General features: G+C 41.8%; 1 protein-coding gene and 1 long non-coding RNA gene across 2 annotated transcripts; both read right to left on the minus strand.

Moving 5' to 3' along the window:
- Positions 1 to 13,186: 13,186 nt before the first annotated feature.
- Positions 13,187 to 14,045, minus strand: LOC147636612 (uncharacterized). The gene is made up of 3 exons (XR_015266174.1): positions 13,960 to 14,045; positions 13,791 to 13,865; positions 13,187 to 13,490 (listed from the first exon to the last, which is right to left on the minus strand). It is a non-coding gene; the product is annotated as an uncharacterized LOC147636612 (long non-coding RNA).
- Positions 14,046 to 26,594: 12,549 nt separating this feature from the next.
- Positions 26,595 to 60,715, minus strand: LOC147636613 (uncharacterized). The gene is made up of 5 exons (XM_086800057.1): positions 60,076 to 60,715; positions 59,503 to 59,583; positions 27,298 to 27,399; positions 27,127 to 27,201; positions 26,595 to 26,901 (listed from the first exon to the last, which is right to left on the minus strand). Exons 1-5 carry the CDS (start codon positions 60,628 to 60,630, stop codon positions 26,836 to 26,838), a joined length of 879 nt encoding a protein of 292 aa, XP_086656183.1. The 5' UTR covers positions 60,631 to 60,715; the 3' UTR covers positions 26,595 to 26,835.
- Positions 60,716 to 63,966: the final 3,251 nt, after the last annotated feature.

Consider the following 63,966-nt stretch of genomic DNA (forward strand, 5'->3'; position numbering starts at 1 on the left):
GTGGGCAGGAGAGGGGGTTGTAAGTAGCTTCATTTTTTGGTGCATGGTTTTTATATAACCTTACTTAGAAGTTGAAAACAACACGTTAAGATTACCAGAGTATTGAATGAAAGCTTCCCCTAGTTCATCTTGCAACTTATGGAATCTGTTACATATCATCAGAAGTCGATCTATGTATTCTCAAACTTCAAGATTAAATGTATGATTAATTGATTAAAAAAAGAGAAAAAAAAACTCTAGCTGCAATTGAATCAAATGAGGCATGTTGAATCTCTCCTATGAAGCTAGAGCCGCTAGTCTAGATCTAGACTTCAACAAGGCATGCTCAAAAAATTAAGTCATGAGCCGTCTTCAATTGTTATATAGGTACTTGGTGCTATTTTTATCCTCTCTCAAAAGCCAAATTGGCACATGGACATCAATCCATGTCTATGTCCATGTCCATGCCAGGGATGTAACATAATTTCCCCCATTAAGAGCTCAACCTCCAAAAAGGAGTGACGTCGACTGGATGGATCCATCCATCCATGACTTATTCAAAATCCAAAGTCCATTGATGCACTAGGGAATCTTTGTGTTGAGATATCAAACCTAACCATAGTGTTCCAATCTCAATAGCGTAACCATCCTTTGGGCTTATTTGGATTACCGCAAGTATTTGACTTCTCTAGAACTCTTTAGCAAATCATACATGTTCTCTAACTTGATGATAGCTTTCAACATCCATAGTTTGGTAGAAACCTTTGAGTCCCAATACTCCCCTCGATGTACTTAATATTAGTCCTAGAGTCAATTACTCAATGTCAACTATAAATTTTAGAGTCTCAAACTCATATCTGTGTATATGCCCTCGAAAAGTGCCATTCTCTTATCGATGGTTCCCTCCATGCATTCATGAGTGACCCACCTGACATAATTTGAGAAACCACACACTGAAATCTCACTTTTTTATTACCATTAACCTACACGATGGAGAGGAGAATCTTGTTTTTTTAACTACTATTAACATACATGATAGAGTGGTTGAGATAAAGAATCTTGTTTTTTTTAACATACATGATAGAGTGGTTGAGATAAAGCATTGAAAAATTTCTTCAATCTAAAACTTGAAACCTTCACTAGGATGCCATAGTTCAGAGTTTAAGTACTTCTTTGTCCAAATTAGTGTCTTGCTAGAATCATACCATTTTCGGGTCCTTGTTACCTTGTGTATATCAAGGTATGAAGATCGGTGTTCTTTTGGGTAATAGTTGCTGCATCTGTATATCCGGAGTAATGGAGGTTGCTCTCACTGCTTCTCACTGGCAGTGCTCGTTGGTTTTGAAGTTTCAAGTGGAGATTGGTTAGCTTTGATTGCCCAACACCTGGCTGAAGCTTAGATGATTTTTGGTTTAGAGGAGATGATTTTATCAATTGAACTAGGCAGTTTATCTTACAAATTATTGCCTTGGCCTCTCACTTGGCCTTCTTCTTCACGTTGACCACCTCAAGTCCTCCAGATTTCCATATTTTGCATTTGTTTATGGAGGACTCCTGTAAGTATAGGACATAAAGAGGTGAATGGGGGTGTTGTAGCACGTAAAACTAAATTTTGCATGGTCTGAAGATCTCTTCATGGAGCCCAGATCCCTCCTTGTTCTTGTGAAGTTCAAGAAGTAAGCTTTAACTTTGCTTGATTAATGAGTAGTATTGAAGCTGCAGTCTACATATTTCTTGGTTTTGTCTGTACAGTTAAGCTTGGAGAAGAGCTTGTTACTGGGATCAAGGTCCCAGATAGTCATTGGGAGACCTTTTATACCAAAGGCTTTTGTTCATGCAGTTGTTGAAGAGCAGGTAACTCACTGGATTAATGTGGGACTGATCTCTTTTGTTTAGGTTTAGAATCGAATGATACTGATATTTCTTTGAAATCCTCATTTGCACCTGCAGAAGTAGGTGCTAGATGCCAAAGTTATAATTTTCAAAAAGAAGAGGAGAAAAAAATATCGTAGGACTGCAGGTCATTTCGGCCGGTATGGGTATCAAACAACGAGCACTCCAGAGCACAATTATTATGTGTGCATCAAGCTGACTGGTTTTGTGAGTGCAAACTACGCAATGCCAAACTCTACAATATTAAATTCATCCCATAAATCAAACTGTAAGCTCTTTACAGACAAACACCTGCTTGTTGTGGAGATCCCTGTCCATGGCTGTGTTGGCGGGTGGTCAAGATGAGCCTGCCAGTATGTGCAATCATCTTGTCTGGAAGGGGCCTTTGTGCTGGCCATTTTCCACTTGAGCTAAAAGCACATTTTTCCAATGGTGACAGGAGCTGACTCGCCTGCGGATTCTTGACATTCGAGGACTTGGGGAGGCTCGGTTTGCAATCGCCTAGGTGGTCATCTCTTTGCATGTGTTGAGGTAGCCTACTATACAAGCTTGTAAGGACATGAATTATCCCAACAAAAGGACGTGTGAGAGCTGAAATCTTGGGGTTTGTCAACTCTGATCATGGCCAAAGGGAGCCTTGACATGGAAGTATCTGTTTGGCGATCTTTTCCGATGAAATATGATCACTGTTGGCATCTGTTTTCTTTCCTAATACATCAAGTTGAATGTGCTATTTTGGCTTCTACAAGTGTGCACGGCTTGCTTTCAACTGCCTGTGATGGCTTGCTTTGTTTATTCAACCTGTTGGGTTGGGACAATGGTTCTTGGAAATGAGGAAAGCAAGGCCGAACTGCATGCCACCCGAGCTCATGTGAGCTGTCCATAGGTGGCATTATGGTGCCACTGCATTAAAAGGTATCTTTTCTGAGCCAAAATTCGTTTGAATGGGATCTACTAGTAGAGTGGTTTTGGAGGGTTGTTTTAAATAATGATTTATCGCATGATTGCTACTTAAAAGGGTGTCTATGTTTTGGTAAGTATGATTGCTACTTAAAAGGGTGTCTATGTTGTGGTAAGTATGCTTCAAGTTCTTCGGTCTTGCTGTACTGTGAAAGGTAATTTTCCACTTATTCTTGGCAATGAGGAAAGTAAGGCCGAGAACTGAATGCCACCCGAGCTCATGTGAGCTGCATGCAGGTGGGGCATCGTGGTGCCACTGCATTAAAAGGTAGCTTGTCTGAGCCAGATGGCATCTGATGGTAGAGTGGTGAAAATTCTATTGTATCATTGTTTACCAAAATGGTGTGTATATTGCAGTAGTGTATTTCTTCACTTGAGCAAAGCTTGAAGTTTTCAATGCTTTCAAAGCTTGAAGTCAAATGTCACTGAACTGGTCTTCTTGACAAGGGGAAGGCTCTATTGCATTGGTCCAGCCTAGGTAAACTGGATGGTGAAGATAGGAGTACAATCAAGATCTACATGTTTGCAACAAGTTGGAATGGCCCAAGGTGAGGGGATTGACATGACTCTCCAAGGGAGAATGCCAACAGTGGAGCAGACATGAAGATGCAGTAACTAGTAGGTGTTTTCAAACTAAGCGTGAAAGTGTGCAGCCCGTGACCTGGTAAAAACACCCTCAGAGTAGGGGATAGGAAATTACGGTATGCAAACTTGAAAAGAAGAAAATGTATCAGGATAGGGAACCTTAAAAAGAAAAGAAATGCTGCATGAAAATATACAGAGAGGAAACCTTGGTTGCAAATCAAATATAATTTTGGAAAAGTTTAAAAGAGTAGGTTTCCTTTTATAATGGAGTCAAGATTAATTAAAAATTATTTCCTTGGTTGGTAGGACAAAAGCTACATAAGAACAGGGTGGAGCTTTTGATGTCTGATGCATAGCATAAGCTTTGAGAGGGAGTGTCACTAACGTTTATGCATTGGAGCACAATCTAATAACTGGTAGGATGAGAGTGAGAAACGCATCCCTGCTTGCTTTTTTTAAAATTTGGTTTGCTATCCTAGACATCAAATGTATTTCAAAGCATCATGAAAGAAGAGCAAGTTTGCAGGTTTTGAATTAAGTAAATCAAGTAGTGCTATCAGAGTTATTGAATACGAATTTATTGGCCAAGCATATGTCTAAATGGATGCAAAGGTTGACCACGAATCGTGCGAACATAGGCTCTTTTTGAAAACTCATTCTCAACAAGTGCCACTTACATTGTCTTGTGGTAGGTTAGAAAACACCCAGGAGCTTGAACGTGCTATTGTGGATGCATTTCATGACAGCAATAGACAACAATAAAACATTAAAATTTAGCATGACTGAAAATGTAGTGGTTTATACTTGTTGTGAAGGTTTTGTTTGTTGCCTTAGTAGTGCTTGTGAGAGAGAGAGAGAGAGAGGGCAACGTTGTTTTGTAGAAGTAAGATTTACTTTCAATATTACTTCGAAAGTAAAGTCGGGACAACTGGTTGTGTTGCCTTACAAAGGATGGAGGTGAAATATGCATTGGTCTTTGGTACAAGGAGCGGAAGCAAATTAGACGATTTTGTCTTCCCCTAGACTTCAAAAAGGACCTCATGAAATTTGTGTATGAGTTGTTAGTTCACCATGGATCCTCGTTTTATAAGGGCTTTCTCAAACGGCAATAGAGTAGGTAGAGGAGTGAGATGTGTTATAACTTGTTGCAATGTTATGTTTTAGAGGCTCCCAAAAAGTAATACCTGATGAGAGGCCTCAGAAAGGTCGCGAATCATAACTTGAAATATTAGGGACAACAGCACATTTCTTCAAACCAAAATTTGAAACAATTATATGCTTTGGGTCCATTATCTTCTATGCTTCTACGCAAAGAGTTGTTAATACAATCGTTAGTTTTTCAAAACTTCCCCCCTCTAATTCTGAAAGATTCTTGTCTAAAAATTTGCCATACAAAATGTTTTCAACTCTATGCTTTTGGGATGAAGCTTCGGCTCGAGAAGACCAAGATGGTGTTCTTCTCTAGTATGCATAAAGTTTCCCCCATGTGCTTCATGCTAGAGGAGGCTTGTGGGCAGGAGAGGGGGTTGTAAGTAGCTTCATCTTTTGGTGCATGGTTTTTATATAACCTTACTTAGAAGTTGAAAACAACACGTTAAGATTACCAGAGTATTGAATGAAAGCTTCCCCTAGTTCATCTTGCAACTTACGGAATCTGTTACATATCATCAGAAGTCGATCTATGTATTCTCAAACTTCAAGATTAAATGTATGATTAATTGATTAAAAAAGGAGAAAAAAAAACTCTAGCTGCAATTGAATCAAATGAGGCATGTTGAATCTCTCCTATGAAGCTAGAGCCGCCTCAAGGCTAGTATAGATCTAGACTTCAACAAGGCATGCTCAAAAAATTAAGTCATGAGCCGTCTTCAATTGTTATATAGGTATTTGGTGCTATTTTTATCCTCTCTCAAAAGCCAATTGGCACATGGACATCAATCCATGTCCATGTCCATGTCCATGCCAGGGATGTAACATAATTTCCCCCATTAAGAGCTCAACCTCCAAAAAGGAGTGAAGTCAACTGGATGGATCCATCCATCCATGACTCATTCAAAATCCAAAGTCCATTGATGCACTAGGGAATCTTTGTGTTGAGATATCAAACCTAACGATAGTGTTCCAATCTCAATAGCGTAACCATCCTTTGGGCTTATTTGGATTACCCCAAGTATTTGACTTCTCTAGAACTCTTTAGCAAATCATACATGTTCTCTAACTTGATGATAGCTTTCAACATCCATAGTTTGGTAGAAACCTTTGAGTCCCAATACTCCCCCTGATGTACTTATTAATATTAGTCCTAGAGTCAATTACTCAATGTCAACTATAAATTTTAGAGTCTCGTACTCATATCTGTGTATATGCCCTCGAGAAGTGCCATTCTCTTATCGATGGCTCCCTCCATGCATTCATGAGTGACCCACCTGACATAATTTGAGAAACCACACACTAAAATCTCACTTTTTTATTACCATTAACCTACACGATGGAGAGGAGAATCTTGTTTTTTTTTACTACTATTCACATACATGATAGAGAGGTTGAGATAAAGCATTGAAAAATTTCTTAAATCTAAAACTTCAAACCTTCACTAGGATGCCATAGTTCAGAGTTTGAGTACTTCTTTGTCCAAATTAGTGTCTTGCTAGAATCAGGCCATTTTCGGGTCCTTGTTACCTTGTGTATATCAAGGTATGAAGATTGGTGTTCTTTTGGGTATAATAGTTGTTGCATCTGTATATCCGGAGTTGTGGAGGTTGCTCTCATTGCTTCTGACTGGCAGTGCTCGTTGGTTTTGAAGTTTCAAGTGGAGATTGGTTAGCTTTGATTACCCAACACTTGGCTGAAGCTTAGATGATCCTGATGCGTTTTCTTCTTTTCAAGTTTGCATACCGTAATTTCCTATCCCAAGAGCTGCTTCTTCCAAGGGTGTTACTAAGTCATGGAGTTCTATTTGAGATTGTTTTTGGTTTTTCCAATCTACTCTGAGGGTGTTTTTACCAGGTCACGGGCTGCCCACTTTCACGCTTAGTTTGAAAACACCTACTAGTTACTGCATCTTCATGTCTGCTCCACTGTTGGCATTCTCCCTTGGAGAGACATGTCAATCCCCTCACCTTGGGCCATTCCAACCTGTTGCAAACATGTAGATCTTGATTGTACTCCTATCTTCACCATCCAGTTTACCTAGGCTAGACCAATGCAATAGAGCCTTCCCCTTGTCAAGAAGACCAGTTCAGTGACATTTGACTTCAAGCTTTGAAAGCATTGAAAACTTCAAGCTTTTCTCAAGTGAAGAAATACACTACTGCAATATACACACCATTTTGGTAAACAATGATACAATAGAATTATCACCACTCTCAGATGCCATTCCGACACATTCTGGCTCAGACGAGATACCTTTTAATGCAGTGGCACCACGATGCCCCACCTGCTGCAGGCAACTCACATGAGCTCGGGTGGCATTCAGTTCTCGGCGTTGCTTTCCTCATTGCCAAGAATAAGTGGAAAATTACCTTTCACAGTATAGCAAGACCGAAGAACTTGAAGCATACTTACCACAACATAGACACCCTTTTAAGTAGCAATCATACTTACCACAACATAGACACCCTTTTAAGTAGCAATCATACGATAAATCATTATTTAAAACAACCCTCCAAAACCACTCTACTGGTAGATCCCATTCAAACGAATTTTGGCTCAGAAAAGATACCTTTTACTACAGTGGCACCACAATGCCACCTACGGACAACTCACATGAGCTCGGGTGGCATGCAGTTTGGCCTTGCTTTCCTCATTGCCAAGAACCATTGTCCCAACCCAACAGGTTGAATAAACAAAGTAAGCCATCACAGACAGTTGAAAGCAAGCCGTGCACACTTGTAGAAGCCAAAATAGCACATTCAACTTGATGTATTAGGAAAGAAAACAGATGCCAACAGTGATCATATTTCATTGGAAAAGATCGCCAAACAGATACTTCCATGTCAAGGCTCCCTTTGGCCATGACCAGAGTTGACAAACCCCAAGATTTCAGCTCTCACACGTCCTTTTGTTGGGATAATTCATGTCCTTACAAGCTTGTATAGTAGGCTACCTCAACACATGCAAAGAGATGACCACCTAGGCGATTGCAGACCGAGCCTCCCAAAGTCCTCGGAATGTCAAGAATCCACAGGCAAGTCAGCTCCTGTCACCATTGGAAAAATGTGCTTTTAGCTCAAGTGGAAAATGGCCAACACAAAGGCCCCTTCTAGACAAGATGATTGCACATACTGGCAGGCTCATCTTGACCACCCGGCCAACACAGCCATGGACAGGGATCTCCACAACAAGCAGGTGTTTGTCTGTAAAGAGCTTACAGTTTGATCTATGGGATGAATTTAATATTGTAAAGTTTGGCATTGCGTAGTTTGCACTCACAAAACCAGTCAGCTTGATGCACACATAATAATTGTGCTCTGGAGTGCTCGTTGTTTGATACCCATACCTACCGATGACCTGCAGTCCTACGATAGTTTTTTCTCCTCTTCTTTTTGAAAATTATAACTATGATGATTGCAAAGAAATATCAGTATCATTCGATTCTAAACCTAAACAAAAGAGATCAGTCCCACATTAATCCAGTGAGTTACCTGCTCTTCAACAATTGTATGAACAAAAGCCTTTGGTATAAAAGGTCTCCCAATGACTGTCTGGGACCTTGATCCCAGTAACAAGACCTTCTCCAAGCTTAACTGTACAGATAAAACCAAGAAATATGTAGACTGCAGCTTCAATACTACTCATTAATCAAAGCAAAGTTAAAGCTTATTTCTTGAACTTAACAAGAACAAGGAGGGATCTGGGCTCCATGAAGAGATCTTCAGACCATGCAAAATTTAGTTTTACGTGCTACAACACCCCCATTCACCTCTTTATGTCTTGTACTTATAGGAGTCCTCCATAAACAAATGCAAAATAAGGAAATCTCGAGGACTTGAGGTGGTCAACGTGAAGAAGAATGCCAAGTGAGAGGCCAAGGCAATAATTTGTAAGATAAATTGCCTAGTTCAATTGATAAAATCATCTCCTCTAAACCAAAAATCATCTAAGCTTCAGCCAGGTGTTGGGCAATCAAAGCTAACCAATCTCCACTTGAAACTTCAAAACCAACGAGCACTGCCAGTCAGAAGCAGTGAGAGCAACCTCCACAACTCCGGATATACAGATGCAGCAACTATTACCCAAAAGAACACCAGTCTTCATACCTTGATATACACAAGGTAACAAGGACCCGAAAATGGTCTGATTCTAGCAAGACACTAATTTGGACAAAGAAGTACTCAAACTCTGAACTACGGCATCCTAGTGAAGGTTTGAAGTTTTAGATTTAAGAAATTTTTCAATGCTTTATCTCAACCTCTCTATCATGTATATTAGTAGTAGTAAAAAAAACAAGATTCTCCTCTCCATCGTGTAGGTTAATCGTAATAAAAAAGTGAGATTTCAGTGTGTGGTTTCTCAAATTATGTCAGGTGGGTCACTCATGAATGCATGGAGGGAACCATCGATAAGAGAATGGCACTTTTCGAGGGCATATACACAGATATGAGTATGAGACTCTAAAATTTATAGTTGACATTGAGTAATTGACTCTAGGACTAATATTAAGTACATCGGGGGAGTATTGGGACTCAAAGGTTTCTATCACACTATGGATGTTGAAAGCTATCATCAAGTTAGAGAACATGTTAGAGTTTTTTTTCCTTTTTTAATCAATTAATCATACGTTTAATCTTGAAGTTTGAGAATACATAGATCGACTTTTGATGATATGTAACAAATTCCGTAAGTTGCAAGATGAACTAGGGGAAGCTTTCATTCAATACTCTGGTAATCTTAACATGTTGTTTTGAACTTCTAAGTAAGGTTATATGAAATAAGGATAATCTTTTGTTTTCTAATCAATTTGATAATATCCTCTTTTGAACTTTTTAATGATCATACATGTGATCGTCGTTGATTTCTAATATTGTAATTAGTGAATTATGTAGCTAATATACATATTTACTAAGGCTTATTATCTTACATATTGATTATAATATTGTTTCTAGTGAGTTATGTAGTTAATATGCATACTTACTAAGGTTTATGATCTTACATATTGATTGTATAATTGGTTTTTTTAGACGTCATGTTGAAAGCAGATACTAGTGTTAATATAATTTTTCTCTAAACATGAAGTGGGCTCTACTATTCATCAAGCTTTGGGTGTCCCAGTGAGTGGCTTGAATGTCACACCTCTACTTGTAAGCAAGATGATCTTATATTTTGGTCAAAAGTGACCAAGATTTTTTATCTATAGAAGAAGGCATAAATAAGGAAAGCGACCCTATCCTTTCTGCTACTATTCCGTCTATTGAAAGGCATGTCCGTCAAACTTTTGAGCTTAATGAATAGACCAACAAATATAGGTTTATGGAGAAAATTGTATCCAACTATAAGGCCTATAATATTGCTAACCATGGCTAGTCTAAGAAGCTAAAGCTAGATGAGATGAACTTAGTAGGTGATAGTTCTTTTTTTTTCGGGAGAATACATTTGTTCCATAGAACCATTGGGTTCCATGATGAGGACCTGGGTTCGATGCTGCCTAGGGGCTGCACAACGACGGACAGGACAAACGCTAGCCTACAATAGGTGATAGTTCTATCCCTATAGTAAGTCGCAATGAGATTTGCTTTTAAAACTTTGTCCATCCCATTAAGATTGATGATTGTTTTGAGATCTCGCATTTTGAATATATAATTCCCTTGAGGATATTTTTAATGGGATAGTAGTAAAAAAATACCATGGTGTTTTTGTACATTGATGCATTCTTTGATAAACTTCAACGAGCAAATACTTCCAAAGTGCAATAATTAAACCTCATGTATTCAAATGTGCATTTAGTTTGGAAACAAACAAATGACATTTGTGTTTATCATTTTGGTTTTGACCAATGCAATAAGTTTTTTGTTTTTTTTTTCAAGGCAAGGTTGCACTAAATTTTCTGTTTTTGTTTTCCAACCGAGCACGCACTAAATTTTTGTTTTTTTTTTCGAGCCAAGGTCAAGGGAATTTGGAGCCATCCGTGGACTTGAACAAAGAAACGTTTATGTTATTAATTTCTTTACAAGAAAGAGAGAAACGTTTGTCATTAATTTCCTTATAAGCGGAAGCCACCGCACCCATTATCCCCCAACAGTGGACTGTGAACATATTACATCCCAAAACCTCCAACAATAAGCTTGGAACAGATCCTATCCATATAGTCTCTACTACACCAAAGCTAACCTTGTCCTGCCAAATTATTAATGCTTGAAACTCCGACTCATGGTTCCCATGCACCAAAAAATGAAGCTACTTACAACCCCCTCTCCTGCCCACAAGCCTCCTCTAGCATGAAGCACATGGGGGAAACTTTATGCATACTAGAGAAGAACACCATCTTGGTCTTCTCGAGCCGAAGCTTCATCCCAAAAGCATAGAGTTGAAAACATTTTGTATGGCAAATTTGTAGACAAGAATCTTTCAGAATTAGAGGGGGGAAGCTTTGAAAAACTAACGATTGTAGTAACAACTCTTTGCGTAGAAGATAATGGATCCAAAGCATACAATTGTTTCAAATTATGGTTTGAAGAAATGTGCCGTTGTCCCTAATATTTCAAGTTATGATTCGCGACCTTTCTGAGGCCTCTCATCAGGTATTGCTTTTTAAGAGCCTCTAAAACATAACATTGCAACATGTTATAACACATCTCACTCCTCTACCTACTCTATTGCCGTTTGAGAAAGCCCTTATAAAACGAGGATCCATGATGAACTAACAACTAATACACAAATTTCATGAGGTCCTTTTTGAAGTCTAGGGGAAGCCAAGATCGTCTAATTTGCTTCCCCTCCTTGTACCAAAGACCAATGCATATTTCACCTCCATCCTTTGTAAGGCAGCACAACCAGTTGTCCCGACTTTACTTTCGAAGTAATATTGAAAGTAAATCTTACTTCTACAAAACAACGTTGCCCTCTCTCTCACACACACACAAGCACTACTAAGGCAACAAACAAAAACTTCACAAGTATAAACCACTACATTTTCAATCATGCTAAATTTTAATGTTTTATTGTTGTCTATTGCTGTCATGAAATGCATCCACAACAGCACGTTCAAGCTCCTGGGTGTTTTCTAAACTACCACAAGACAATGTAAGTGGCACTTGTTGAGAATGAGTTTTCAAAAAGAGCCTATGTTCGCACGATTCGTGTTCAACCTTTGCATCCATTTAGACATATGCTTGGCCAATGAATTCGTATTCAATAGCTCTGATAGCACTACGATTTACTTGATTCAAAACCCGCAAACTTGCTCTTCTTTCATGATGCTTTGAAATACATTTGATGTCTTGGTAGATACCAAAACAAATTTTAAAACAACCAAGCAGGGATGCGTTTCTCACTCTCATCCTACCAGTTATCAGATTGTGCTCCAATGCATAAACGTTAGTGGCACTCCCTCAAACCTTATGCTATGCATCAAACATCAAAAGCTTCACCCTATTCTTATGTAGCTTTTGTCCTACCAAGGAAATAATTTTTGATTAATCTTGACTCCATTATAAAAGGAAACCTACTCTTTTGAACTTTGCCAAAATTACATTTGATTTGCAACCAAGGTTTCCTCTCTGTATATTTTCATGCAGCATTTTTTTTCTTTTTAAGGTTCCCTATCTTGATGCTTTTTCTTCTTTTCAAGTTTGCATACCGTAATTTCCTATCCCAAGAGTTGCTTCTTCCAAGGGTGTTACTAAGTCATGGAGTTCTATTTGAGATTGTTTTTGGTTTTTCCAATCTACTATGAGGGTGTTTACCAGGTCATGGGCTGCCCACTTTCACGCTTACTTTTAAAACACCTGCTAGTTACTGCATCTTCATGTCTGCTCCACTGTTGGCATTCTCCCTTGGAGAGACATGTCAATCCCCTCACCTTGGGCCATTCCAACCTGTTGCAAACATGTAGATCTTGATTGTACTCCTATCTTCACCATCCAGTTTACCTAGGCTGGACCAATGCAATAGAGCCTTCCCCTTGTCAAGAAGACCAGTTTAGTGACATTTGACTTCAAGCTTTGAAAGCATTGAAAACTTCAAGCTTTGCTCAAGTGAAGAAATACACTACTGCAATATACACACCATTTTGCTAAACAATGATACAATATAATTATCACCACTCTACCATCAGCAGATGCCATTCTGACACATTTTGGCTCAGACAAGATAGCTTTTAATGCAGTGGCACCACGATGCCCCACCTGCAGACAGCTCACATGAGCTCGGGTGGCATTCAGTTGGGCCTTGCTTTCCTCATTGCCAAGAATAAGTGGAAAATTACCTTTCACAGTACAGCAAGACCGAAGAACTTGAAGCATACTTACCACAACATAGACACCCTTTTAAGTAGCAATCATATGATAAATCATTATTTAAAACAACCCTCCAAAACCACTCTACTATAGCAGATCCCATTCAAATGAATTTTGGTTCAGAAAAGATACCTTTTAATACAGTGCTTTAATGCAGTGACACCACAATGCCACCTACGGACAGCTCACATGAGCTCAGGTGGCATTCGGTTTGGCCTGTCTTTCCTCATTGCCAAGAACCATTGTCCCAACCCAACAGGTTGAATAAACAAAGCAAGCCATCACAGGCAGTTGAAAGCAAGCCGTGCACACTTGTAGAAGCCAAAATAGCACATTCAACTTGATGTATTAGGAAAGAAAACAGATGCCAACAAAGATCATATTTCATCGGAAAAGATCGGCAAACAGATACTTCCATGTCAAGGCTCCCTTTGGCCATGATCAGAGTTGACAAACCCCAAGATTTCAGCTCTCACACCTCCTTTTGTTGGGATAATTCATGTCCTTACAAGCTTGTATAGTAGGCTACCTCAAACCATGCAAAGAGATGACCACCTAGGCGATTGCAAACCGAGCCTCCCCAAGTCCTCGAATGTCAAGAATCCGCAGGCGAGTCAGCTCCTGTCACCATTGGAAAAATGTGCTTTTAGCTCAAGTGGAAAATGGCCAACACAAAGGCCGGTTCCAGACAAGATGATTGCACATACTGGCAGGCTCATCTTGACCACCCGGGCAACACAGCCATGGACAGGGATCTCCACAACAAGCAAGTGTTTGTCTGTAAAGAGCTTACAGTTTGATTTATGGGATGAATTTAATATTGTAGAGTTTGGCATTGCGTAGTTTGCACTCACAAAACCAGTCAACTTGATGCACACATAATAATTGTGCTCTGGAGTGCTCGTTGTTTAATACCCATACCTGCCGATGACCTGCAGTCCTATGATATTTTTTTCTCCTCTTCTTTTTGAAAATTATAACTTTGGCATCTAGCACCTAGGTGCAAATGATGATTGCAAAGAAATATCAGTATCATTCGATTCTAAACCTGAACAAAAGAGATCAGTCCCACATTAATCCAATGAGTTACCTGCTCTTCAACAACTGCATGAACAAAAGCCTTTGGTATAAAAGGTCTCCCAATGACTGTCTGGGACCTTGATCCCAGTAACAAGATAAACTGCCTAGTTCAATTGATAAAATCATCTCCTCTAAACCAAAAATCATCTAAGCTTCTAATCGCTAAGTCCCTATCTCATGAGCCAGGTGTTGGGCAATCAAAGCTAACCAATCTCCACTTGAAACTTCAAAACCAACGAGCACTGCCAATCAGAAGCAGTGAGAGCAACCTCCACAACTCCGGATTACAGATGCAACAACTATTACCCAAAAGAACACCAATCTTCATACCTTGATATACACAAGGTAACAAGGACCCGAAAATGGCCTGATTCTAGCAAGACACTAATTTGGACAAAGAAGTACTCAAACTCTGAACTATGGCATCCTAGTGCAGGTTTGAAGTTTCAGATTTAAGAAATTTTTCAATGCTTTATCTCAACCTCTCTATCATGTATGTTAATAGTAGTAAAAACAAGATTCTCCTCTCCATCGTGTAGGTTAATGGTAATAAAAAGGTGAGATTTCAGTGTGTGGTTTCTCAAATTATGTCAGGTGGGTCACTCGTGAATGCATGGAGGGAACCATCAATAAGAGAATGGCACTTTTCGAGGGCATATACACAGATATGAGTATGAGACTCTAAAATTTATAGTTGACATTGAGTAATTGACTCTAGGACTAATATTAAGTACATCGGGGGAGTAGTGGGACTCAAAGGTTTCTACCAAACTATGGATGTTGAAAGCTATCATCAAGTTAGAGAGCATGTATGATTTGCTAAAGAGTTCTAGAGAAGTCAAATACTTGGGGTAATCCAAATAAGCCCAAAGGATGGTTACGCTATTGAGATTGGAACACTATCATTAGGTTTGATATCTCAACACAAAGATTCCCTAGTGCATCTATGGACTTTGGATTTTGAATGAGTCATGGATGGATGGATCCATCCAGTTGACTTCACTCCTTTTTGGAGGTTAAGCTCTTAATGGGAAAAATTATGTTCCCCAACAGTGGACTGTGAACATATTACATCCCAAAACCTCCAACAATAAGCTTGGAACAGATCCTATCCATATAGTCTCTACTACACCAAAGCTAACCTTGTCCTGCCATTAGGAACTCAATGGAAGGCTTCTTGGGCCCTTGTATTTGGCAGTTTAAGGAGTCAAACCTTTTCTCTTAAGAAGAAACGTTTTCTAATTAGAAGCTTTAAAATGGCTACTTTATTCGAATTTGAATTTTGAGAAAAAAATGAAATTTAAAATCTAGCGGACAAAACCATATCATGTAACATATCTATGGAAAGCTCTTGATGCGTAGATCACGGATCTATAATCTCCGCTCAAATCGGAGCTTATATGTAGAAGTTATGGAGGTCCGAAAATTGTAAAATTGCCTCCCCCTCTTTTTGGGAAAAAAAGTGCACCCTTTGACCACTCTTACACCTCTCTTACAAACCCAACATTTCAGTCCACATGGCAACCCCCCATTTGGCTATTCCTTAATCACCTTGATTAGGCTTGGGCAAATTAAAGGGCCCAAGAAGACCCCATTCACTTCCTAATGCAGATTTTTAATGCTTGAAACTCCGACTCATCGTTCCCATGCACCAAAAAATGAAGCTACTTACAACCCCCTCACCTTGTCCTGCCAAATTATTAATGCTTGAAACTCCGACTCATGGTTCCCATGCACCAAAAAATGAAGCTACTTACAACCCCCTCTCCTGCCCACAAGCCTCCTCTAGCATGAAGCACATGGGGGAAACTTTATGCATACTAGAGAAGAACACCATCTTGGTCTTCTCGAGCCGAAGCTTCATCCCAAAAGCATAGAGTTGAAAACATTTTGTATGGCAAATTTGTAGACAAGAATCTTTCAGAATTAGAGGGGGGAAGCTTTGAAAAACTAACGATTGTAGTAACAACTCTTTGCGTAGAAGATAATGGATCCAAAGCATATAATTGTTTCAAATTATGGTTTGAAGAAATGTGCCGTTGTCCCTAATATTTCAAGTTATGATTCGCGACCTTTCTGAGGCCTCTCATCAGGTATTGCTTTTTAAGAGCCTCTAAAACATAACATTGCAACATGTTATAACACATCTCACTCCTCTACCTACTCTATTGCCGTTTGAGAAAGCCCTTATAAAACGAGGATCCATGATGAACTAACAACTAATACACAAATTTCATGAGGTCCTTTTTAAAGTCCAGGGGAAGCCAAGATCGTCTAATGTGCTTCCGCTCCTTGTACCAAAGACCAATGCATATTTCACCTCCATCCTTTGTAAGGCAGCACAACCACCCGACTTTACTTTCGAAGTAATATTGAAATTAAATCTTACTTCTACAAAACAACGTTACCCTCTCTCTCTCTCTCTCACAAGCACTACTAAGGCAACAAACTACATTTTCAATCATGCTAAATTTTAATGTTTTTTTGTTGTCTATTGCTTTCATGAAATGCATCCACAACAGCACGTTCAAGCTCCTGGTGGGTGTTTTCTAACCTACCACAAGACAATGTAAGTGGCACTTGTTGAGAATGAGTTTTCAAAAAGAGCCTATGTTCGCACGATTCATGGTCAACCTTTGCATCCATTTAGACATATGCTTGGCCAATGAATTCGTATTCAATAACTCTGATAGCACTACTTGATTTACTTGATTCAAAACCTGCAAACTTGCTCTTCTTTCATGATGCTTTGAAATACATTTGATGTCTTGGTGTATAGCAAACCAAATTTTAAAACAACCAAGCAGGGATGCGTTTCTCTCTCATACTACAAGTTATCAGATTGTGCTCCAATGCATAAACGTTAGTGACACTCCCTCAAAGCTTATGCTATGCATTAGACATCAAAATCTCCACCCTATTCTTATGTAGCTTTTGTCCTACCAAGGAAATAATTTTTGATTAATCTTGACTCCATTATAAAAGGAAACCTACTCTTTTAAACTTTGCCAAAATTACATTTGATTTGCAACCAAGGTTTCCTCTCTGTTTATTTTCATGCAGCATTTCTTTTCTTTTTAAGGTTCCCTATCTTGATGCTTTTTCTTCTTTTCAAGTTTGCATACCGTAATTTCTTATCCCAAGAGCTGCTTCTTCCAAGGGTGTTGCTAAGTCACGGAGTTCTATTTGAGATTGTTTTTGGTTTTTCCAATCTACTTTGAGGGTGTTTTTACCAAGTCACGGGCTGCCCACTTTCATGCTTAGTTTTAAAACACGTGCTAGTTACTGCATCTTCATGTCTGCTCCACTGTTGGCATTCTCCCTTGGAGAGACATGTCAATCCCCTCACCTTGGGCCATTCCAACCTGTTGCAAACATGTAGATCTTGATTGTACTCCTATCTTCACCATGCAGTTTACCTAGGCTACAATAGAGCCTTCCTTCCCCTTGTCAAGAAGCCCAGTTCAGTGACATTTGACTTCAAGCTTTGAAAGCATTGAAAACTTCAAGCTTTGCTCAAAGAAATACACTACTGCAATATAAACACCATTTTGGTAAACAATGATACAATAGAATTATCACCACTCTACCATCAAATGCCATTCCGACACATACTGGCTCAGACAAGATACCTTTTAATGCAGTGGCACCATGATGCCCCACCTGCAGACAGCTCACATTCAGTTCGGCCTTGCTTTCCTCATTGCCAAGAATAAGTGAAAAATTACCTTTAATAGTACAACAAGACCGAAGAACTTGAAGCGTACTTACAACACATAGGCACCCTTTTAAGTAGCAATCATACGATAAATCATTATTTAAAACAACCCTCCAAAACAACTCTACTAGAAAATCCCATTCAAACAAATTTTGGCTCAGAAAAGATACCTTTTAATGCAGTGGCACCACAATGCCACCTACGGACAGCTCACATGAGCTCGGGTGGCATTCAGTTCGGCCTTGCTTTCCTCATTGCCAAGAACCATTGTCCCAACCCAACGGGTTGAATAAACAAAGCAAGCCATCACAAGCAGTTGAAAGCAAGCCGTGCACACTTGCAGAAGCCAAAATAGCACATTCAACTTGATGTATTAGGAAAGAAAACAGATGCCAACAGTGATCATATTTCATCGGAAAACATCGCCAAACAGATACTTCCATGTCAAGGCTCCCTTTGGCCATGATCAGCGTTGACAAACCCCAAGATTTCAGCTCTCACACCTCCTTTTGTTGGGATAATTCATGTCCTTACAAGCTTGTATAGTAGGCTACCTCAACACATGCAAAGAGATGACCACCTAGGCGATTGCAGACCCAGCCTCCCCAAGTCCTCGAATGTCAAGAATCCGCAGGCGAGTCAGCTCTAATCACCATTGGAAAAATGTGCTTTTAGCTCAAGTGGAAAATGGCCAACGCAAAGGCCCGTTCCAGACAAGATGACTGCACATACTGGCAGGCTCATCTTGACCACCTGGCCAACACAGCCATGGACAAGGATCTCAACAACAAGCAGGTGTTTGTCTATAAAGAGCTTACAGTTTGATTTATGGGATGAATTTAATATTGTAGAGTTTGGCATTGCGTAGTTTGCACTCACAAAACCAGTCAGCTTTTGATGCACACATAATAATTGTGCGCTGGAGTGCTCGTTGTTTGATACCCATACTTGCCGATGACCTGCAGTCCTCCTACAGTTTTTTCTCCTCTTCTTTTTGAAAAATATAACTTTGGCATCTAGCACTTGCAGGTGCAAATGATGATTGCAAAGAAATATCAGTATCATTCGATTCTAAACCTAAACAAAAGAGATCAGTCCCACATTAATCCAGTGAGTTACCTGCTCTTCAACAACTGCATGAACAAAAGCCTTTGGTATAAAAGGTCTCCCAACAATGACTGTCTGGGACCTTGATCCCAATAACAAGACCTTCTCCAAGCTTAACCGTACAGACAAAACCAACAAATGTGTAGACTGCAACTTCAGTACTACTCATTAATCAAAGCAAAGTTAAAGCTTATTTCTTAAACTTAACAAGAACAAGGAGGGATCAGGGCTCCATGAAGAGATCTTCAGACCATGCAAAATTTAGTTTTACATGCTACAACACCCCCATTCACCTCTTTATGTCCTGTACTTACAGGAGTCCTCCATAAACAAATGCAAAATAAGGAAATCTCGAGAACTTGAGGTGGTCAACGTGAAGAAGAATGCCAAGTGAGAGGCCAAGGCAATAATTTGTAAGATAAACTGCCTAGTTCAATTGATAAAATCATCTCCTCTAAACCAAAAATCATCTAAGCTTCTAATGGCTAAGTCCCTATCTCATCAGCCAGGTGTTGGGCAATCAAAGCTAACCAATCTCCACTTGAAACTTCAAAACCAACGAGCACTGCCAGTCAGAAGCAGTGAGAGCAACCTCCACAACTCCGGATATACAGATGCAACAACTATTACCCAAAAGAACACCAATCTTCATACCTTGATATACACAAGGTAACAAGGATCCGAAAATGGCCTGATTCTAGCAAGACACTAATTTGGACAAAGAAGTACTCAAACTCTGAACTATGGCATCCTAGTGAAGGTTTGAAGTTTCAGATTTAAGAAATTTTTCAATGCTTTATCTCAACCTCCCTATCATGTATGTTAATAGTAGTAAAAAAAAAACAAGATTCTCCTCTCCATCGTGTAGGTTAATGGTAATAAAAAAGTGAGATTTCAATGTGTGGTTTCTCAAATTATGTCAAGTGGGTCACTCGTGAATGCATGGAGGGAACCATCGATAAGAGAATGGCACTTTTCGAGGGCATATACACAGATAAGAGTATGAGACTCTAAAATTTATAGTTGACATTGAGTAATTGACTCTAGGACTAATATTAAGTACATCGAGGGAGTATTGGGACTCAAAGGTTTCTACCAAACTATGGATGTTGAAAGCTTTCATCAAGTTAGAGAACATGTATGATTTGCTAAAGAGTTCTAGAGTAGTCAAATACTTGGGGTAATCCAAATAAGCCCAAACGATGGTTACACTATTGAGATTGGAACACTATTGTTAGGTTTGATATCTCAACACAAAGATTCCCTAGTGCATCTATGGACTTTGGATTTTAAATGAGTCATGGATGGATGGATCCATCCGGGTTGACTTCACTCCTTTTTGGAGGTTGAGCTCTTAATGGAGAAAATTATGTTACATCCCTGGCATGGACATGGACATGGACATGGATTGATGTCCATGTGCCAATTGGCTTTTGAGAGAGGATAAAAATAGCACCAAATACCTATATAACAATTGAAGACCGCTCATGACTTAATTTTTTGAGCATGCCTTGTTGAAGTCTAAATCTAGACTAGCCTTGAGGTGGCTCTAGCTTCATAGGAGAGATTCAACACGCCTCATTTGATACAATTGCAGCTAGAGTTTTTTTTTCTCTTTTCTTAATCAATTAATCATACATTTAATCTTAAAGTTTGAGTATACATAGATCGACTTCTGATGATATATAATAGATTCGGTAAGTTGCATAAACGTTAGTGACACTCCCTCTCAAATCTTATGCTATGCATCAGACATCAAAAGCTCCACCCTGTTCTTATGTAGCTTTTGTCCTACCAAGGAAATAATTTTTAATTAATCTTGACTCCATTATAAAAGGAAACCTACTCTTTTAAACTTTGCCAAAATTACATTTGATTTGCAACCAAGGTTTCCTCTCTGTATATTTTCATGCAGCATTTCTTTTCTTTTTAAGGTTCCCTATCCTGATGCGTTTTCTTCTTTTCAAGTTTGCATACCGTAATTTCCTATCCCAAGAGCTGCTTCTTCCAAGGGTGTTACTAAGTCATGGATTTCTATTTGAGATTGTTTTTGGTTTTTCCAATCTACTCTGAGGGTGTTTTTACTAGGTCACGGGCTGCCCACTTTCACGCTTAGTTTGAAAACACCTACTAGTTAACAAGAACAAGGAGGGATCAAGGCTCCATGAAGAGATCTTCAGACCATGCAAAATTTAGTTTTACGTGCTACAACACCCCCATTCACCTCTTTATGTCCTGTACTTACAGGAGTCCTCCATAAACAAATGCAAAATAAGGAAATCTCGAGAACTTGAGGTGGTCAACGTGAAGAAGAATGCCAAGTGAGAGGCCAAGGCAATAATTTGTAAGATAAACTGCCTAGTTCAATTGATAAAATCATCTCCTCTAAACCAAAAATCATCTAAGCTTCTAATGGCTAAGTCCCTATCTCATCAGCCAGGTGTTGGGCAATCAAAGCTAACCAATCTCCACTTGAAACTTCAAAACCAACGAGCACTGCCAGTCAGAAGCAGTGAGAGCAACCTCCACAACTCCGGATATACAGATGCAACAACTATTACCCAAAAGAACACCAATCTTCATACCTTGATATACACAAGGTAACAAGGACCCGAAAATGGCCTGATTCTAGCAAGACACTAATTTGGACAAAGAAGTACTCAAACTCTGAACTATGGCATCCTAGTGAAGGTTTGAAGTTTCAGATTTAAGAAATTTTTCAATGCTTTATCTCAACCTCTCTATCATGTATGTTAATAGTAGTAAAAAAAACAAGATTCTCCTCTCCATCGTGTAGGTTAATGGTAATAAAAAAGTGAGATTTCAGTGTGTGGTTTCTCAAATTATGTCAAGTGGGTCACTCGTGAATGCATGGAGGGAACCATCGATAAGAGAATGGCACTTTTCGAGGGCATATACACAGATAAGAGTATGAGACTCTAAAATTTATAGTTGACATTGAGTAATTGACTCTAGGACTAATATTAAGTACATCGAGGGAGTATTGGGACTCAAAGGTTTCTACCAAACTATGGATGTTGAAAGCTTTCATCAAGTTAGAGAACATGTATGATTTACTAAAGAGTTCTAGAGTACTTGGGGTAATCCAAATAAGCCCAAACGATGGTTACACTATTGAGATTGGAACACTATTGTTAGGTTTGATATCTCAACACAAAGATTCCCTAGTGCATCTATGGACTTTGGATTTTAAATGAGTCATGGATGGATGGATCCATCCGGTTGACTTCACTCCTTTTTAGAGGTTGAGCTCTTAATGGAGAAAATTATGTTACATCCCTGACATGGACATGGATTGATGTCCATGTGCCAATTGACTTTTAATATTCACGTGATCACAAAATTTTTTGTAATAATAACACATGTGAACAAGTTATTCACATGTTCTCATGTTACCATTCACAAAATAACAGGTCACTTGCCTTTTGGGAACCGCTTAAAAGCTTGGCTACACATAAGAATAAGGTATTCACATGTTCTCATGTTACCATCTTCACATAATAACAGGTCAATGACCACCTAAGAAGATTTTTTATGCCCAACAAAGATAATTTTTTTAGGCCCTTGTGAAAGCTTTGTGAATATAACATGTGATCACAAGATATTTTGTGTTACTAACATATGTTATTAACATGTTCACATGTTTTCGTTTACATCAGTCAAATCCTTGAGATTCCCTGGCATGGACATGGACATGGATTATGGACATGGACATGGATTATGTCCATGTCCCGATTGGCTTTTGAGAGAGGATAAAAATAGCACCAAATACCTATATAACAATTGAAGACGGCTCATGACTTAATTTTTTGAGCATGCCTTGTTGAAGTCTAGATCTAGACTAGCCTTGAGGCAACTCTAGCTTCATAGGAGAGATTCAACAAGCCTCATTTGATTCAATTGCAGCTAGAGTTTCTTTTTCTCTTTTCTTAATCAATTAATCATACATTTAATCTTAAAGTTTGAGTATACATAGATCGACTTTTGATGATATGTAACAGATTCGATAAGTTGCAAGATGAACTAGAGGAAGCTTTCATTCAATACTCTGGTAATCTTAACATGTTGTTTTGAACTTCTAAGTAAGGTTATATGAAATAAGGATAATCTTTTGTTTTCTAATCAATTTGATAATATCATGTTTTGAACTTTTTAATGATCATACATGTGATCGCCGTTGATTTCTAATATTGCAATTAGTGAATTATGTTAGCTAATATACATATATACTAAGGCTTATTATCTTACATATTGATTATAAAATTTCAATTAGTGAGTTATGTAGTTAATATGCATACTTACCAAGGTTTATGATCTTACATGTTGATTGGATAATTGGTTTTTTTAGACGTCATGTTGAGATCAGATACTAGTGTTAATATAATTTTCCTCTAAACATGAAGTGGTCTCTACTATTCATCAAGCTTTGGGTGTCCCACAGTGAGTGGCTTGAATGTCACACATCTACTTGTAAGCAAGATGATCTTATATTTTGGTCAAAAGTGACAAAGATTTTTTATCTATAGAAGTAGGCATAAATAAGGAAAGTGACCCTATCCTTTCTGCTACTATTCCGTCTAATGAAAGGCCTGTCCGTCAAACTTTTGAGCTTAATGAATAGACCAACAAATGTAGGTTTATGGAGAAAATTGTATCCAAGTATGAGCCCTGTAATATTGCTAACCATGGCTAGTCTAAGAAGCTCAAGCTAGATGAGATGAACTTAGCAGGTGATAGTTCTTTTTCTTTCGGGAGAATACATTTGTTCCATAGAACCATTGGGTTCCATGATGAGGACCTAGGTTCAATGCTGCCTAGGGGCTGCACGACAGACAGGACGAACGCTAGCCTACAATAGGTGATAGTTCTATCCCTATAGTAAGTCGCAATGAGACTTGCTTTTAAAACTTTGTCCATCCCATTAAGATTGATGATATTTTTGAGATCTCGCATTCGGAATGTATAATTCCCTTGAGGATATTTTTAATGGGATAGTAGTAAAAAAAGACTATGGTGTTATAGTACATTGATGCATTCTTTGATAAACTTCAACGAGCAAATAAGTGCAATAATTAAACCTCATGTATTCAAATGTGCATTTAGTTTGGAAACAAACAAATAACATTGTGTTTATCATTTTGGTTTTGACCACTTCAATAAGTTTTTGGTTTTTTTTTCAAGCCAAGGTTGCACTAAATTTCTTGTTTTTGTTTTCCAGCCGAGCACGCACTATTTTATTTTTTCGAGCCAAGGTCAAGGGCAATTGGAGCCATCCGTGGACTCGAACAAAGAAACGTTTTTGTTATTAACTTCTTTACAAGAAAGAGAGAAACATTTATCATTGATTTCCCTAGAAGCGGAAGCCACCACCCCACTATTCCCCAACAGTGGACTGTGAACATATTACATCCCAAAACCTCCAACAATAAGCTTGGAACAGATCCTATCCATATAGTCTCTACTACACCAAAGCTAACCTTGTCCTACCAAATTTTTAATGCTTGAAACTCCGACTCATGGTTCCCATGCACCAAAAAATGAAGCTACTTACAACCCCCTCTCCTGCCCACAAGCCTCCTCTAGCATGAAGCACATGGGGGAAACCTTATGCATATTAGAGAAGAACACCATCTTGGTCTTCTCGAGCCGAAGCTTCATCCCAAAAGCATAGAGTTGAAAACATTTTGTATGGCAAATTTGTAGACAAGAATCTTTCAGAATAAGAGGGGGGAAGCTTTGAAAAACTAATGATTGTATTAACAACTCCTTGCGTAGAAGATAATGGACCCAAAGCATATAATTGTTTCAAATTATGGTTTGAAGAAATGTGCCGTTGTCCCTAATATTTCAAGTTATGATTCGCGACCTTTTTGAGGCGTCTCATCAGGTATTGCTTTTTGGGAGCCTCTAAAACATAACATTGCAACATGTTATAACACATCTCACTCCTCTACCTACTCTATTGCCGTTTGAGAAAGCCCTTATAAATACCAAAGACAAATGCATATTTCACCTCCATCCTTTGTAAGGCAACACAACCGATTGTCCCGACTTTACTTTCGAAGCAATATTGAAAGTAAATCTTACTTCTACAAAACAATGTTGCCGTCTCTCTCTCTCTCTCTCTCTCTCTCTCTCTCTCCCACAAGCACTACTAAGACAATAAACAAAAACTTCACAAGTATAAACCACTACATTTTCAATAATGCTACATTTTAATGTTTTTTTGTTGTCTATTGCTGTCATGAAATGCATCCACAATAGCACGTTCAAGCTCCTGGGTGTTTTCTAACCTACAATAAGACAATGTAAGTGGCACTTGTTGAGAATGAGTTCTCAAAAAGAGCCTATGTTCGCACGATTCATGGTCAACCTTTGCATCCATTTAAACATATGCTTGGCCAATGAATTCGTATTCAATAGCTCTGATAGCACTACGATTTACTTGATTCAAAACCTGCAAACTTGCTCTTCTTTCATGATGCTTTGAAATACATTTGATGTCTTGGATAGCAAACCAAATTTCAAAAAAAGCAAGCAAGGATGCATTTCTCACTCTCATCCTACCAATTATCAAATTGTGTTCCAATGCATAAACGTCAGTGACACTTCCTCAAAGCTTATGCTATGCATCAAACATCAAAAGCTCCACCCTGTTCTTATGTAGCTTTTGTCCTACCAAGGAAATAATTTTTGATTAACCTTGACTCCTACCTACTCTTTTGAACTTTGCCAAAGTTACATTTGGTTTGCAACCAAGGTTTCCTCTCTTGTATATTTTCATGCAGCATTTTTTTTCTTTTTAAGGTTCCCTATCCTGATGCCTTTTCTTCTTTTCAAGTTTGCATACCGTAATTTCCTATCCCAAGAGCTGCTTCTTCCAAGGATGTTACTAAGTCATGGAGTTCTATTTGAGATTGTTTTTGGTTTTTCCAATCTACTCTGAGGGTGTTTTTACCAAGTCACGGACTGCCCACTTTCACACTTAGTTTTAAAACACCTGCTAGTTACTGCATCTTCATGTCTGCTCCACTGTTGGCATTCCCCCTTGGAGAGACATTTCAATCCCCTCACCTTAGGCCATTCCAACCTGTTGCAAACATGTAGATCTTGATTGTACTCCTATCTTCACCATCCAGTTTACCTAAGCTCGAACAATGCAATAGAGCCTTCCCCTTGTCAAGAAGCCCAGTTCAGTGATATTTGACTTCAAGCTTTGAAAGCATTGAAAACTTCAAGCTTTGCTCAAGTGAAGAAATACACTACTGCAATACACACCATTTTGGTAAACAATGATACAATAGAATTATCACCACTCTACCATCAGATGCCATTCCGACACATTTTGGCTCAGACAAGATACCTTTTAATGCAGTGGCACCACGATGCCCCACCTGACAGCTCACATGAGCTCGGGTGGCATTCAGTTCGGCCTTGCTTTCCTCATTGCCAAGAATAAGTGGAAAATTACCTCTCACAGTACAGCAAGACCGAAGAACTTGAAGCATACTTACCACAACATAGACACCCTTTTAAGTAGCAATCATACGATAAATCATTATTTAAAACAACCCTCCAAAACCACTCTACTAGCAGATCCCATTCAAACGAATTTTGGCTCAGAAAAGATACCTTTTAATGCAGTGGCACCACAATGCCACCTACGGACAGCTCACATGAGCTCGGGTGGCATTCAGTTCGGCCTTGCTTTCCTCATTGCCAAGAACCATTGTCCCAACCCAACAGGTTGAATAAACAAAGCAAGCCATCACAGGCAGTTGAAAGCAAGCCGTGCACACTTGTAGAAGCCAAAATAGCACATTCAACTTGATGTATTAGGAAAGAAAACAGATGCCAACAATGATCATATTTCCTCGGAAAAGATCGGCAAACAAATACTTCCATGTCAAGGCTCCCTTTGGCCATGATCAGAGTTGACAAACCCCAAGATTTCAGCTCACACCTCCTTTTGTTGGGATAATTCATGTCCTTACAAGCTTGTATAGTAGGCTACTTCAACACATGCAAAGAGATGACCACCTAGGCGATTGCAGACCGAGCCTCCCCAAGTCCTCGAATGTCGAGAATCCGCAGGCGAGTCAACTCCTATCACCATTGGAAAAATGTGCTTTTAGCTCAAGTGGAAAATGGCCAACACAAAGGCCCGTTCCAGACAAGATGATTGCACATACTGGCAGGCTCATCTTGACCACCCGGCCAACACAGCCATGGACAGGGATCTCCACAACAAGCAGGTGTTTGTCTGGAAAGAGCTTACAGTTTGATTTATGGGATAAATTTAATATTGTAGAGTTTGGTTGATACCCATACCTGCCGATGACCTGCAGTCCTACGATAGTTTTTTCTCCTCTTCTTTTTGAAAATTATAACTTTGGCATCTAGCACCTGCAGGTGCAAATGATGATTGCAAAGAAATATCAGTATCATTCGATTCTAAACCTAAACAAAAGAGATCAGTCCCACATTAATCCAATGAGTTACCTGCTCTTCAACAACTGCATGAACAAAAGCCTTTGGTATAAAAGGTCTCCCAATGACTGTCTGGGACCTTGATCCCAGTAACAAGACCTTCTCCAAGCTTAACTGTACAGACAAAACCAAGAAATGTGTAGATTGCAGCTTCAGTACTACTCATTAATCAAAGCAAAGTTAAAGCTTATTTCTTGAACTTAACAAGAACAAGGAGGGATCTGGGCTCCATGAAGAGATCTTCATACCATGCAAAATTTAGTTTTACGTGCTACAACACCCCCATTCACCTCTTTATGTCCTGTACTTACAGAAAAGTCCTCCATAAACAAATGCAAAATAAGGAAATCTGGAGGACTTGAGGTGGTCAACGTGAAGAAGAATGCCAAGTGAGAGGCCAAAGATAAACTGCCTAGTTCAATTGATAAAATCATCTCCTCTAAACCAAAAATCATCTAAGCTTCTAATGGCTAAGTCCCTATCTCATCAGCCAGGTGTTGGGCAATCAAAGCTAACCAATCTCCACTTGAAACTTCAAAACCAAAGAGCACTGCCAGTCAGAAGCAGTGAGAGCAACCTCCACAACTCCGGATATACAGATGCAACAACTATTACCCAAAAGAATACCAATCTTCATACCTTGATATACACAAGGTAACAAGGACCGAAAATGGCCTGATTCCATTCAGAAGCCACCTTTTCACAAGAGTGACCACTACAGGGCCTCCCTCTAGCCATCCTGGAAGACGAAAGATTGCCACTCAATTCAAAAGAAGAGCATCAACATCTCTACAACAAGGCATGGGTTTTCTAGTTCTCATCAAATTCCTTGCAACACACCTACTACCCCTACAGATCTGGCCAACCAGTTCTCGCAGTGATTTGGGCAGCCAGGATTACCCAACATGGGCACCACCCAGGTGTGGACTGGCTAGGCCAGACATTGGACATTGATGGTGTCAGAATGCACGGCAGAAATGAAGACAACTGCTGTAGAGAGCAAAATGCAGATGAGAGAGGGAGAGAGAAGATGTGTAACTCTGAAATATATACACACAAAAATCCCGAATCATACAATGGCAAGTTTGGGGCACAGGGGCCATTTTATATGGCCCCAGGCTGCTGGTCGGCCAGCCCAATACAGGCCAACAGCAGCCAGATGCTCACGACTAGCACAAAAAGTGCTCACGACCAGCAGTAGCTCAGTCGGCCAGGTAACCAAGACAGGTTGGGTAGCAACACACCAGTCCAGCATAAGGTGACAGCCGACAGCCCTCCACCACCCAGAAAAAATGGGAAAAATACATGGAAAAGTAAGGAAAAATGGGGGAACACCAAAACTGGGTGGGCACACCCACAACAGAGGCCCTAGTGTAATGTAGGGACAAGAGATGACTGCTAACACCCCCTCTCAGCTCCTAGATGTGGAACCAACCCCAGTGAGCTGGAGTGCTGCCGGAGCATAGCCTGAGGTAGAGACTTCGTGCACAGGTCCGCCGCATTGTCCTCCCTCCAACGATAAACAAGCAAGATGTCACCAGCCAAAATCTTCGCACGAACAAAGTGATATTGTATCTCTATGTGCTTGGTCCGGGCATGGAAGACCGGGTTCCGAGCAATAGTGATACAGCTCTCGTTATCGCACTGGATGACCTTGGGCTCCTTCTATGGAAACCCAATCTCGCCAAGCAACCTCCGCAGCCACACAACCTCCCAAGCAACACCACAAGCAACCCGGTACTCTGCCTCTGTAGACAAGGCAATAGTCAGCTGCCTCTTGCTACTCCATGAAACAACTCCTAAGCCGAGGGTAAAACTGTAGCTTGATGTAGATCTCCTCCTGTATGGATCTCCTCCCAAATCTGAGTCACTCTAACCTTGGAGTCAAACTCGGTCCTTCGTTTCCCCTCCAGTGTCGTAGAAGAGTCCAAGATCCTTCGTACCCTGCAAATACCGCAAGATCCGCGATCCTGGATCCCAATGAGACTTCAAAGGCGTCTGCATGAACGAGCTCAACAACCCCATAGGAAAGCTCAAGTCCAATCTGGTGTTCAACAACCAAATCAATGAACCAACCAACTTCCGATAAAGATAGGCATCAACCGGCTCACAAGGATCATTCACTATAAGCTTCGTGTTCGGGTCCATAGGTGACATGATAGGCTTGCAATTCTCCATCCCAAAGGCCTCACGCAACTCATGGGCATACCGCTACCGAGAGACAGAGAACCCCCTCTGGGTCTGCCACATCTCCAATCCCAAGAAGAAGTGGAGTAAGCCTAAGTCGGTCATCTCAAACTCCTTTGACAAGGCAACCTTCGTCATTGCAATGTGCTCCACATGACCGCCAATGAGAACGAGGTCATCCGAATAAAGGATGATCAACGTGACCAAACCGTGTTCTCGAAAGAGATACAAGTTAAGATCTACAACTGATCTCTAAAATCCAGTCCGTAGAAATAAGGAATCAATCTTCTAATTCCAAGCCCTGGGAGCCTGCTTAAGACCATACAAGGCCTTCCGCAACTTGTAAACCATCCCCTTTGATCCTGGAACCTCAAAGCCTGGAGGTTGCTCAACCTACACCTCCTCCTGCAAGTCACCATTAAGGAACACGGATTTCACATCCATTTGATATACGGGCCACCACTCAGAAGAAGCAAGGGCAAGAACAGTTTGAATCGTAGTCATCCTCGCTGTCGGAGAGAAGCTCCGTAACACCCACCCAACTCCTTAAGGGTGTCTAACAACCACCTAGGTACTCGAACAGAACGCAGAGCCTCTTGTTGCCGCGGGGGGCTCATCACCAGCCGTGGGCTCAACCTCTACAACCAACTGAGGCTGTCCAGCTGGAACAATCGACTCGGAATCATCATCAAACTCATCTGGGTCTCCAAGAAGTGGCGACTCATCAACAATGGAAGCTGGAACATGCTCATCAAAAACAACATCTCTGTAGATAACAACCTCGTTCTGCTCCGGGTCATACAACTTGTATCCTTTGGAAAGAGAGTTATATCCCACAAATATAAGCTTCAGGGACTTCAAGTCAAGCTTCCCCCTCTGCTTCTTTGAAATGTGAACATAGACATCCAAACACACGAAAATGGGAGACACTTGGTTTCCTGCCAAAATAAGCCTCAAATGGAGTCATCTTTGGTACTGAAGTCGTCGGAGATCGGTTGAGGATATGGATAGCCGTAGCCACATCCTCTCCCCAAAGTGGACGAGGAAGATCACGATGCTCCAACATCGTCCTCGCCATCTCCACCACAGTCTGGTGCTTACGCTCAACCACTCCATTCTCTGAAGGCGAACCTGTATTGGCCGGCTCCCACTTGATGCCATGTTCCGCACAAAGGCATTGGAAGAAAACTCTCCTCCTTTGTCAACCCGAAGAGTCTTTATCTGCAAACCAAACTCTTTCTCCACCATCACATGCCACTCCTTGAACCAACCAAACGCTTGGTCCTTCTGGAAAAGGAAATAAACCCATGTGAATCTGCTACAATCATCATCAAGCAGCATAAAATACAAAGAACCTGTTGGGGTAAAGGCATTATGCCCACCCTTATAGTGTGTACAAGCCCATAAGTTATAGTACATAGTACACTTAGTACTTTTAATGTACTAAGTGCACTATGTGTACTAGTGCAATATACATGTGTGATAGGGGAGTCACACACTCATTTCCATGAGTTGACTTATCCCCACATATGTCTCTCTCTCCCCCTTCTTCTCTTTGTGTGTATGTCTCCCACATGAATAACCCTAATTAATTCTCCCATTCAACTGGTATCAGAGCATTCTTGATCCCCTCCCTCTTCTTATGATAGCTCGGAAGACTTTCTCCTCATAGAAAGAAGCTTCTCTCTCTTCGACGATTTACAGCCTTGATAGCATCTTCGGCCAGCATAGAACAGTGAAGCTTGACGGGCGGCAAGGACAAGTGCTTGGGTCGCTTCACACACCTCCAGTGCAGGCCAGCAGCGCTCGCAGCAATCGCAGGCAGGTGAGCGGAAAGAGAAGGTGGCGGGTGTCCATACTCAGGCGATGAACCGGTCGCAGGTAGTAAGGCGGACACGTAAGCAGGTGTACGCGTGTGTGCGCTTGCAGCTTAAAGCGAAAAGCGATCAACGCTCGTAGCAATAAGCGTCTATAGCGAAAACGCCTCAACAAGCGATCAGCGCTCGCAGCACCGTGGTGTAGAGTCGCACGTCGCGTGTAGCGTTGGTGGCCACAAGGCGTCAGACTCCTGGCCCCAAGGCGTAGCAACGTACACCCGTAGCAACGTACACCTACACGAACAGCAACAAACACCTGCAGCGGAAGCGTGGTGGGCCCATAACCCACAATCCCTTGAACTGTCATTCGCCTATCATCCAATGCCCGACTACAAAGGTCTGCACGAACAGCAGCATCAGATTTCTGCAGCAGCACCTCATCAGAGCAAATTCGACGCCTCCCCTTTTCCTGCAATCAGAAATTACGAGATATTTGCTTCAATTTCTTTTGGGATTTGCAATTGAGCAGGTACAATCATCAATTGAGCAGGTACAGGTGCCAAATTGCTCAATTTTTTAGCAAAATTGGCAAAATTGGGTGACATTGGTCACAATCAGGATCAATTTGCAAGAAACTGGATGTCAAAATTTGGGGCTTTTGATGTAATTGTGCAATTAAGCATTCATACATGCTGCATGATGTGAGAAATCGCACATTCGGGCAAAATTGCAGCAAATTGCAGTGCAAATCAAGGGGCTTTTGTGCCGATTGGATTGATTTGCATGCAGGCACTCGCATTTGATGCTTTGGGCAATGTGTTGATACCTGTCAAGCACTCAATGTGCCTGTAAATCAAGGGGCTTTCATGTATTGGATGTATATGTGGCCAGGGGGAAGCATTGAGAGACTCTGGATGCCTTCATGTGCGTCAATGTACCATGTATGATCAGCAACTGATCTTAAATCAAGGGGCTTTTCAAGATTTTATGCTTGTTGAGCTTGGCAAAGCAGCAAGCGAGACTTTTATGCCTTGAATCCTCAGAAATCAGCTTGCAGTCAAGGGGCTTTTGCCCAATTTCTGTTCGGAACTGTTGTATGCAGTGTTCGGGACTGTAAAAGTCTGATTTTCACTCATTTGGACAGCCAGGAGAGCATTTATTGCTACTGTACCTGCTGGTACAGAATTGGCACAGCTTTGTGGAAGTTTTGGCATGGCTGTACACTGATTTGAGTGAGGAAAAGGTTCAATTTCAGCTACTGTACTTACCGGTACAAGTTTGGTACATCTTTGGTGAGCACTTAGTATTGCTGTACAGTACTTTGAAAGGGCAACAGAGCACATTTAAGGTGCTGTCCTAAATCTGCAGCAACCAGATTTTGGTGATTTTATCACATACAGTGGGAGAAAAGTTGCATTCTTGCTTCCGCAGTGGGAGATAAAGCTTGGGAGAACAACTGTGAGCACTTTGTGTGCTTTTGGTGCAGTGTTTGCACATTTTGCAGGGAGTCAGGCATTGACTGTGACAGGTTGCATTTTGCTATGGCAACCACAGGTGAGAGCTCTTCATTGCTTCACATCAAGAAGCTTGAAGGCTCACATAACAATGATATTTGGCAAACCCAGTGCTATAATGTGTTGCTCCAGAAGAAGCAGCACAAGCCCATCAAAGAAAGGGGTGTAAAGCCCGCTTCTCTTACTGCTGAAGAGTGGGAAGATATGGATAAGCTGGCAAGATCTACTATCATGTTGTCTGTGTCAGACTCTTTACTTTTCAGCATTCGTGAAGAGAAGACAGCTTGGGGAATGTAGAAAAGATTGCAGGACATGTATGCCCAGCAAAGTGCCTCAAGCAAAGTGTATTGGTTGAAGAAACTCATAGGTCTTCAGATGAAGGAAGGGGCGTCTATGACAGCCCATCTAAATGAGTTTAATGGTATTGTCAGCCAGGTCATTAATCAAAAGTTGGCAATGGACGATGAGTTCAAAGCCACTTTTCTCTTATGCACTTTGCCAAAGAGTTGGGACACATTCAGGACAGCCACTAGCAATTCGAATGCTATGCTGTCATATGCAGATGTTGAGGGTGCTCTTCTTCAAGAAGAGATGAACAGGAAAAACAACTCTATTGGAAAGTCCAATGCAATGAATGCACGTGGGAGATCCTAGCAAAGGGGTAAAAGCCAAGAACGGGGAAGGAGCAAGTCCCGCTCCAAAAAGGACTTGGAATGCCATTATTGTGGCAAGAAGGGACACATCAAAAAGCAATGCTACAAATGGAAAAATGATCAAAAGGAAAAGGGAAAAGGCAAAGACAAAGACAAAGAAGAAGCCAAAGATGTAAAGCCAAAGGGCAAAAGTGGAGTGAAGTCAATGTGTCACATGCAGGTGACAGTGAGGATGAAGTCCTATTCACGTCTTCACTTGATGCCCATTCACTTCTTGCAGGAGATGGTCATGGTATGCACTCATGGATCATTGATTCAGGTGCCTCCTTTCATGTCACAGGTTGCAGAGACTTGTTTGTCAGGTATACTGCTGGCAATGAAGGAGTAGTTTATTTGGGTGATAACCATGCATGCAAGATTCTTGGCAGAAGTGATGTGAGGCTTGTGTTTTCAGATGGCTCACAACTTATGCTCCATGATGTCAGGCATGTGCCTGAGATCAAGAAGAGCCTGCTTTCTACTGGACAGCTTGATGATGCTGATTATGTTACCACATTTGGTCGTGGAAAGTGGAAGATTAGTAAGGGCTTACTGGTTGTTACCAGAGGCTCTAAGGTGGACACTCTTTACTTCATGCATGCAGGTGTTTGTCACCATGCTAATGTAAATGCAACCGAGCTGCCGGAAATCTCTATGTGGCATAGCCGGTTGGGACACATGAGTGTCAAAGGAATGGAGCAATTGTCTCGTTTGGGTTACTTGCCTTCTCTAAAGTTTTCAAGTTCTCCGTTTTGTGAGCATTGTATATATGGCAGGCAACTCCAATGCCCCCACAAGAAAGCTCTTGGACAGAAAGATGCTCAGTTAGAGCTTGTGCATACAGATGTATGTGAGATGCCTCAACTTTCTTTGGGAGGGGCAAAATATTTTGTGTCTTTTATTGATGATGCCACACGCAAGGTGTGGGTTTATCCTCTTCGTTTGAAGAGTGATACATTCTCAGTGTTTGAGAAGTTTGTTGCTCTTGTTGAGAATCAAACTGGCAAAACACTGAAGGCTTTGCGTTCCGACAATGGTGGAGAGTATATGTCCAAACAGTTTCAGGACTTTTGTGATGCTAAAGGCATCAAAAGGGAGCTCTCTACTCCTTATGATCCTCCACAGAACGGGACAGCAAAGAGGATGAACAGGACCATTCAAGAGAAGGTCCGTTCTATTGTGTCACATGCTGCGTTACCTCATGGTTTTTGGGCTGAAGCTGTTATGACAGCTGTTCATCTTATAAACAGGTCACCTAACACGAGGCTTGGTGGGAAAGTGCCAGAGGAAGTATGGACAGGGAAGCCTCCGTCATACAAGCACTTGGGAGTGTTTGGTTGCGTTGCGTACGTGCACATACGCAGGGAAATGCGCACCAAACTTGATCCTAAGTCTCACAAATGCATATTCCTAGGATATGGTGACAGAGGTGAAATGGGGTATAGACTTTGGGATCCCGTGAATAGAAAGATTATACGCAGCAATGATGTCATTTTTGATGAAACATGCATGTATAAGGAGCCTGCAAGGCAACAGGAGCCTAGCAGAGTCATCTTTGATGATGATGGACATCATGGACAACAACCAAGGGCTGTAAATCAGCCATTACAGCAAGAAAACCAGCCCTTAAATGGTGCTGAAAGAGATGGCAGAAGATATCCCTTTGGATATACCACAGTTAGAGGAAATACCGGGCATGAGATTTCAGCCTTATGGCATGGAACAGGAGCCACCAATTGGTGATATGCAGGCTGGACAGCAACTGCAAATGATGGTCATTGGGTACGGAGGTCCACTAGACCCTCCAGAGCCCCTGACAGGTTTGTTCCAGGGGTTGACTACTTGATGCTTTACTGACTGTGGGGAGCCCTCATGTTATAAGGAGGCTTTACAGAGGGCAGACAAGGCTCTTTGGGAGCGTGCCATGAAGTCAGAGATGGATTCTTGCACAAAAATGGAACATGGAAGTTGGTGCATTTGCCTACAGGCAAGAAGGTTTTGCCATGCAAGTGGGTTTACAGGCTCAAAGTTGCACCAGATGCAAAGCCAAGATACAAAGTCAGGTTAGTGGCTAAGGGCTTCAAGCAAGAATATGGTGTGGACTTTGATGAGATCTTCTCTCCAGTGGTCAAAATGACCACACTTAGAGCTGTGTTAGCTTTGGTTGCACATGATGATCTGGACTTGATTCAGATGGATGTGAAGACTGCTTTTCTTCACGGTGATCTCCATGAGGAGATATATATGCAACAGCCAGAGGGTTATGCAATGAATGGAAAGGAGAAGCTTGTATGCAAGCTGAAAAAGAGTCTTTATGGGCTCAAACAGGCACCAAGAGAATGGTATCATAAATTTGATACATTCATGAAATCCCGGAATTTCAGGAGAAGTGACATAGATCACTCACTGCTTGTACACCAAAAAAGCTTTGGATGGCAGTCTATTGATCCTCATCTTGTATGTTGATGATATGTTGATTGCCGAGAAATCTCGTAAAGAGATAGATGCCTTGAAGAAGAGGCTGCGTCAAACCTTTGATATGAAGGATTTGGGTGATGCAAATCACATTTTGGGTGTGCGGATACTTCGGGACAGAAATCAACATGTGTTGTATTTGTCTCAGAAGGAATACATTGGCAAAGTTTTGCAGAGGTTCAATATGGACGGGGGGAAGAAGACTAGTACTCCTTTGCCTCCATATGTGAAACTCAGTGCTATGGACAGCCCACAGCCAGATAGTGGTAAGGCTAATATGGCCAAGATTCCGTATGCTTCAGCTTGTGGCAGTCTCATGTATGCCATGGTTGCTACTAGGCCGGACATTGCATTTGCAATGGGAGTGGTTTCTAGATACATGGCCAACCCTGGCAAGAAGCATTGGGAAGCAGTGAAAGGTGTCATGAGATACCTGAAGGGCACACAGGATATGTGCATTTGTTTTGGCAAACAGGATGCATTAGTGCATGGTTACACGGAATCGGATTATGCCGGTCATCCAGATAACCGGAAGTCTACTACCGGTTATGTGTTAACATTCACAGGAGGTGCTGTGTCATGGATATCCAGGATGCAGAAGTGCACTGCCTTATCTACTACAGAGGCCGAGTATATTGCAGCCACAGAGGCTTGCAAGGAGGCATTATGGCTATCTCGGTTAGTGGTTGATTTGGGTTCTACAGGGGATATTCCATTGTTGCATTGTGACAGTCAGAGTGCCATCCAGTTGGCAAAGAACCCTGTCTTTCATGCAAAGACGAAGCATGTGGATGTGAAGTATCACTTCATCAGAGAGGTGATAGAGAACAAGCAAATTCAGCTTGTTAAGATTCATACGGATGACAACCCGACTCATCTGTTGACAAAAAGTTTGCCTCCGGAGCGGTTTGCTCATTGCAGACACTTGATGGGCATTGGATGAGGCCAGTTTCAGCCTTGATATGGCCTTGTATATTATCATGTACATGCTGATTTTTCTTTTCCTTTACTTAAGGGCACTTTGCCTTTAAGTGGGAGGTTGTTGGGGTAAAGGCATTATGCCCACCCTTATAGTGTGTACAAGCCCATAAGTTATAGTACATAGTACACTTAGTACTTTTAATGTACTAAGTGCACTATGTGTACTAGTGCAATATACATGTGTGATAGGGGAGTCACACACTCATTCCCATGAGTTGACTTATCCCCACATATGTCTCTCTCTCTCCCTTCTTCTCTCTGTGTGTATGTCTCCCACATGAATAACCCTAATTAATTCTCCCATTCAGAACCTCCCAAGGATGGGGTCCGCATAGGTCCACACAGGTCAATGTGTACCAACTCCAAAGGTTTCGAAGCCCGCCTGGAAGCCTGCTTCGAAAAAGATTCCCTGTGCTGCTTACCACGAATGCAAGAACTATAGCGTCCCTACCTGCTGCCAACATCTGGCCAGCTAACCACCATCTAGTCCTGGAAAGTCCGTTGCGGTGCATCCACATTCAATTGGCCAAACCAAAAGTGCCACAAGTCACCGATCTGAGTGCCTGTCAGAGAGGAGAGTGCCGAGAGTTTGTAGATACTGTTCTCCGCTCCGCCTTTCCATACAACCTCGCCTATTTCTCTGTGCCATAGAGCAACAGAATGCTCCTCAAACTCCACTTGGAAGCCAATCTTGCAAACCTCATGCACTGACAATAGATGAAAACCAAGTGCAAGGACGTAAACAACACGAGAGCTTCCTCCCTCTGCCATCGAGAATGATCTCCATCCTGCCCTCACTATAAATCAATATAGTGGAATTGTCGCCAATGAAAATGCGACCGATTGTCGTTTAAGATCCTGTAAGAACTCACGGGAAGGAGTCATGTACCTAGAAGCACCACTATCAAGAATCCACTCCCGTGTATCCCTCGTGATAAAGCCAACTGCCTCCTCGCTCGAAGAAGATGAAGCATCTGTGCCCAAAATCTCCAAGTGCACAAAGGCTAGAGTCTTTGCAACTCAAGCTGAAGAAACAGCACTCTTCTCGGTATTCCGCTTAGAACGTTTTCTCCAATAGTGGCCTTTCTCGCCACAATCATTTCAGGTCCGCTCGGCCTTCAGTTTCTCACGGTCTGAATGGGGCTTCTTCTCAGAAGACTTCTCTTTGCCCTTATTGTTGTTGTTACGACCTTTCAACTACTGGCCAGTCAAGGCCTCAGAACCTCGGACCTCAACCCTGTGGAGGGTTCGTAAAACGCTCTTCTTGGTCCAAGACCATAGGCACAAGCTCCTCCCACGTGATGGTGCTCGGCCTGCCACTGGTGATCAAAGAGGAGTAAAATGCTGAGTATTGAGAAGGAAAATGGAACAACAACATGATGGCCATGTCCTCTAAAGATATCTCTTTCCCTACCTGAAGAACCTCTTGTTGAAGAGCCTGCAACTTGTTGATGTGCTCCCGCATCGTCGACGACTTTGCAGGATTCATCACCCGCATCTGCACTTCCAAGGAGATCCGCTTCATGGGTGATAGCCTGTTATACAGAGAAGCCAAATGCTGCCAAATCTCTTTGGCCAACGTCATATGCTTTATATGATTAATCACCTGTGGTTTGCAATTTAGGAAGATGAAGGAATGGACATGGGCATTGACACGATCCCATAACTGTGCCTGAGCCTCCCATTCCTTCTGTATAGTGGGTAACTCTCCGTCTTCCAACTCCGACCGTGGAACACCAACTACAATGAAATCAGCCAAGTCATAAGACTCCAAAACGGACTCCATCATTATCTTCCATATGCCGTAGTTGTTTTCGTCCAACTGTTGGTCCATCGAGAACGTGAGGAATGTAGGGATCTTCACGTGCTTCTCAGCCCTCTCAAGCATGTATGCCATCTCAAGGGTTCACAAGGCCTCTTGTGAAGGGAGGGTGGGTGAAAAAAAAAGAAGAAGAGGTTGCAAATAATATGCAAGGTGGTTATCCAACAGGTATGGCCGCCTTCTACCCAATCTCCAAGTCCCGAACAACCCAAGCAATCTCCAATCAGCACCTCAAATCAACAAACCCTCGAGGTCCCATTGTCTCCAAGCTTCAAGCCACCTGGGGCTCTGATACCATGTCAGAATGCACAAAAAAATGAAGACAATTGCCTTAGAGAGCAAAACGCAAATGAGAGAGGAAGAGAGAAATTGTGTAACTCTGCTATATATACACAAGAAAATCACGAATTATACAATGGCAAGTGTGAAGGGCATGCACCATTTTATATGGACCCGGTGGTCGACCAATCCAAAACAGGCCGACAGCAACCAGATGCTCACGACTAGCACAAAAAGTGCTCACGACCAACAGTAGCTCAATCGGCCAAGTAAGCAGGACAGGTCAGATAGCAACACACCAGTCGGCCAACATAAGGTGACAACCGACAGCCCTCCTACACCCAAAAAAAAATGAAACAAAATACATGGAAAGTGAGGAAAAATGGGGGAACACCAAAACTGGATGGGCACACCCACAACAAAGGCCCTGGTGTAATGTATAGACAGGAGATGATTGCTAACAGATGAGCAGCCAAGTGTATGCCCACATGTAAGAATTCATGAGGAAAAGCAATTTGTGGAGCTGGTTGACCCATCCTACAGATTGACCAGCCCCATATTCACCAATTTAAAGGGCGCTTAGAGTATCTGCTGGATATCTCATGATTCGGGAGCCTTGCCATCAGGATCGCAAGTACAAAGGCGAGTTGGGAGGGTTGAGTAACAGATCTACAACTAGCATCTTGGATTGAGGGATAGAAATCTACATCAAGCCTACAAGTGGTGGGCTATCCCAAGACTCCCAACAATCCTTGGTGATTATGCTGACATCAACACCACCATTCAAGCATAGTCACCAAAAACAAGAAACGGGAACAAGAACGGCACCCCCTCAAAACGAAAACCGATGGGAAACAAAAATGGGTAGGAAATGGCACATATACTTGAAAAATTAAATTACAGAACTAAAACTAGTTATTACAAACTCAAAACTAGTTGTGTGCAAGTACAGAAGAAACAAGTACTACAGGCTTATGTGCTAATAGAACCTAGTTGTCTCGTGGATGCCAACGTTTCTTTTTTTTAATGTTCCCTAAATCAAATCAACATGTTGGGGGCAACAATAGTATTTTTCTTCCCAGATCCAGTGCACGTACATCATTTGTATTTTTTTCGATGCTGGGTAGTGGTCACTGTACGTTTTTTCAATGGACTGGGCAACACACGCCACATTTTATTTTTTTTGGGGCTTTTGTCATGTACCTTACAACATTCGCTTCTTTGGGTTTTTTTTCATGTGGCGGGAGCTCACGCGAAAACGGCGTGCTAGGCAGACTATTTCCACCATTTCTTGTGAGGCGACCAACAGTGGCACATTTCTACCGTTTCTAGTATCGTGGAGTGGGGAAACGGCGTTTCCCTCTTTCAAGGACCCGTTTCCTGTGACTATGCATTCAAGGTCTCTTATACACGACAGGTAACATTGAGTTCATTTTGTTGCTTTCAAAATAGTGTCCCACCTTGTTCATGGACACTTTGGGCTGTCCTTTTGTTTTGGCTATGGAGTGGCATATTGTCAACCATTTGATGCTTCTGCAAAAGCACCAAACTCCCAATGTTTACATGCCCAAAACAAGCATACCATAGCTCTGCATCATGCATAGCAGGAGTGTGGGCAACCATTATATGTGCATCATATGGACACTTGTCCAGCTTATATAAGCCATTGCATCGTGTTCCAGAAGTGACTATAGCATAACCCCTCCAAGGGCCTTGGACTAAACGCTTCTTTTCTACCAATTCAACCACCAAACCTTGACCGGTTATGGTTGAGACAGAAAGCAGGTTTTTTTTATCCCTGGAACATACAATACATTTGTCATGCATACATTTTTACCATGGGCTGCAACAAGCATGACCTTATATATACCGTCACAAGGCCAGATGAATCTGAACTTACGAATAATTTTAAAAGAAAGAAGAGAATCACTAAAAACAAACAATCAAAAATAGGAAAGCTTAATAGAGAGAACCAAAAAGAAATAATAATAATAATAATAATAATAATAACTTAAAAATAGACAAATACATGACTAAATCACACACGTCCACATACCACAACAAAACAAACAAGCTAAACAAATTTTTAATGACTAATTCACTAAAACAAAAAGTGCAAACTTTACCTCAAAGATTGTCCACTCATGAAGTATAAGATCATCAACTTCATCATGCAAAGCATGGGCTAGGTGCTACGACATCCCTACTCACGTCATCAACACCCAAGAGTAGGTGCAGGTTTACATATAGTTAAAAAAATATCCTAACCAAGAAGACACAATTTTAATACAAAGACCAACAAGTTGAGTTACTATCACTTCTCCAGAGATAAAGGACAGACTCAACCATGATGAAGGCAGGCAATTACAACTAGACTAGCAAAAACAAATCAAGTAAGACTAGAAGCAAAGATAAATAACAACTAAGAGATAAAATGATCTAAATAAAAAATGGGCTTTTAAGCTCCCTATTTTTGTGAAACTTATTACTTATAATCTTAAATATTCAAAAAACAAAAATCTCAAAGATGTATCTACTTCGATTCAAAAAACAGCAAACTTTGCTTAAAACCTTTTTAAAGCAATAATCCTTTTGCACAAGCAAATTGATGAGTTGGCAAAAACTTCAGTAATAAAAGCAAACTTATTTGAACAAATACGAGAGAATCTGAATAACTGAGAAGAGACAACACCATATTTAGTTATTTTAGAAATGTTAAAAGTGAAGTGAGGCACTCTTATGATATTTAAGTTGGAATACTCGGGTTGTAAACGTTTATCATATATATCTACATCTATACCAACACAAGATTGAGAAATCTTGAGATCCAAAAAAGAACAATGGTCATTATTTGCAATGCAATTAAGTTCACAAAACTCTTTGGGATAAATTCCTCCACCTAGAGAGGTAGGGTTTAAATACATAAAGTCTTGGAAATCAAGAATATTGGAAACAAAAAGGTCATCAACAAAATGTCTCACTTGACAAAGTTTGTGAAGAAAGATAGGGCACGTATCAACGGAAACTAGGCATTCCATAAATTCAAATTCATATATAAAAAGATAAAAGTTTGCAAGAAAGACGGCACAGTTAGTACCCATAGGAATACCAATGGTTTGTTTGAATAAGGAATCACCTTGGGTTATATAGAGGTTATCTAGGAGAAAATCAAACCCAGACATAATATCATCTTGGTCTACAATCTTAATATATCTTTTTTTATTCTTGGCCATGTCTTGATTTTTCTTTTTCAACCAACAAAAATCAAAATGAAGAGCTGATTTTTCAATCAACAAAGCTTTGTATCTATTGTGCTCTAGTTTGTAATGAAAGACTTGACAAATTAGAGATTTAATTCGATTACACAAGTCGTTTAAGTCCAATTTAGTATAAAGAGTAGTGAAATCAAAAGTTTGAAGGCACAAAGGAGAAGACTTCTCATTAAGACTATGAGAAAAGTTTAAGAATTTAACAACGGGAATCACTCCCACTTAATCTTTTAAGATCCAACTATAATCTATAGGTATATCCTTCTTTCTAAGCAAATTTCTCCAAAGCTCATGGACACTCGACAAAATGGCTTTAAAGCAATTACTTAACCATTTTGAGACCGAACTAGAGGCAGCTATAAATTTGGGATGTTTATGAAAATTCCAAATAGCATAAAGAAAAGGTAACTTATTGCTCACCTTGAAACCAAAAGATTTACAAAAATCTTGGTGTTTTGCAATAACCTCTTGGGACGAGAGAGAGCTACTTTCATACGTTTGAGTAAAAGAGTTAACTTCTCTCAAAAGACATTCTAAATAGAACTTTTTGCATGCAAACATAAAATTATTAGAACATTTGTCCACATAGGAAATTACAAAATCTCAATGAAACTACGGAGAGTAACTAAGTCACTTGAAGATAAAGAGTTGCCATTAGAGCAAATCGTACTTTAATGGGATTCCATAAGCTTTAAAGAGACCTTTTTTAGAACCGTAGCTTTCCAATGAGAACAAAAGCCTTGAACTCCAAGAGACTCTTCTAACTTATTGACAAAATTAGAGATGCCCTTCTCAATAGCTTTCAAAAGACAAGAGTCAACTGAAGAGAAAATTCTAAATTTAGTGCCTTTTATAAACAACTCTTTAAGAGACATAGAAGGAACCACAAAAGACGAGAAAACTGCCTTGTTACAACAACATTGACTATTAAGAATGGTTGATTTAGTAGCCTCCTTGACCTTGCATGTCTCTTTCACTGGATAAGTAGATTGACCTGAACATGATACAGTGCGGCCATCAGAAGCATAAACCAAGTGTGCTGGAATACATCTTTGCAAGAAGCGATATGGCTTAAAGCACCACTATCAAAATACCAAATTGCATCCTTACTGGCATGCAATCAAACTTTCAAAGGCATATCCTATTCTGTAGCACTTGGTGTGTCACTATTGCATGTGAAAAAAAATGTCCACTCCTCATGGACTACATTAGCAAACTGCTTTGCTTTGTCATTAGAAGTGTCAGCTACTATTGCATTACCTGCATCTTTCTTCTTCTCTTTTGTCATTCGCTTTCTATATTCAATTACGTAGTGGCTAGGTTTATGACAGCAGAAACATTTGCCCAGCTTGTTGGCATCCCCTTTTTCAAACATATCACCTCCTGAAGAGGACTGTCCATGACAAGCCTTATTGGACTAGTGTCCTCTATGCTTAAAGCTCGCCACTACGGTTGCTTGATAGATTTGTTTTTGTTTGTTATTCTTGTAGAGCAAACCCACCAACTCTTCAAAAGTGAAGGTTTAGCACCTCCTCTCATAGAGAGATTGAGAGTGCGAAAGCCCAAACACGCAAATTATTGGTGACCAACTGTTTGTCTGGGATAACTTCATTATTGTTCAGCAACTATTTCTACAAGTCTTTCACTTTGGTGAGGTGATCTATCATTAAGTCACCCTCATCCATAGAAAGAGTATCCAATTGCCTCTTCATATCACATGCACCCTGCACTCGGGTACACAATGACACACTAGAATCATCATCAGTGCAACATCTATACAATAAAAGTACCTTTTTTAGGAACATCTGTCGTACATCGTGACCAAATTGTAAGCCCTCATTCCAGGGACAGTCATGCACAAGCTACATAGGTCGATCTCCGAGCCATAGAGGTCAGTCTAGAGCCACTCCTTTTAACCCACTTGGAGAACCCCATCAAATAAGTGCATGTAAGAGTCAACCATAGCTTTGGTCTTGCATCAGAAGCATGTAGCAAGCATGTAGAGGCTTAGTTGCATGATAAGCATGCCTATGGGCTAGCCAAAGGCCAACCCATGGCTGCAAGCCGACACCATGTAGCCCACCAACCAACAGCATATGTCCATATATAAGCAGGCACATGGAATTCAGCAAAAATCATCATTCATCAATCAATCAACAGTCAAGCATAAAGTCAAAAGTCAATCTCCACCTTCTACAAGCAAACCATGAAGCTCCTCTTCAACATTCAGCCAACAGATGTGCAGTCCTACAGCTATCCTAGACTTGCATAAGTGGCCCAGAAGAGTCTTCTACAATGCCCTTGAATTGGTGGATTCTCAGCCGACCTACGATCTTTCTCATCTCCTTCCGTTGGGCAATCATAGATCTTGTTATAAAGCATTGTACAAAAGTTCTCCAGCGAAGTAATATAAGCAAGGGGGGCCTTCAGTGGGTTTTTGGAACCCAATACTGTTTCGTCTACTTTCTCTTCTCTCTCTCTACTCGGTGAATGGATGCTAAAGATCTCATTAAAATAAACGTTTAAAGAAGGTTTTGTTGTGTGTTACCACGGTCAACTTGAGTGCATGTAACACTTCAAGCAAGCAACTCTTGCCTCGTTGTTGTGTGCCTCATACATTGCTTCCAAAGTGTCCCATGCAAGCTTTGTTGTCTTGCAGGACCGAATATGCACAATGATAGACCTTTGGACAGAAAGAGCTATCAAAGGCATGGCATGTGCATCCCTAGAATCCCATCTTCTCTGCTCTTGTGTAGGAACACGATGTTCTTACCTCAACTCCTAGAGCTCTTTGAGCAGCTCCCCTCAGAGGTGTTGCTTGCTACAAGGTAAGTGGGCGTGTGTCATCACCACACACAATGCCCCAAAGCCCTTTGGCTACCGGCAAATTCCAAATCATGAAACTCCACAAGGAGTAGTTTGATCCATCTAGCTTATCCTCCTGGGATAGCACACCAAATACATCTGTAGCATTTTGAGCCATGCCATCAAAATCCACACTTTAATAGTTGCACGCAAACCAAGAAGCACTTACGTGCACTGCCCAACAACCCAATGTTCATGCAAACTTTCTACCTGCAAAAATGCAACCTCAAGCAACAGTATTCTTGCACTAGATTCTCTGTAGTGTCCAAAACACTCAATGTGTGTACATGTGTCAAATCTCAGCTCTATAGCCTTGATAAATGCTCCAAATAGAAAAGCCCCAAAATTTGCATACAATTTCGGCCCCAATTTGTGCTGAATTGCATGTATTTCAGAAAAGCCCCAAAAGTTGTATGTTGTTGTGGCCTCAATTTGTACTGAATTGCATGACAAAAAGCCCCAAAATTTGTGACTATGTAGTGTAGTATCAGCAAGCTGAAAGCCTCGTAAAATTTAGAGATTCAAAGAGATGCAGACCTGTAGACCCTCAAGAGAACCCTGAAGCTGATGTGACTTTACTTGATGGTCGAAAAGAACGTGAAGCACACTTCTGTGTCTGCTGCGCAGGCTCTGGTGGACAAAGAGCAGCTGCGAGCAGCTAGGGCGAGGGTGGGCAGTTGGACGACGAGCAAAAGCGACTTGGTCGGATGCAGGTCTTCGAGATACTTCAGGCGCAGGCGACGACCTCGTCAGGTGCAAGTTGGCGTGGAACTTTAGGCGCTGGCGGCTTGGTCAGGTGCAGCGGCCAATGTGGGCAACAAGCCGGGTGTGGACGAAGAATGGCGTCGGAGGCTGGAAGAACGACAACAATGGCACGGCGGACAACAGGAAGGCGGATGTGATGAAGGAGCCGAAATTGCAAGAAAAATAACCCCTTGCCACGTAAGGCAAAGAGTGGGTTGAGCACCGTCTACGGAGAACGCAGGACCACCCACCACTAGTTGGACGGCGATGGCTCTTCCCGCACTAGTGCCACCCAGTCAGCTGGAGGAGGTGGTTCCCCATGCACTAGCGCTGCCCAGTGGGGCTGAACAAAGGGGTGGCGCAAAGTTGGGCAGGAAATCTGCAGTGCACAGTTAGGACTGGATGATCACACGGTCAGAGGGCAGCAACTGGAAGGCAAGCAGTTTTGATGGGTAGCTCCAGGAGAGACAAGGTCTGATACCAAATGTTGGAAAGCCACATCCACACACAGTGTTAGGGTTTCAGCTAACAGCCACACAGAGATGGAGATGGAGACGGAGATGGACACAGTACACAGAGATAATGAGAGTGTGAATCAGTGGAGGTGATAGAGTCAACCTTCCACATATATCCATCCATAATACAAATGTGAAAGTACAAAGCAATAGATAAGAGTGTCCTTTCACACTTGATATCCAAGGGGAAAAACCACATGGAAAAAAGTGTCCTTGGTTAAGGTCATGTTCACATGTATCACTACCAAAAGTGTGCATTTGCCGTCGGAGGCATCATGAGAGTAAACATCACCATGACTACAGTCAAAAGGAGCATCACGAGAGCAACCACCAACGCTTGGGACGATCATCACCCACAGCATACAAGCGTGGACCATCATAAACCAAAAAACTATGCACACCACCATGGATACAACCAATTCTAGTGGGAAATGATGCGGCCTTGTCACGGCTTGAGAAAGTGGCCGCATTAAATCGTGAGCTCAACGCTATGTTGCAAAAGATCAATGTCACGTGCATCCCGCACTTGGATGCCACGTAGACATATTTGTACAAGAAGGTGCAGGACCTAGGGTGGAAAACTGGTCCCATGTGAGCCCAGTCCGAGACGAGTCAGCCAGGGTTCCACTCCATTCGTCCGAGGTCAAGTGTGCATTGTCTTGCACATGAAACACTGCCAGTCCACGCTGTGAGTCTCCCTCTCGAATGATGTCAGTTGCTCGGTATGTTTGGTCTGCGACCAGATGTCAGACGACTGTGTGGATGAAGGTGTGCATTAGGTCCGTGCATGGGAAGGCCTTTTGAGGCTACCCTGAGAGGGCCAAGAGGCCCAAGAACAGCCCAATGGGCTGTCGGCCAGTATTGCAGGCCTAGGCAGCCCAGTCGGCCAGCCTCAAGGATTGGTCAGACTGTGGGCTAGCCATGGGCAGCCCCCACAAGCTGCGCAGGACTGCCCAGCAGTCCATTCAATGGGCAGCCTGGCCAGTAATTAGAGGTAGTGTGAACACGCCTGATTATTAGCATTAAATGCTACTTTACACCAGTCGTGGGGCTTTTTTCAGTCAGCCGACGGGGTAAAACCAGCCGACCAGCATCCAGTAGGGGTATAAATACCCAGAGCATATATCAGTTCTGATATCTCATATTTCACCAAGTGCTGAAGCCAATCAAAGGGCCAGGACAGCCAAGGAGAAGCTAACGCAAAGGGGTGAAGGATTGAAAGTCAAGGGCAGAGGATTCTCCTCAGCCAAGAAGGTTCAGGTTCAGTCTTTTATTTCAGTTTTGCATCATTCTAATAAAAGCAAATACACCATCCGTGGTGGGGGCCCTACATAGGGTATTCGGGACCCAATACTATGTCCTCTTCTCCCTCTCTCTCTCTTTATATTTTGTATATCTATATTTTCCGTCGTGAAAAGTGTGCTGATTTCTGAGCATTGAAGTTACCGATCTCCCCTGAAGCTTCCGCATGTTACAATGGTATCAGAGCCTACTTCAAGTGTAAAGATTCAGCAAGAAACCAGAAACTTTCTCTCGCTGGTGTGGTTGGTTTTCAAACTCTGGTGGACCACCCCTTTCGGAGTGACTCCTAACCCTCGAAGGACGGTTGGTTTTCAGCCTCCGGAAGTCTCCCACACATAGTGGATGGTCAGATTGCGCTCCGGAAAGGAGGTGCATTTTCTTGCTATGGCAAGATACGACGACAAGAGAGACCAAGAACCTTGGGACCAAAGAGCACCAGGCAGCCCAGCTAGGGCATCAGGCATGAGTGTAAAAGAGATGTTCCAACAAATGATGCGAGCAATTTGTCATGTGCACCGTGTGTATCTACCGTGTGCTATACGCATGCAAGACTAGTTTCGAGGCTTGGGGAAGCTTGGAACTAGGCAGGCTGATTGACGAGCTGAGTTAGGGAAATACTAACGAGCGGGCACCCAAGTATGGACGGGCAGGCACCCAAGTGTGGACGCCCGATGACCGGCCAAGAGCCTATAAAAGGGTGGCCAAGGTTAGTTATTGTATATAGAGAGTCTCGCGAGTTTGTGAGAGCTCTATGGTCTTGGAGCCCGGATCTAGTGCATACGTGCACCTGCTTTACGCAGCCGAGGTCGGCAGCAATCTCGAGGCCCGCGAGGGTAGCTTCGTGGCGGTATGGGACGTCGCGAGGAGGAGATTGGTCGGTAATCTAGTTAGCTCAGCTCGTGGCTCGGTGGGGACAGCCAAGACTGTGGGCTTGCCCACGGCTGTCATGGTTGGGAGGTGAGTCAGGCCTGCACTCCCTTGCTTGTTTGTTTGTTCGTTTGTTTGCAGGATTCGAGTTTCGAACCAAGATCGATCACGAGGGGATCCGTGGGGATTTGACAGTGGTATCAGAGCATACCTCGTGAACGAGCAAGTCGGTAGGTAGAGAAGAAGAGGTCGAAGAACGGTGTGTGTTAAAAAGCTTGCTGATTTTTCTGTGCATACTGCAGTTTTCAGATTTTGTACGTGTTTTTTCTTCATCAAAGACACCCATGTTGATGGGAGATGGTAGTGTAGTAAGGGTTGATTGCTTTGCAAAGAAGAGGAATCGTGTTTGTGCAGTCGCATGAGAGAAAACAGAAAAAAAAAGGAAAAAAAGCATGTTGCTTTTCGTTGAACGAACGAGAGAGAGAGAGCGAGAAAAGTGCTGGATCGCTTAATTGCTGGCGAGTGGGTTTGCTGGCCGAGTTTTGTTGGCGTGGCAGGCGGGCAGGTGCGTAGCCAAGCGGCCAAGCCTGCCAAGCCAGGCAGCTTGCGCAGCCAGCCCAGGCGGCGCCCAGACCAGGCCGGCAGGCGCCCAGGCCACGCACAGCAGGCGGGCGCCCAGGCACTCGTGGCAGGCGCAGGATGGCGAGTAAGCGCAGGCAGACATCAGCAGCCGCCGGCAGGCATGCAGGCGACGGCAAGAAAGCAGCCGGTAGCATGGCGACGTCAGCTCCACCGGCAGCTAATCCAGGCGCCGACAGCTCACCAACGAGTTAATCCAGGAGAGGGAAAAAAAAACAGAAGTAAAGCTTACGTTTTTTTACAAGCTTTAGTTTTTTTTTAGTTTAAATTTTTTTATAAAAATTTAAAAGTCATCTCCTCTCCAAGGTTTAAAGGTGTTTTTTTTTTAAGACTAGAATATATATATCCATATATATATATATATATATATATATATATATATATATATATATATATATATATATTCAAAAAAAAACACGAAAGCAAAGCAAAAGCTAAGCCTAGCTTTTGGAGTTTTTTTTGGCTTTTGGGAAACCTTTATAAACCCCCCCTGAAGTGGGCTTCTTGCCACACATCTCTCACGTTCTCAAGTTTTCAAGCTCTCAAGTTCGCTCGCACTTTCATTGTGCAAAGATCGAATTTTCTCTCCACGTACCCTCTTCACGATGTCGACCCAAGAATCAAAGTTGGAGCCCCTTGTGGAACGCGAAGGCTTGCCGGCTACGGAAGGTATCGATGCCGATCTTTTTGACGATTTTGTGTCAAAATCAGATTTCCAAGAGTTTAAACCGGCTCTCGAAGCTTCTTCGACGGAACGTCAGGCACAAATCGCAGCTCAGATGCAAGCTTTGCAGAACTCCATTGCTCTATTGACCACTACCCTCTCTACTTTCTCGGGTATGGATACCTTGGCTTCAGCTTTAGGCACCAACATTACTCCGGAACCGTTCAGGGGCGAGCAAAAGCAACGAACCAAGGAGATCGTGGACACGTGGCTACACAAGTGGCAAGTTCACTTTCAGTTTCATCCATATGATGACGGAAAGAAGATCCAATTAGCAGCAGGTTTCCTGTCCGGCAAAGCTTTGCTTTGGTGGAAGGAACTCAACCCTAAGCCAACGACTTGGGCACAATTTGAAGATATCTTCAAGAAAGAATTCCTCAAGCAAGAGGATGATTACGATGTTGTTGCCCGGTTTTCAGCTTTGACCATGACCTCGCAGCACCTCACTTATGAGGTCTACCTCCAGAAGTTTCGTGACTTGCAGATGAAAGCTACAAAGATGGATCCCACTACTCTTTTGGGATTTTTCGTAGCTGGTTTACCAGACTCGTACCGATTACAGGTCAAAAATAACAAATGTAAAACTTTGGACGAGGCCATTCATTCAGCTCGTATCTATGATGATACGATGGTCTCTTCCAAGTCGAAACCCGTTACCGAGCAGGGGAACAAGCATAAAAGAAAGTTCTCCGCACCTATGGCTAACACGTCAGAGGGAAAGTCTTCGGACAAACCTTCGAAAAGTTCAAGTTCGACACTAGCGAAGAAGAAACGACTCCATAGGGCTTTGAAGCTCAAGAAGCAAGGACGTTGTTTTATCTGCGAAGAAAAAGGACACATGCGTAACGAGTGCCCAAAGCAAAAGGGTACCAAGACAAACGCAGGACCCAAGCCAAAGACAGCTAACCAGTTGTCTTTGACAGGTACGTCAATTACTGTACTTTCTCGCTCTAGTACTTTTTCTGATTGTCTGTTCAATTCTAATGTATTTGGCATGCATGATCTTCTCCGAGTTTATGGAGAAGTGAAGGGCCATAAGATTCACATTCTTTTAGACCCTGGCAGTTCGCATAACTTTGTTAACTACAAACTTGTGCAGAAATTGAGTCTTGATACGACACTCAGCGATCATACCTATGAGGTATGCCTACCTGCGGGAAGACAAGTTTGGGATCGCAAGGTGGAGATGCTTCCAATCCAGATTCAGGACTACAAAGACACTCTAGAATGCTATGTTATGCATCTGGAAAATGTAGACTTGTTATTAGGGATTGAGTGGTTTAAGACTCTTGACGTCCAGATAGATTGGTCTAGTCATATTTTTTCTTTTCAGCATAGGGACACCAAGTATAGTATTTTAGGTGATTGTATTCATCCCTCTCAGGGACCTCTTGTAAATACAATTGATTTTGGAAATATAATGGATTCTTCTTTGTATACCGCTTTCCATTGTGTATTGATTCCACTTTCTTCTTTTCTCATTCCTTCCATGGATGTGAATGAATTAAGTGAGTTTGAAAGCAAAGAATTACAGAAGATACTTGATTCATTTCAAGATGTATTTCCTAAGGAACTGCCATCGGGTTTACCACCTGAACGGACAGTAGATCATCGTATTGACTTGATCCCTGGTGCTCATCCTGTCAGTATTCCACCTTATAGGATGAGCCAAGCCGAGGAAGATGGGTTGGCTAAACAACTCGAAGATTATTTGAGGATGGGCAAGATCCGTCCAAGTAAATCACCTTGGGGTGCACCTGTGTTGCTTAGGAGAAAGGACAATACCTGGAGAATGTGTATAGATTACAAGAGATTGAACAAGCTGACCATTAAGAACCGTTATCCTCTCCCTAGATCAGATGACCTGATTGATCGGTTCGCAGGAGCGAAATATTTCACGAAGATAGATTTACGTACTGGCTATCACCAGATACGTATTCATGAAAGGCATGTCGAACGATCTTTTTCGTGAACATTTGGGAAAATTTGTGGTGGTGTTCCTGGATGATATTTTGATATATAGTCATACTCTTGAGGATCATGTCAAACACCTCACGGTTGTCTTATCTATTTTGAGACAGAATCGACTATATGCTAAATTGAGTAAATGTGAATTCTTTATGACCGACGTCATTTACTTGGGACACAAGATCACTAGAGATGGATTGAGCATTGACTATGACCGCGTTCAGAAGGTTTTGGACTGGCCTATACCGCGAACAGTGAAACAACTTCGTTCTTTTCTCGGTTTTGTAGTTTTTCTTCGAAAAACTGTACGGGAGTACTCTCAGCTCACACTACCGATGACCGACTTATTGAAAGGTCGTGGACGTAAGTTAAATCAGCCTATCACTTGGAATAACGATTTGGATATGGCCTTCAGACTTTTGAAAGATAAAGTCAAGGAAGCACCTATCTTAGCATTACCTGATCCTAGTCGGCCTTATGTTCTTGAAACTGATGCCAGTGACTATGCTATCGGGACTGCTTTATTTCAAGATGGTAGACCGGTTGCTTTTGAGAGTAAAAAGCTAGACGACACTCAATCTCGTTGGCCAACCCTTCAGAAGGAGCTTTATGCTGTGATTCATGCTCTCAAGGTTTGGAGACATTATTTATATGGCTCCAAGTTTGTGGTATTGACTGATCATCAGTCAATCAAGTATGTGTGTGATGCGGATGATTTGAGAGGAAGGAAAGCTCGTTGAGCAGAGTTAATGCAAGATTTTGATTTTGAGATCCGTTATCGGAAAGGGTCCATGAATAGTATTGCAGATGCGCTTAGTCAGATTAGAGAGGTGAATACTTTGTCGTTCATCGAGATTTCTACTGACTTATTTTAGTCATTGAGAGGGCTTTGCAGGACTGATAGTTATTTTGGTCCATTTTGGCAGAAGATCCAGGACGGGAGCTCATTGATTGACCAAGACTCGATGACTGAGCAGTCTACCATTCAGGCTGCAGGAGGCCAATGGATGATTCGAAATGGTTTACTATTCCGTAATGACAAAATTTGTGTACCACAGATCTCGAACATTAGGTCCAAGATTCTTAAGGAGTGTCACGACGCTCCTTCTGCTAGACACCTTGGGGTACACAGGACACTATCGTTAGTGAAACACACTTTTTATTGGCCGAAGATGAAAGGGTATGTAGAAGATTATGTTCTCAAGTGTCAAATTTGTCAGGCAAATAAAGCTGAACGCTTTAGACAGGCTCGGTTGTTGCATCCTTTGCAAATCCCAGGTAATAAATGGGAAAGTATTTCCATGGATTTTATTACCGGATTGCCAAGAATACATCAAGGCCACGATTCTATTTGGGTTGTGGTAGATCGCTTGACAAAAATGGCTAGATTTTTACCGACCCGGAAGACTATTACAGCTACGCAATTAGCTCGGCAGTTTATCGAGCAATTGTTTAGACTGTACAGGTTACCGCAGGACATAGTCAATGATAGGGACTCTAAGTTTACGAGTGATTTTTGGAAACTTGTTTTTGAGAAGTTGGAAACAACTTTAAATTTGAGTTCCTCTGATCATCCTCAATCTGATGGCCAGACTGAAAGAGTGAATCAAATTTTGGAGGATATGCTTCGAGCATATGTATCCAAAAGACAGAGTTCATGGGAGGATTATCTTCCTATGTTAGAATTTGCATATAACAGTACTAAGCATACGAGTACAGGGTTTAGTCCTCTCATGCTTATGTATGGTTTTCAACCAAGATCACCTGTTACAGTAGGATTCTCAGGACTTCAGCATGATGCAGCACGTAATTTTTTGCAAGATATGCAGGAAATGTTACAAGTTGCAAAGGAATCTATTAGAAGTGCTCAAGATCGAGACACGTTTTATTCTAATAGACATCGTTCACCGAGAGAGTTCTCTGAAGGAACGATAGTGTATTTGCGAGTTCCGAAAGATTCTGAGACTTTACGGACAGGTATATCTCCGAAATTATCCCCTAGATACTGTGGACCATTTTGGTATTACACAACGGATTGGTTCAGTTGCATATGAATTGGATTTGCCTTCTCATGTGAAAGTTCATCTTGTATTTCATGTCAGTAGACTTAAGGAAGTACTGGGTGGAGCAGATCAGTTAGTTACTCCTCAAGAAATCATAGATGTCCAGGACATGACATTTGTTCCTCACGAACCTGAAAAGATTCTTGGATTTCGTGAACGACGATTGCGTAATACGCTTATCATGGAATACAAGATCAAGTGGAAGGATCGTGTTGAGGAGGACGCTACATGGGAGACATTGACTACTCTTCAGAGAGATTACCCTGGCTTTTTTGTGAGCTCAAGAGTGAGCTCTTAGAGGAAGGGGAGTATGTCATGTGCACAGTGTGTATCAACCGTGTGCTATACACATGCAAGACTAGTTTCGAGGCTTGGGGAAGCTTGGAACTAGGCAGGCTGATTGACGAGCTGAGTTAGGGAAATACTAACGGACGGGCACCCAAGTATGGACGGGCGGACGGCCAAGTGTGGACGCCCAATGATCGGCCAAGAGCCTATAAAAGGGTGGCCAAGGTTAGTTATTGTATATAGAGAGTCGCGAGTTTGTGAGAGCTCTATGGTCTTGGAGCCCGGATCTAGTGCAGACGTGCACCTGCTTTACCCAGCCGAGGTCGGCAGCAATCTCAAGGCCCGCGAGGGTAGCTTCGTGGCGGTATGGGACGTCGTGAGGAGGAGATTGGTCGGTACGTCAACCTAGTTAGCTCAGCTCGTGGCTCGGTGGGGACAGCCAAGACTGTGGGCTTGCCCACGGCTGTCATGGTTGGGAGGTGAGTCAGGCCTGCACCCCCTTGCTTGTTTGTTTGTTCGTTTGTTTGCAGGATTCGAGTTTCGAACCAAGATCGATCACGAGGGGATCCGTGGGGATTTGACACAATCGCAGACCAGAGTACCAAGTTGAAAGAGTAGAAGGCGCACATACTGGCTCTGTAAGAGCGCACCCGTTCTCCAGCTCCGCGTTTTCCGTCTCCTCCTCCCTCTCCTTCTATTTCCCAAATTCCAGATCCTCTACACAAGGACCCTCTCGAAGGGTCAAAACCATAGCCGAGTTCAATGCTTGAGTTGCAGATGCGTGCATTGGAGATACAACAAGGTGAAGACGACGCCATGCAACGCGTGGAACATGAGCGATACCTTGCAGCTTTGGACACAAGACTGACACCAGCGACTTCCTCAAGTCATTTTCCTGAGAAAATGAATTTCAGTAAGTATAATGGTAAACTCGACCCCACAACTCTTTATTCATGGTTGCATCAATTTGAAGCTTACTCTGCCGCAATTAGAAAAAATAATACTGACAAGGTGATCTTAGCCAATTGGTACTTGGAAGGTGAGGGCATTCCTTGGTGGGCCCAGTGGGCTCATGCACACACCAGATTAGGTATGGCAGCTTATGTTTGGGACCAGTTTGTCCGCCACCTTAAGCAACGGTTTCTACCACCCCATTACCTTGAGCGACTCAAAGACGAGTTTAGGGGAGCACGTCAAAATGCGCAATCAATCCTTCAGTTTGCCAACAAAATTTCGAACTTATGTTTGCAACTAGGCTTATCTAATACGGACAAGAAAGGGCAATTCCTGTATGGCCTTGACATGCAAATCCAGTGGGAGGTGCGTATGTTTAGGCCAGCCACCTTTGAAGACGCACTATCGCTTGTGCAGAGTGCTCAAATGAAGCACAATGGTGGAAAGCCCAAGACTTCCCAGCCGGCTACTCCCATGGCTACCACCTCGGGGGGAAAAGGCCAAAACCAGACGGAGTCTTCCCCAAGACAAAGCACAGGAGCCTCTGGTTCCAAGAACTCGACCAATGCACCCAAGCTTACTCCAAACCAAAAAGCGGAGGCAAGCAAGACCGGTGCCAAGTTGAGTGCTGAGGAGATTGCTCAGTACAAGAAGGGTAGGTGTTTTTGTCCTGAGCAACAAATCTCAAGACCTTTGGCTACATAGGTGGCCAGAGTGTCGTTGTCTTGTTTGACAGAGGCAGCACGCAAAACGTGGTCACGGAACAGGCCGCTTGGCGTGCTCGCTTCGTCTTGGCTTCAGTGGACAAGCAAGTTGAGGGTTCTAGCACACGCGCGTCAAGTATGAAGCTCTTGGTGCTAAGTTAGTTATTCAGGGCATAGAGTTTGTGAGTGATTTTATGGTTGCTCCTCTTGTAGAAGCAGACATAATATTGGGCATTCAATGGTTCCACAAGTTCCTTCCTAATGTCAAGTGGGACAAGCACACTTTCAGATTAGTCGGAATGTGTCAAACTACATACTATTGGCCTCAAATGAAGCAAGATGTTATTAAGTTTGTCACAGCATGTCTTTCGTGCCAATGTATGAAAGCTAGCAACAAGTTCCAACTGGTCTTCTTCAACCACTTGCAGTTTCCAATGAACATTGGGAAAGTATTAGTCTGGATTTTATCACTTCATTGCCACGTTCTTCTAAAGGCAATACACAGATTCTTGTGGTGGTTGACAGATTTTCTAAGATGGCACATTTCATTCCATGCAAGAAACGGAACAAGTTAATCAGATTTTGAAAGAAATGCTACATCATTATGTTCAATCTTGATTAGCTTAATGGAAAAAATATTTACTTTTGGTAAAATTTGCTTATAATAATTCTTATGATTCAGCTATTGGAATGACACCTTTTCAAGCAACTTATGGCCATACTCCCCTTGTTCCTGCCAACTTTGTTCTTCAACATAAAGTGGCTTTAACAGACCAACTCATTCAACAGATGCAAGATATTCTGTTTTACAGATTAAGGATAAGATGGCCAACGTACAAGAGCAATATCAGCGCGCAGCTAATAAGCATCGTCGTCACATTGAATTTCAAGAAGGAGACTTGGTATTATTATATATTGCCCCTCATCAATACAAAACAGTGAAATCAGTCTTTCCAAAACTTCGTCCAAGATATTATGGACTCTTTCGTATTATTAAGAATAACTCATCTCTCAATTATAAGTTGGAATTACCGCCTTCGTGGGATAGAATACATCCAACTTTCCATATTTCTTGGCTCAAGAAGTTTGTGGACGGTGATTTTCTAGTTAAAGATGTTTCGGATTATGTTCTAGAAATCGAAGATAAACACATACTCTTAATTCCAGAGACAATTCTTGAGATGCTCTTCCAAAGTCAACACTTCATCATTGGTGCTGATGAGGGATGGCAAGAATGTTGGCTTCAAGAGTGACCATAAACCACATCTCAGGCCAGTCACTAAATCGAAGGCGCTTTAATTGGAGTTTATACACTCATCTAGATAATTGTCACCTATTATTTTAGAAGGGGACAATATGACACAACCCCTAGAAATCTAGCCAACTAGAAGTGATTTGGGCAACCAAAATGGCCAAACATGGGCAACCACGTGTGGCCTGGCTACGCCAAACATTGGACATTGATGGACAGCTACGTGTGAACCCATATGAGGGAATTAAAAGGAAAAAGCCGATCATGGAGCTAGCCAACCAACCCCATATTCAACTATTAAAAGGGCATTTAGGGCATTTGTATATCCCAAGGTTCAAGAACCTTGCCATCGAAATCGCGCGTACAAAGGGAGTTGGAGTGCTAAGGGTAGGATCTCCACCGTGTAAGTTGCACACCTGCCCATATAATTGACCTTGCCATCGAAATCACGCGTACAAAGGGAGTTGGAGTGCTAAGGCTAGGATCTCCACCGTGTAAGTTGCACACCTGCCCATATAATTGACCTTGAAGGCGTCCATTTGTTTAAACCTCAGCCCAAAAGTCACAACCACCCATCAAACTTAGGGCACCTAGCCTTCCAATTCAAGTTTAGCACCTTAATTAATGTTAATGAACTCTTAACTTCTTCTCTTTGAGCGATATCCACAACAGCGACATCAATAATACTGTAGCACCACCTTGATCGCAAGCGATGGCTTCTCTTCTTTTTATCTCAATTGGCAACCTTTCAACCTACACTAGTCCTTTGTCCTCACCCTCCTAATTCCCTCCTAATCTACAATACGATTTTAAAACCCCACAAACACCTAACCCAACTCTCTCTCACACACACATTGATTGAAGCACTAGTAATTGTCTCTCTTTTCTATGAGACAAACACTCATGAATTGACCCACCCAAACATGTGTCGTGAATGCACTCACCATTCAAACAGCACTCGCCATCCTCATCCTCATAATCTACAACATGATTCACCAACGCCCACAAACATAAAAACTAACTCTTTCTCTCTCTCTTTGAAAGCTAGGTATTTTGCCAAGGCCCACAAGGCCAAGATCTATGTATATATTGATGAATATATAGAAAACGCTTTTCAACATCATCTCTCTTTTCTCTATTCATCTCTACATTTTGCACAGTTCTTAATACAGTAGCTCTTCTACAGTGTAACATAGGTATTAGAGCCTGGACGATGCCAAGTTATCATCGCTTCCCACATCCCACCCATTGGGCTTCTGTAGACGTTAATATTACTTTCTTTCTTTCTCTGCATAGCATTTCTTTCACTAATAGAACTACAAAACATGAGAAGGAGCGTTGCATGAAATGCTAGCTCCTGCCATAAAGTTCTTACCATATTTCCATACTCACAATATGGCTAGAGATAGCAACCACACACCTACTAGTGCTAGCTACTTGTCACATGCACAGCATGTGGACATCCTTAATCCCCAATTTTAGGCTGTGATTAGGAACCTTCTGGAGCTGTAAACAACCCAATTTAAAGCTAGGTATTTTGCCAGGGCAGTTGGGCAGGTGCTAAACAACAAAACAAGGCAATAACGCATTATTAGATCCGTTTTTGTGTGTCCTAAAACAGGCAAACTTCTGGTCTACCGGCCGTTTGCATTTTATGTGATTTTGGAAGCCTACAAATAGGCATATTGAATCCCACTTGGATTCATCTATTCCCTAAGCTAGGCATAGGAGATTCCTTTCAAGAGGCCACAAGGCCAGGATCTATGTATATATTGATGAATATGTAGAAAAAGCTTTTCAGCAACATCTCTTCTCTGTCTTCACCTTTGCATTTTTGCACAGTTCTTAATACAGGCAGATCTTCCGCATGTGACACGGTATTAAGAAAGCTGCCACAAGTCTGCAAGTTTATGCACTGGAGGGCTGCTACAAGCTGCCGCCTGGGCTAGGGGCTGCTCAATCTAGAGAAGTGAAAGATTAATGATGCATCAAAACATTATCTCAGCATCTCGGTGGACCCCCTGTTGATGCATTAATATCCTAACTATAGGAGGCTTGCTTCCACTGCATCCCTGCTGCCTTGGGCAGTTCTGTGCCCCAAGCCTGAAAGCAATCCACCCACCCTTGACTCTAGGCTATAAAAGTTGAATTGCATGTTGAGCCAACTGCTTAGCCCCATGTTTCCTCTAGGATAGGGCATGCTGGTACTTGGCAGGCAAAGTGCTCACCAATCACTTCCACTACCATCTTAGATAGCCTAATTCTCATATCAGTAGTATGGATAGGCCAATCTCACCTTGTCGTTAACATCTGCAAACTTGAGCTTTTCGGTGTAGATACAGTCCCCAGGTGAGATTTTAAACTGATGAGAACCCACCTGCCACGCATTACATCATCAACAATGAAGTTTATTTTGGCAACAAAAACTATTTAACAAACACAAATATTGTTGACAAAGCCATTGCTGGAAAAGAGAGCTCCAAGATTGGTCACCCTTGCATTTTATTCTTGAAAAAATGTGATGACAAAGACGCAGGTCCCATATTTTATATTGTTGTATTGTTATAATTTTTGAAACATTAGAATGACAAAGACATATGCCCAGGCCCAAACCTCCCCCCAAAAAATAATAATAATAATAATAAAACTGTATTGTTTGGTAAAGAAAAAATGAATAAAACCTATACTGTTTGGTATAATGATAATTCAATAAAAGCTGGATTGTTTGAAAAGAGAAATTAATAAAAAATACGTTGCTTGGAAGAATGATAGAATCAAAAGAAACTACATAAATATATAAAAACTGTAACGATTGGAAAAATTTTTAAAATGAAAATAACCTTTTCCTGTTATGGAAAATGTGGCATACCTGTACAACTGCAAAAGCTTTAGGGACCTTGAACTGGCCAACATCTCCAGCTTTGATGTGGCCAATGACCTTGTAGCCAATGTAGGCAGCCTCTTCCGCAGGATCTTTGAAATCAGGGAGTGCACTCTGTGTTTCAGAAACCAGTTGCAGATCATCATCACCATCATCGTCTACCTCTTCATCTCCATGTTCCTCTGCTGCATCTTCGTCCAGCTCTTCTCCGTCTTCTTCGCCTCCTCTGTTCCCTTTTGCATCGGAATCCCTATCTGTGCTGAGAAAACGAGTTCCTGATGCAAGCCCTAACACAGACCTGTGTAACCTTGACACTAACCCTAGCCCTAAACCTGACCCTAACCCTAACCCTAGCTCTAGCCTGCAGTAATCGAAGAGGGATGGCGAAACAGGGGCTGTGTAAAGCTGAGAATGCCTGCTACAGGAGCTCGAGAAAACAACATGGCTGCAATCTTCGAATAGAGCCTGCCTTGGCGACGGCGGTAGCGGCAGACGAGACCTTCCCCTGCTGTAGGCTTTCAGGAGATGGTGCAACAACGCCATGCTGCCATGAAATGAAAACAAGACTCGTCAACCCTAATTCCTAATGAGATCGCACTACACAAAATATCATACACTGAGCAAAATAAGTGTAATTACTTATTAAATCTTTTTGTCAAAAACACTTCTAATTTCTTTTGTCAAAAATGCTACTCTGCATACATACAAACAGAGTGAACGGGCATGACGTGGATTGCTAGAAGGCATTAGTGTATTTTTACCAGTTGAAACCAATGAAAACTGTCCAATAGCCCTTAATCATATTGGTTGACAAAAAGGTTTCAATGAAGTGGAAGCCTTTTTTGGGTGTGCACAGCCCAACCTCGACGCCTGCAAAAATGTTGTATCCAATCCAATTAGACACGCATTTTTATAGCTAGCCCTCGTTGAAATGTAAGGTCCACAATAGGAGTAGGTGCTAGTGTGTATATACATCTACGTATAAGCATGGTAGGTTGAGTGCATGTGAGGAATGTGCATGTTTATGTGTATGGGTAGAGTGGTTTGTGAGTGTTATTAGATTGGTGAGTGGTTTGTGAGTACTATTAGATTGGTGTGAGGTGTGAGTGGTTTGTGAGTATTATTAGATTGGTGAGTGCTTGATTGGATGAGTGTTTTGAGTGTGACTAGAGTTGATAAGAATAGGGTAATCCACTCAAAAAGCCATAAGGTTTAAGCTCCATTGGTGTGAATTGAAGTGAGAAAGTTGAATTTTTGTTCATGCATTTTATAATTATTCTACATTGGTGTGAATTAGAGTGAGAAAGTTGATTTTTATTCATGTATTCTATAGTTACTCTACATGCATTGTGAAAATAGTAGCTTAGAGCACGTAAAATTAACAAAAACAATAAAAAGGCACACAATCACTATCATAAACATCATTAATTAGGATTAGGAACCTTACTCACCCCCATTCAAGTCAAAGAAATCACAAAAAACCAAGTCAAACCATCTCTCGGGTTGGGATACATGAGCCCATAGTACTATAAAAAAAAGTTATGATAGTCTAGTAGACGTGAGCTATGAGCCTAGAGACGTGAACTGTGAGTCTAGAGGTAGGTGAACCTAATAATATGCCAACCAATTAAAATTATCTTGACCATGAATTTGGTTTTTGCGAGATTGACACTTGTATTTTCCCCACCCAACTTACAAGGAATGTAGTGACATGAGCCACCAAGTGTGAGTCCACCAGATGTAAGCCCACATACGTAAGCCTACTAGAAGTGACATGAGGCTAGCTCACCAAACCTATGTCGTGAGCCTATTTTATATAAAAAAAAGACGTGAGTCCATGGGCATGAGCCCACAAAGCATGAGCAGTGAGCGGAGGAGCCAACAGGCATGAGCCAATAGACATGAGTCACAGACTTGAGCCAACAAACGTGAGCCCACATACATGACACGAGCCTATTAAAAAGAAAGGGGTTCAAAAAATTAAAAACTAAAGCTTTTAAAAAAAACTTTTTTTGTAACTTGGGCATGAATCCATTCAAACTTGCTTCGGGAAGCCCTAGAGACCGATTTACCAAAGAGAAACTCTTCAATCTAGACTAATTAAATGACAAATCCAATAGACGGTAGTGCTCCATCAAACCACCAGATCTCCTCAAAACCGCTCCCATCAAATGACCAACACATGTGCTCTCTTCTTAGGAAGGCAAGACTCCTTCAACTCTACCCTCAAGCCAAGAGTTTTGGGATGCAATGAGCTAATTAAACGCAAACGTGGGTAGAGGAACCCTAGGAAACGGGAGCCACCTCATTCCTTCGAGCCTTATATTTGCTCACATGCTCAGTATGAATAACGCCATTAACTTCATGAAAAAAGCCTTTAAATCGCCATGTCTTTGGGGCGAAGCTTCGGTGAAGAAGCGAGAGCGGGACCAATAACCTCATGGTTGCTCCCTCTAGAAGTGCTCCAAAACATGTCACCACACTTTTCCAAACTTTTGGTGTCAACCCTAAGTTGGAAGCTGGCCATGGCCAAGATCCATAGGTGCAACAATCACGACATATCTCTTACCATCAGGGGTAGGCAATCTATAAACTAGTCAGCAGCACACATAGTGCAAGCGGGAGTCTCACCTCCTTAACACCTCCTTGAGGAGGATGCTTCTTCACCCCACAAAACCAAGTTTTAATTCCTCTTCTATACTCGGACGAGGAACAAGGAACATGAGAAAACGTAAAGAGTCAATTATAGGAATGACTTTAAACCCAGGTGTTTCACAAGGGCAATCACATAATGTGTCCTTAGCCACCATAAGCCTACAACATCAAGGCCAAGCACGTGTAGGACTAGGGCATAGGACCGATGCCATCGGAGACCGCACAACCCAATGCCATGGGCCATGAAATTCCCAACGCAGAGATAGAGGGTTTTGCATAGCCATTCCCTTACATTCCACTACCACATGAATATGCAAAAGACATACTTAGGATGGCGTTTGAAATGGGAAGGGAGGTTTTCCACGAATGTAGCACCTAGAGGCTCATAATTGTGTAATACAAAGCTAATCCACATCTCAAACGATGACTAAATTTGATGAAAGTGGAGATCCCATTTAATACCCTAGAGAAGCTCGATCAAGTTTGTGAAGCCAAGGGAAGGAGGATTGATGATCCCACCAAGATCTACTCATTGACTTTGCCTTAAAGGCAAAGTGGGCCAGTGGTCTAGGGCTCTAAACCCACTTGAAAAGCCGAATTATGAGGTTGAGACACACTCTCATTGTGGGATTCTCATGACTACATTGCTAGAACCAAGTATCTCAATATGAGATGTACTCCTCCTCGAGAAAGGCTAGATGATTTATCACTATTGACATTCATGATCGGTCTCAAGAGCAAGAGACTTCATGACCATCTTTACATATCTAAACACTACATTTTGATGAGTTTTGCCACCACGAGGTAATAGACATAGTAGACAATCTGCAAGATAGGGATGTAGAAGTTGTCCACCTGAACCAAGAGATAGGGGATGTAGAAGTTGTTCACCTGAACCAAGAGATAGGGGATGCAACATCCAAAGACTCGGTTGCTAAGGGAATCCAACCACCATCAACAAAAAGAGTCCTAATAATCACCAAATCCTTCGAGTGCTCTGAGTCCTATGCCAAACCCCAATGTCATTCCTTATGGAAGCACATGTTACGAAAAGTGTGGATTTGATCATGCTTACAAGGATTGTCCCTAATAATCCCCAATGGCAGAAGTTCAACGAGCCTTACTTTGTTAAGTGTACAAAAAGGACTTATTCATATAGTTCCCCTTAATGCCATCACAAGGCTCCAAGCCAAGAGATGAGGGCGAAAGCCAAGGGAACGTCCA

This window comes from Cibotium barometz, chromosome 7, assembly GCF_041138505.1.
Source record: "Cibotium barometz isolate CiBa-2024 chromosome 7, ASM4113850v1, whole genome shotgun sequence".
Classification (NCBI taxonomy): Eukaryota; Viridiplantae; Streptophyta; class Polypodiopsida; order Cyatheales; family Cibotiaceae; genus Cibotium; species Cibotium barometz.

Excerpts from the sequence above, each read along its gene's own strand:
- LOC147636613 (XM_086800057.1), bottom strand. The coding sequence starts at position 60,630 with ATGGCGTTGTTGCACCATCTCCTGAAAGCCTACAGCAGGGGAAGGTCT. Across the intron at positions 59,584-60,075 it reads AAGCTTTTGCAGTTGTACAG|GTGGGTTCTCATCAGTTTAA; the intron begins GTATGCCACATT and ends AATGCGTGGCAG. Across the intron at positions 27,400-59,502 it reads TTGCAGATGTTAACGACAAG|TTAAGCTTGGAGAAGGTCTT; the intron begins GTGAGATTGGCC and ends TTGTCTGTACAG.